Here is a 66,979-nt window from a genome sequence, read left to right on the forward strand (position 1 = left end):
TCATCCCTGCGCGCCGGTCCTCTCTTCCTGCGCGCTAGCGCAAGGACAATTGCGGTGTCGAGCGCCTGCCGCGGCCGCCTCGATCCCGGGTCCCGTCGGGCGATGCGAGTCAGGGCGCCGCTGCTGAGCTCTGTTTCTTGCTTGTTGTCACTTCTGATCCTAAGATCTTCACGATTCCTCTCTACCTAGCTAGTTCAACAAATTACATAGTTTTCCAAAATGACCTACCAATTTACCCCACATTATTGCATACAGATAAAGTAGTTCAATCATCAATTACACTTGCTCATAGCATGAGATAGGCTCTATGGTTTAAATCTACAATGTCAATTCCAAATTAGATAGGCTCTATGGATTACACAGTGGCCTCGTCATCATCTTCTTCCCGCTCATCAGTGGTATCCTCGTGAGAGATGTCGTCTTCCGGTTCTTCGTCGGATGTGTCTCGTTGGAACAGATCATCCGGCCACCCTGTGATGCCGGCGTGGGTCAGCAGAGCCCAGACATGGCTGATGAGCTCGCCACCCTGCGCGAGGTGCCTTATGTGCACCTCCATTTTGTTGGACGGCGCGGCGTAGACCAGCATGGTGACCCAGACCTTTGCCAGCGCCTCCCAGCGCTCGGTCACAGACATCTTCTCCTCGAGTTCCTTCCCCAAGCTCACACCCTCTCGCAAGGACCAGTGGGCTACGCGCATGGAAGGCGCTCTTTCCATTGCCTCCAACGTGTCCTTCCCATACAAGTGTCGCGATGCAGACCGTGCAGCGGCGCGGTACATGCCCAGACCGCGGCTGTTGTCCCCAGGGAGTAGATCTGGCGCCGAGACGCACAGGTACGCGCAGTACCTGGACAGGGTTGTGGCGACGCGGTGGTTCTTCTCCACCGACGACGACGATCCCCCGTCGCCCCCGCCGCCTCGTGACGAGCCGCACTCTTCACAGTACCATGTCGCGATGTGCCACTTCAGAATGGAGTAGGGATCAGCAGCGTTAATCTCAAGGCGAAGGCATACATAATCGCGCACTCCCTTCTCTAGAAAGTAATCATGCACTCCGTTTGCTTCCAACAAGGATTGCCAGTTCCTCACTGACGACGCACCGGGCCTGAGCTTACTGAGGAATCCAGCGATGGCTTCCTTCACATCCGGATGCAACTCAACGGCGGCTCCTGTACCGCTGCTCCACAATTCCTGGAGCGCTCGTTCAACGTACTTGAATCCAAGCACCTCTAAGAGACGGGCACACGATTTCTTGGGCTTTTTCCACAGTGTCGATTCGATCCTTGTACCAGCAGTAACGCAGGGGCCCCTGGGTTCTCTCCTGCGGACTGATACAGAATCCATTAACGAGTACTGCCCTAGCTTATTTTGCCATGAGTATCTTTCGAACAGGTTATTGACCCTCCGCTGAAGAAACGCCTTTACTTTCATCCGGCGGTTGGGCCTGACTGGGTCATCTCCACAGCTGCTGCGTCTTTTAGCCCTTACGTAATCGCAAGCCAAGGCCACTCTCGACCAATTTGAGGACCAAGAGAAAAGCAATTGCAGTACTTGCAGGCAAGCCAGGGATGATAGTATGACAAGAGTGACAGTAAGGTCTGCTACTGTAGTGTCCACCACGATGGTGTCGCCACTACCACCACCTCCACCGTTAGTAGAAGGTGAAGTCCTCCACGTCCCAGGTATGGCAGCAGCTACTCCAACGAAGCATATCCCGATGACGGAAGCGAACGACCAAATGGTTGCAGCTCTTGCTTGATAATAGTGAACAAATGCATTGCTGGTGAAGAACAGGTCATACAGAAAGGCCAACTCTAGCTCGATCACTTTGAAGCCCCACTCGTAGCCGATGGTTCCATCCCTTGTCGCCAAAAGCCATCCCAAGTCAACCTCTTTAAGAGACCGGAGCCCATAGTCCTTCATCTGCCCAAAAAAACGCGCCTGCATCATAAAGGACAGAGCGATGGAGAAGCACACATCCCTGTAGGTAGCGAAATCTGACACCTGCGCAGTCTTCATGCAGTCCCATATATCAGAAAATCTGATCATTGGATCATTACCAGCTTCCTTGTCAAGGGACCAATCCACCTGATACATACACCTTCTCTCAGGCTCATTAAAAAACACTCTGAAAAAATCTCTTTCCCTAGTGTGTATTAGCACACTCATCTTCTCTCGCAGTCTGCTTGGCAGCACCAGGGCCAGTGACCTATGGAAGCCCTTGACGAAGGTGATGGCGGACAGCATGCCGATTGCTATCCTACCAACGTTACTGGAGATGGTTGAGAAACTAATTAGCAGCACGTATCCACAGTAGAGGAAAAGCTGAAAGATCATCTTCCAGAGCGGGCCCTTGTGGTCCAGACTGTAGCTAGTTGCTGAGTCGACGCAGCCGAAAAGGGTGAACAAGGATACACACCAGATAGGGTACATCTCGCTCTTCACCGATGAAGTTTGCATCAAGCCAATGCAGTATGTGCCCACGGACAATGACAACCCAGTTGCAACCAAGAAGCCCTTTTGGAAAAACCAGTGGTTGGACCAGCGGCGGCAGGACCCGAATGCTGCAAGGAAGAAGGTCCAAACAATAGCCACCATCGCCAATGCCTGGATGCGGATCACAGCTCCCCTGGGGCTCTTCCACAGATCTGACAGTTGGTGAAAGAAGGTGCCGCTTGACGTTGCATTCCCCAAGTGCTGCTCCATATCCTGCCTGCCTGTGCGGTACGTGGTAATAATAATCCACCTTGAAAACAAGAAGATACTACTATGCTGTAAACCAGGAAGATATAAATTGCAATACAACACTCGATCAAAAGAAATATGAGTTGCTACTGTAATGCTTATCACTGTATCATGTTATTTTCCCGTTGCAAAGAGACATTATATTGGTTCATATCCTATCTGTCTATCTAGTAGCAAAAATATGAAATCGGGCAGTCCAGAAAGCAAAAACTAGATCGAGCATCCGCACTGATCTTGCTCTCTGGTTACGTGCGAACTAGGCAGTGCGTTAAGATACTTCATGGCGCCGGATGCTCAAAAATTAAAAGGAAAGAAAGAAAGTAGTAACTTCTAATTGCAACAGATATAAAGCTAGCTTTGTATAATCAAGTTAAGTGCCGTACCTTGTGCTCCTGGGACGGATTTCTACTGCTGGAGCTACCCTGCTGCAGACCGGAGGCTTCTCCCTCCTTGTTAGATCAGATCAGATAGACAGAGCCCACAGATGAGCCTCTCTTCTTCTCTGGAAGTGGAAGCCATTAGAATATCGTATATATATATAGCTCGATGATTAGACCAGCCCTCCATGTGGGTTCGGCTTACATTGTTTACTCGTCGGTGTATTCTTCGCAGCCGATCAACACGGATCAAATCAAATCCATTTTAATTGTACGGAGCAGGGCTGCAGAAACATGGGAGGGCATGGCGGCCGATCCGCTTTTCGCGCCAGGCGATTCGCAAGGCGATCAGGCAATGATTTTGCCAGGACGTGGTCCACGCCGTGGCCTAGCCATGCGGCTCCGTGGCCACGCTCCAAGCTTCTCAGCAGCAGCAGCAGCAGCAGCAGCAGCAAATCGTGCTTGCGGCCTTCGCCCGGCCTGAAGAAGATGGGGACTGCTCGCCTGCGCCTGGCGTCCAGGTGCGCCGCGGATCGGCCGTGCGAGCCAAACCCAGACGAGGATCCCATCATATGATCGTCCTTCCCAAATTCAATTCAGTTGATGAATTTTCCTCTCAGCCATGTCTATCCTTCATCTTGTTTCTTTGTGAACTCCGACCTGTATCTACATACTGTGTGCCACAAAATGTTTTGTAGTTTTACATTTTACGCTTCCTGTTTATTTGGCATATATTATTTACCTATTCTATTTCAGTCTGTTTAGGATGCGCAGTATCGCAGCATTGCGAGAAAATGGACAGGTTCGAGAAAAAGCTTGGAGCTGAATTACGGGCTAGGCGTGGTGGTCCTAGTCAAGATGACATGGTTTATTTTCATCTTTCTTATTTGTACTTTCATCTGCATCATGTATTCGTTGTTGTTCAGTTAGTGGCAGAGCACAATGCCTGCTCTGTTTTCCACTATATATGGCTTTTTCTACTTAAATATATAAAATCTAGGCATGCATGCATTCAAATGGGTTGTAGTTTTTGCGATCCAAGTACAAACACATCTAGCATATCATCCGAGTGAGCAAAGAGCATTTCATAGGAATATTTGTTTCACGCTAGCAAAAGCCCAGAGCATTAATACTGATTTGCAATAAGTCAATTCGATCAAAGCATATGTTTCTCATGCTAATCGAACCTCAGTCCAAGTAAGCGGGATCACTGACAGCAGGCCTTGATAAAGACAAGTTACGTCGGTCAAATACTCGTGGTAATTCATGTAATAATTAGTATTTTTTTGATGGTAATTTCAATGTATTTTGTAGTTTTGGACACTGTGTAACCCTAGTTTAATATTGCGCTAGTTTAATCATGATGAAACTTATCTATTCTTCCTCCTCATAAATATATTATTATGTCATAAATTTTTTTTTGTTGACGTGGCATATGAGAATGAAATCCCAAATAGCCTAACAGTATTCTCTTAAGACCGGCCTGATAATATTTCGATTAACGGAACTACGTTAGCTAAGGTCCCATGATCCGATCAGAGGCTATGCTCAGGATGCAACTAGGCATGTTGTTGCAGCATGCAACGCGAGACACCCCATCGAGACCGCGCGTGCATTGGGCAGACCAGCACTCCCCTTCACCTTGAGGCACAACACCCTGGACTAGGCCTGCCTCGCGCAGCTCTGACCGTAATGCGCAGCCATGCCGGCGTATATTCTTCTTCATTTTCGATTAATTCAAGAATAGAATATCGTTTCCCTCAGAGCGGCACGCGGACCGTGGGGACAAGCAAGAGGTCGGAGAGCCGGCGGGTCGTGATCCCCTGCCTCTCCGTCATGTCCAGCTCGTCGGGCTCAATCCTGTCCGGCAACTCCCAGTCGAAGTGGTAGAGAAGGCAAGCGAGCGCAAGCTCCATGTTGGCCAGCCCAAACCCTATGCCCGGGCACATCCGCCGCCCCGCGCCAAACGGGATGAACTCGAAGTCCATCCCCTTGAAGTCGACGCCGCTGTCCTCGAACCTCTCAGGCACGAACTCCTCCGGCGCGTCCCAGTGCCTCGGGTCCCGCCCGATCGCCCACGCGTTGACGAGCACCATCGCTCCCGCCGGCACGTCGAACCCGAGGACCTGGCATGGGCTCCGGCACTCCCGCGGAATCAGCAGAGGCGCGGGCGGATGCAACCGGAGCGCCTCCTTGATGACGAGTGGCAGGTAATGTAGGTCGCCGAGGCTGTCCTCCGTGACGATCTCCTGCCCTGCGAGGACGCGCCGGACCTCGTCCTGCGCCTTGCGCATCACTCTCGGGTTCTTCATGAGCTCCGCCATGATCCACTGGAGCGTCGTCGCCGATGTCTCGCTGCTCCCACCAAAGATATCCTAAGAAACGCATGCAGAAGATGATCAGCACGCGGTCTGCACAAAGATGCGATTTGATTTGATTTTACCACGATTTCCTAATCCTAATGAGCGAGCGCTAGCGATCTTACGATGATGACGGCCTTGATGTTCTCGGTGGTGAGCGGTGGATCCAGCTCGTCCTCCCTCTGTATCCTCAAGAGCACGTCCAGCAAATCCTCCTCGTCAACGCTGGTGGCTCTGTTCTCCTGGTGCTCCTGGATGATGGTGCCGACGAACGCCATCATCTCCTCCCGCTGGCTCCGCATCCGGCGCGGCGTCGGGCTGAGGAGCATCGCCAGTCGCAAGGACGGGAAGAGATCCGGCAGGCTCTGCGCCGGCACGTTCTTGAGCCGCCGCTCCAGCAGCCGCAGGAACGTCTCCCTGTCCCTGAACCTGCTGCCGATGATGGAGCGCACCGACGCGTCGGCCACGTACGCCGACACCATCTCGCTCATGTTCACCGGCGAGGTCGACGCGGCCACGGACTGGAGCAGGCGGCGGACCTCCTCCTCGCGCACGGCCCGGAAGGACCGGACCCGGCGCGCGCTGAAGAGCTCCATGGTGCAGATCCTGCGGAGCTGCCGCCACCCGTCGCCGTAGGGCGCGAACACGAGGCCGTAGCTGCCCTCGCCGAGCAGGATCTTGGCCGTCGGGGTGATGGGCCGCGTCGCGAAGGTGAGGTCGTTGGACCGCATGATGTCGCGCGCCGCGTCGGCCGAGGAGGCGACGAGGACCGGGAGCTCGCCGAGGCGAAGCAGCATGAGCGGGCCGAGCCGCCGCGCGAGGTCGCGCATGGCGTGGTGCGGGAGCGCGCCGCCGGCGAGGTGGTGGATGTGACCGATGACCGGCAGCGCCCACGGCGACGGAGGGAGACGTAGCGCGCTGCTGCCATGCCCGCGCGTTGACCGGCGGCGGAGGTAGAGGAGTGGGATGGCGAGGAGCAGAGGGATCACGAGTAGGTAGAGTGGAAGGTCAGCCATGGCGATTTGTGTGTGCTTCATGTGTGTTCATCAGCTTGTGCTGCGTGTTTTGTGCTCTGTCTTGGACTTGCTCTGCCATGGTGCGGTATTTTAACGAGCTCCGAGAAAACCGAAGCAGCCGCAACTTTCTCTCTCCTCTTCCCACGTTTTGTCTCGGTCGCTCCAATTCCTAAGCGATGCCTCTCTGTTCTCCCTCCCCGCCGGCAGCCCCGCCCCGCGCCGGGCGGCTTCAATTCTAGTGACGCCTCAGAGCAAAAAGGTATTGCATTGTGGCCTTTGTTTGATCCAACTCAGTCCTAGGACGTAGAGACACTCCATCACAGGCTCGGCTCGCCTAGATCACATGCTCCGGTGGGCGGTAGCGACGAGACACGAGGGCGCGCTGCCGTGGCGTGCGGCGTGCACGCAGAGGCCAGAGAGGATGGATATAGTGTGTGGCGGCCGGCGCGCGGGCTTCGGTCATCAGCCCAAATACCAGGAGCCCATCGCAAGTTTGGTTGGGCTGCAAAAGGACAACTAGGCTGCCGGGCCAACTCTGTAGCAAAGCCCCCGGAGATTCCGAGGGCGTTGCCGGCGCCTCCTCTTTTCTTCCTCCTCGGTGACGGTGTTCTTGGCAGTTCATGGATCTTGTCAAATTGTCGATTAGTCCCATATCTTCCTAGCTCTTGCAGCTCCAGACCAATAACAACTTCCTGTGCCATCAAAAAAAATAAAAATAATAACAACTTCCTGTTGGATGCAGGATGACAAGGCCAGCGGTGTCCTCGATTATTCTTCGTTGGTGATGCTGCCGGGAAATTAACCACCACCCAATCGGAGTTGTTCAGAGAAAAATAGAGAGAACCACGAGCCCAGTTAGAGCAGCGTACCTCAAGTCAGGTCAATGGCGTGCTCCTCCCGATCAGTGCTGCGTCGGCTGTCTACGGATCGCTGGACTAGAGCGGGACGACACCGAGCCACTTCGACCCAATTACAAGCAGCGATCGGTTGATTGTATCGACGGCGAATTCGATCTCCAACTTGCCGCGCAATTTCTTTCAGCTACCAGAACTCATCAGATCCAGAGCAGAGCCACGATTCCAGCAAGCTCCAAGCTACCACTACTTGGTCGGCGACTGCTGCTGATAGTGATGCTTCCTTCAAATTAATATTCCACATCAGAGACGACGATTCGGACTGATACCGCTGAAGCGAAGTCAAATACCGCGCTCAGTTTATAATCAGACTTCTGCTGGCTAGAAGTCAACGGCGTGCTCATCCTGATAGCGGCTAGCTGCCTCCGAGGGCAATGCCACGGCGTGCTTGCGTGCGACAACGCCTTAGCTTCATCGACGCATGGTCCTGACAACCAGCCACAGTATTTTCAATCTTCAGTCTTCGCGTGATGGCTATGCAATACTGTATGATTACGTACGTACATTATTGTCGTTAATAAAAGTAAGCAACCGAACCTTCTTCCAAAAAATTGTCATCTTGGTCAACCGTGCCAAGGTCGTCGTCGACGCTGATGCTGGGTTACATTGCCCGGCGACGATGATCAAGTGGCGGCAGTAGCCAAAAGCCCAGCAGCAAGCTGCTCACTGCTTATAACTTATAAGAGCTCCATCGATCACCTCCATGCCGATGCAACTACCTTAAGCTGCTACTACGCTAGACATACTAGACGTCTTCGATCAACACACGTGAAGCAGCATGTCGGCTTCCGTCGTCCATCGTCACTTCCTCCTCCTCGCCGTCGCCCTGGTTGCCTTGGCGATGACGCTGTTGCTGCCGGCCGGCGCGGAGGACACCATCCTGGGCCACAAGTGCGGCATGCCTGCGGCGGGCAACGCGAGCAGCGACGCCTACAGGTCCAACCTCAACGCGCTGGCCGCCATCCTCGTCGCGGGCGCGAGGGCCAACGGCTCGGCCGTCGGCGCGGTCGGCGCGCCGCCCGACGCCGCCTACGGCGTCGCGCTCTGCCGCGGGGACTTCACGGGCGACGCCTGCGCCCGGGGGCTCGGCGACGCCCTGCGCAGCGCCGTCAACGACTCCGAGAGCGCCTTCGGCTGCGGCCGGCAGGTCAGGGACGTGACGCTCTTCTACGACCGGTACCAGCTGCGGCTATCCGGCGTCGACTTCCTCTCCGGCGACGAGCCGCGGTGGGCGGGGAACAATACCAACTTCGTGGCGCCCGCCGACGCCGCGCAGCGGTTCGACGGGCTCGTCAAGGAGCTGGTGACCACCATCGCCGCCATCGCCGCGGAGAGGCCGGACAGGTACGCGACGGGGCGGTCGCGGTTCGAGGAGCAGCGCCTGACGCTGTACGGGCTGGTCCAGTGCACCGTGGACATGTCGCCGGAGCGGTGCCGGGCGTGCCTCGACGGCCTCATCTCGGCGTTCCCGGCGACGTTTCGTCCCAGTGGGCAACATGGCGGCCGAATCCTGGTGCCGCGCTGCACGGTGCGCTACGAGACAGACGACACGTTCTTCAACACAGCCAACCTGTCAGTCGACCTGCACAAGCCCAAACGTACGGGCTTTGCTCCCGCCCACCAATTCCTTGTTTTGAATATTGCTACTGAAATATATAACCTAAATACACTTTAGCAAAAACAAAAATGTTGATTAGGCAAAATTACTGAAAGTGCAATTATTTGAAAGTGTTTTTTAATAAATTCATTTCTGTAAGTGCCAAAAGTTAGTTTTTATCTCATGTAATTTTGTTGTGTATTTTCTTAAAAAAATGAATTCTAACTCTGCTTTTTAGAAAGCAGAACTATCTTATGTAGATTTGGGATCAAAGGTTTCAAAAATTAACTACAGCACCCCTGGACCTTTATGCTTGGATCCTCTCGATCTTACAACAACATGAACACATTCAACAATTCACTAGTAGCACTAATTTCTTGATTTGGTTTTCGTTACACAGCGAGCAAATCTTGGCTCTGGGCGACCATAGCGGTTGTCTCCGTATTGGTGTTGGCTGCTAGTTTTCTTCTCCATAGATGGAGAAAAATACGAAGGAAAAGAGGTAAATATGCCACTCTTATACGAACAAGAATTTCCCTTCTTGGCTGAACATGAATTATAGAATTTCTTCCTGTGATCAGAACTTGCTCGGTTGGAGCTAAGAAGGTTGTCGCTTGCTGTGAAAAGTGTGATCAATCTATGGAGAATGGAAGAAGGCAACTCCGGGTTTTCGCTCTACGACCTTTCTCAGATGAAAGGTGCTACAAATGGGTTTTCCATTGAAAACAAACTTGGCCAAGGTGGTTTTGGTGCTGTATATAAGGTATTTAAGTCATTTATAGTGATGTTCAGACATCAGATTACGTCCTGGCTCTATCTTCGAACTAAAAGAACTGTTCTAACTAAGTACAATATATATTTGGCGTTGTCAGGGCCTGTTGCCTGATGGGCTTGAAATTGCAGTGAAAAGACTTGGTCCCCGTTCTTTACAAGGTTTGCTAGAGTTCAAGAATGAGATCCAGCTCATTGCAAAGCTTCAGCACAGGAGTCTAGTCAGGCTGTTGGGCTGCTGTATTGAAGGGGAGCACGAGAAGATTCTGGTCTACGAGTACATGCCAAACAAAAGCCTAGACCTCATCATCTTCGGTATGCCAACAAGACTACCTTAAAAACTTCTCCATACTAATTAAAATTTTCTCCTTGAAAAAAAAAATCTTCCCCTTGAAAACTACTCCAAAAGAAGATCCTCCGATCCCCTTGAAAACACCGTGCAGACCAAATTTCCATATGATGAAATTTGTGAAGTTTATTTTTAGTTTCCTTAATCTAACTGCACCTGTATTTTGCAGACAGTAAAAAAGGAGTGTCACTAGACTGGCCTAAACGTCTGAATATAATCAATGGTATATCTCAGGGGCTTCTCTACCTCCACGTACATTCACGCCTCTGCGTGGTCCACAGGGATCTCAAAGCCACCAACATTCTCTTGGACAGCGAGATGAACCCCAAAATTTCAGATTTTGGGATGGCTAGGATATTCAGCTCCAGCGTGGCCGAGTCAAACACCACTAGAATTGTAGGCACACAGTAAGCAGCTCCCTCTGTAGATACTAATCAATTTTCAAGTCGCCTATAATTTGTATAGTTTACTTGTACGGTCCACTCAATATTTTGTTTTGCATGATCAAGTGGCTACATAGCTCCAGAGTATGCCTCGGATGGAGTTTGCTCTGTCAAATCTGACGTCTTCAGCTTCGGCGTCCTGCTCCTGGAGATCATAAGCGGGACGATGACCACTGGGTCCTACAGATACGATGGCAAATTGTACAAGCTCATCGCATATGTTAGTAGAAAATGTTTTTCCTTATTGTTCATATAAAACTAAAGTTAATCAGAAAAAAGCAGAAGAATTACCTCTTTGCGATCTAACTTTCTTTCCTTGTAGGCTTGGCTGCTCTGGAAAGCCGGGCAATGGCAGGAGCTGGTCGATCGCTGTTTAATAGGGAATCAGGAATACCACTTCACGATGGAGAGATACGTTCATGTGGCCCTTCTCTGCGTTCAGGAGAGCGCGGACGACCGCCCCGCCATGGATGAGGTCGTGAAGATGCTGAGCAGCGGCGAGGGCGCGGTCCTCCCGGAGCCGAAGCGGCCGGCGTACTTCAACGTGCGCCCCGTGGGCACGGAGATGTCCGCATCCTGCGACATGAGCATTAGCATAACCTTGTCGAGATAGCAGTTGCTGTCATGTTACCACTTACCTCTGCAGTGTTTGTATGTATAGCCCATATGTTGTAGTAGCATACTGACATCCAACGTGGTGATCTGTATGTAGTCTGTTCATATGTTCCCTCATGTATAACATACGATCCTGTACCTATTGCAGTTGCAGTTCAGGAATTGTGCCTGGAGCACTCATCAGAGTTTCAGAGAGTACAGAGTTACCAAACAAGCAAGGAGACGCAGCAGATATGCAGGACCCGGGGCAGGTAAGGACGGTATCACCAATCCCGTTTCGATTGTTTTTTCAGAGCCGAGTCTTCTGTGATACCTAGTCCTGAAATCCATCACCACCAGCGAGAGGCATCTCGTAGTCCCAGAGAACTACGGCCAGACTCTCGAGTCTTGTCCAAGGAAACAGAGACCACACGCCGGTCGAGCCCCTGTTCGGTTGTTTCAGGCCACCTAAACTAACCGCCACCTAACCACCAGAGACGACCGCGGAAAAGCTTTCTGGATGCCAAACTCACATCAACCCTGCTGACTCGGGCGACTGCACAACCGTCACAAGGCAGACGGCACACGTCGGAGCTGCGGCGATGAAGGCCGGCCAGGTGACATGAACATGACCCCCGATCGACGATAGGTAGGACTCCTGTTCGTTTAGCTACCATATCTAGCTCACTGCTCGCAGCGCAACCGTCAAACCAAACACCTGCACCCGCTCACTCCCCGAGTCTCCTCCCCATATCAACAAGCATGCCACGGCAAGGAACCCGATCGAGAACATTTCCTCCGTTGCCCGGCGATCGAGCTCTCTCTCCTCGTTCCATGGAGAACTTGAGCCGGAGCTAATTATCCGATCACCTACTTCCATCGTCGGCCACCTATATACCACGCTCGCCCCTGCTTCCCGTACCTTGCCTGCAACGATCGAGTTATGTGATGCTGTGTTCTGCAGCCCACCGCTTGCTCTGACTGACTGCAACCAGAAGTCCAGAAGCATGGGTTGGGCGGCGGCAATGGCCGCCGTGGCGGCGGTTCTCTGCGCCGCGGCTGTGGCGAGAGGGGAGGTGGTGGACGAGTTCGGGGCCGGCGCGTCCTTCATCTTCGGGGACTCGCTGGTGGACGCCGGGAACAATAACTACATCCCGTCGCTGTCCAAGGCCAACATGACCCCCAACGGCATCGACTTCGCCGCGTCGGGGGGCATGCCCACGGGACGGTTCACCAACGGCAGGACCATCGCCGACATCATCGGCGAGATGCTGGGCCAGGCGGACTACTCGCCGCCGTTCCTCGCCCCCAACACCACCGGCGGCGCCATCCTGAACGGCGTCAACTACGCGTCAGGAGGCGCGGGGATACTGAACGCGACAGGCAAAATCTTCGTGAGTCGTTCGTTCACCCACCACCTAGAATCCGTTCCCGCATTCAGTCATGTCAGGTTGATGATGCATGACTGGACACTGAAGACAACACATTATATTATCAATCAATCTGTTCATCAGGTGAACAGGATCGGCATGGACCTCCAGGTGGACAACTTCAACATCACGAGGAAGCAGCTGGACGACCTGCTGGGCAGGGACAAGGCCAAGGAGTTCCTGCGAAGGAAGGCCATCTTCTCCGTCACCGTCGGCTCCAACGACTTCCTCAACAACTACCTCATGCCGGTCCTCTCCACCGGCACGCGGATCTCCGAGTCGCCCGACAGCTTCCTCAACGACCTCATCTTCCACCTCCGGGACCAGCTCACGGTGCGTACTGCTGCCGTCGCGCGCAGCTTCAATTAATCACCACACCACTCAGCAATGCCTGCCTGCCTGTTGCTGCTGCAGAGGCTGTACACGCTGGACGCCCGGAAGTTCGTGGTGGCGAACGTGGGGCCGCTGGGGTGCATCCCGTACCAGAAGACGATCAACCGGGTGGGCGAGGACGAGTGCGTGAAGCTGCCCAACCAGCTCGCCGCGCAGTACAACGGCCGGCTCCGGGAGCTGCTGATCGAGCTCAACGGGAACCTCCCCGGCGCCAGGTTCTGCCTCGCCAACGTCTACGACCTCGTCATGGAGCTCATCACCAACTACCCCAACTACGGTGAGCACGCAATCGAATGGGAATCGACCGAGATCGCAGGAACAGCACGATGGAGACGCCGGGGGATGGGATGTTGATTTCTCTTTGGTTGCTGTTGCAGGGTTCCAGACGGCGAGCGTGGCGTGCTGCGGCAACGGCGGGTCGTACGAGGGCCTGGTGCCGTGCGGGCCGACGACGAGCATGTGCGACGCACGGGACAAGCACGTGTTCTGGGACCCGTACCACCCCAGCGAGGCCGCCAACGTGCTGCTCGCCAGGTACATCGTCGACGGCGACAGCAAGTACATCTCGCCCATGAACCTCAGGAAGCTCTTCTCCCTCTAGGTTTCCGGGACCATTCCCGCCTGCAACTGTATCTTCTGGGAGAAGTGCTCAACTAATCTTTTGGCATGTAATTTCGGAGTGTATATGTAATGTTGGGAGCCAGTGCCTCATTGCAGATACGATACGATTCTTTTTCATATATATAAAAACGTTGAGATTAATTAGGAATAGAAACATTTATCACTTTGCGAGATACCGCAAAACTAAATTCTATGAAATGGAGGGAGATACCACAAAATTTAATTAAAAGGAAAAAAAGAGAGCATGTTTTGGGTCCGGCCGTCGCGAATTTCAACGTGTGCGTTCCTGGACTCACGGCCCACTAAGGGGAGCCCAATTTACCCGCTTGGTACGAACCCAATCAAACCCACTGCCCAACTTTGTGCGCTTCCCTTTCTGCTCGCAGTGAGACTTCCCCGGTTCGCTCCCCTCCGGCCGCCGCACGGAGAGAAGCAGCCGCCATGCAGGCCGCCGCCGCGCGCGCGCGTCGCGTCCTCGCGTCCCCGGCGGCCTCCGGACTCCCTGGCATTCTCTGGGGCCCTCGCCTCGGGAGCGCATCAGGCGCTGAGGGTGCCCTCCTGCTCCATCTCCATGCCGTCCCCTCCTCGGCGTCTTCTCCGCATCACGCCAGGGGCTTCGCCTCCTGCTTTGCCCCCCAATCGCCTGGTGAGCTCTCTTACCTCGAATCCCTGAGCGGTTTCATGTGCTCGTTGCGATACCGATGCGCTGCTCGCGGGTTTGCCTGGGGCGGCATTTCGTCGAACTGGTGGGGAGCGCGGAGAGCAGCGTGCTAACCGTGTTGGCTCGAACGTTCTCCCTCGCACGGGTGTCATGTTAAGAGTGTTCCTGTTCAGACGGGAGGTGGTGAAGGTTGGGGATCGGCTGATTCGAGGGGTTTGCGAGGGTTTAAGGGCTTAGGTGGGGGTGGAGATGTTCGTCAATGCGTCGTTCTGTCTGAAATTGTGGCGAGCGCTTGTGACACGTGATGGTTTTAGCTTTTCCTGTGATCAACTAGAGGGAGCTTGGGATTTTGCTGATTGGTATGTGGTTACCGTTTCGAGACTGGGTTTGATGGGAGACAATCTCAGTGAGCTCTTTGTGGACGATATGCTTGAATTTCGATTGACTTTGACTCTGCAGTTGGCACACAGTGCACTAATTTGTTTCATTTCTTGCACTGCTATATGCTTGCCATCCTGCCTTATCATAGTTAGGCCACTAAATCTAAATGTACTGAAATTTTCTTCAAGAAAAAAGACGGTGTTACAAACACCTTCTAAGTACCCGAGCTAACTGAGCCTTAAGTGACTTTATTTATTGCAGTGAAATAGTTCTGTGTAGTAATTCGTTCCATCATTGATTAAAACTAGTTTGGATTGATTAAATTGTGTTGACTAAATTATTTTTCAATAATTCAGGTAACCTTATATTGACAGCCATGGCTTCACAATGGTCGAGTGAGAAATCAGTACACTATCAGATGGCAACAACTCATTTCTCAACAGAAGCAAGTGACGTGGATCACCCTACAGGTTATTTTGGAGCACTGTTCTGCACTGTTCCTGCCATTACTTTTAGTTCCTGTTCTCCCATTATCCCTGTCAACTGTGCTAAATTTGTTAACCTATTCAGTTTATAATAAAGTAATATTGAAATTAAGTAGCAACTTTTTCCATACCGTTACTAAGTTAGCAACAAAAGGATCCCCCGCACAGGTATCTAAAGATTTACCATCTGGAGTCATCAATTTACTTACCTGGGCACATCAATCTACCTAACCATGTTCCCGGTTTTCTTTGCAATGCCTTCAACTAAGTTTCTCTCATTCAAGTTGTTCTTGATTGTATAATCCAAAAAATGCAGTTTTTTTTTTCTGACTCTGATGCTTAATTGAGGTTTTGGACCTATGACTTGATCATTTTACCCGGTTGGCTCTGCTAGATTCTGGATTTGACAATTTGTTTTTGCTTATAGATGTTTACATTTCATGTAAAGTTACATTTTTCGAGAATCGAGATAAGTCCAAATGTTTCACAAAGTAAAACAAGTACGAAATTGTTCTGTCTGATAGGTTTTTGTTGGAGTTTACTATGCATTTCATTTGATAACTAGTGATTCTATATGCTATAATTACGCATAGAATGGATTTCCTAATTCTCATTATCCTGCTGCTTTGAATATTTTTTCTTAATATTGTATTTCCATTTCCTCATGTCACAGAAGCTGTAGAGGAGATGTACCAGAGAATGTTAAAATCTGTTGAAGCTGAGACTATGCCTCCAAATGCCTGGTTGTGGTCTATGATCAGTAGCTGCTCCAATAAGGAGGACATCAAACTTCTTTTTCAAATTTTGCAGAAGCTAAGAGTATTTGTAAGTTCCTTTGTTTTCTTCAAATGTGTAGCTTCTCTGTGCTATCCTGGCTGGCTATGCTTGTACACTCTATAACCCACAGTCCCATTATCTGTACATTTGCACATTCATTTGTATCATTGTTACTCATGTGGGCACAGTTACAAGTATCTTAATTTCTGGGGTTCTTTTCTTTGTTGTTCTGTGAAGAAGTGCTCATTCAACTGAACTAATGTAGAGTATCTGTTATGTGTTGCTCATATTGATGAATTTAAATGTACATATGGAATAAGAATGTGTGATCTGGACTTGTGGTGTTAACAATTATCAAACAATTTTAGATGTTGATGCAGGAAGATTCTTAAAAGGAGTAATTTCTGTGCCTGTTTATAGTTAGCACTTGGTAGTTTTCTTTATATCTAACTAATGTCTCTGGACATAGATGGCCAAGTATGTGCTCTGTATTTCTCCTCAATATTATTCTATCACTAGAAGCTATCTTAATCTTGTACTTATTCTTGATTCAGCGATTATCAAATCTTCGCATCAACGCAAACTTCAATGACCATCTCTGCATGAAAGTGACTGAGGCTTGTGCTCGTGTGGGCACCCTTGACTATGGTATGATTTTATGCATCTAAGAGATTTTTTTTTTGTCTGCTACCTTGGCTGATGGACTGTTTACTTATTTCCTCTATTTTTTTTTATCCGTCTTGCTGAACCAGGGTTCTGTATTTTCTCTTTACAGCATCAAAATTCCCTGGGGAACTTTATGCCTTTCATCCTATTTGTTTTGCTACGATATGTTATATTAATGGCATGACTCTCTTAACAACCTTAGTATGAGTTATCAAGTTCATTTGTATGGCATCTACTCTGATACATGAAGACATTAGCTTTCATGTATTATCATTTTTCAATTTTGTTTCTTCTATAATGAGACATATTAAAGCTCTTTGTGCCAGTTTCTGATTAACATCCTATTCTGCCTTCAAAATTTAGGCTAACCCTTTTATGTTATTCTGTGAAGGGCTGAAGGCTTTATGGAAGCATAATGTTTATGGAATCACACCAACCATTGGTTCTGCTCATTATCTACTGGTATTCATTCATATTAACTCTTATCACTTTCCTAGTTATTTGGTTATGACACTCTCCTTTTGCAGCAACATGCGAAAACGCTAAATGATACTAAACTAATGGAAAACATAATGCAAGTCCTTAGGAGGAATTCCTTGCCATTGCAACCAGGCACTGCTGATATGGTCTTCAGGTATGCCATTATCTGTTCTCAGTTGCTTGTAACAATGTATTCTATTTGCCGTATATTATTTGCATATTATTACCTTTTAGATAATGATGGAAGATTGCAAATAGCGCTTAGAGATATTAAAATTGATTCCAGTGATTTACTACATCAATCAATCCTATCTTTCTGTGATATAATTCTGATTCACTTTGTCCTTGTTTATGACTTTACGTTAATAAAATTCCTCAGAAACTCAAAATGTTAACTCTATTAGACTTAACTAGAGATCCTACTGTTATAATCCAGGATTATATCTAACTATGTCAACTTTGCAGAAATGGTAGCCTCAATATTTTGTTACCATTGATTTGTATATCATTTTCCCTTGATTTTAGATTCTAGTTATTGATTTCATGGGTTTATACTGTCTTATGCAGCATCTGCTACAATGCTGATAGATGGGATTTGCTCTCAAAATACGCTGACAGATTTGTTAAAGCTGGTGTCAAGCTGCATCGAACTGCGTTTGACATTTGGATGGAATTCGCCGCCAAAGTTGGTAAGCATTTTGATTCTTTTATGGACCTCAGGCAAATATGATAGCCGACCTATGGGTGAAGTCAGCTGTGTTGGAGTGCATTGCCATTGTGGACCTCAGCCAAATAGTTAGGGATGGACCTTACCTGCATGATAACATCAAGGAGGGGTTGGAAATTATCTTTTTTTTTCCTTATGAGATTGCGTGGGTGGGGGGGGGGGGGGGGGGGGGGGCTTAGTCAAGTCTCAGTTTTCCTATAACTTGTGCTTTTAGAGTTTTGACATAGTGTGGTTTTGAGGCTTTCCTGATATATTAGGCTCTGCTTCTTTCAGGTGATTCTCAATCTATTTGGAACATCAATAGTCTAAGAGGCAAGTCCGTCAAACACTATACTCTTGCAACAGGTTTTGCTTGTGCAAAGGTAATTATTCCTGGAATGGGTATTATCACTTAACAAAGTTAACCGAAGTATTACTTATTCTTATGTTATTTTATGTCAGATTTAACAACGGATTCTGCTTTTGAACATGCCTTGTTAAGTTGCAATAGTACACTTAATGGTATTTTTACTGTAGAATATCATACAAGTCACCATCCATGGGTCTGTAGTTTAGTGCTTTTACCCATTTGTAAAAGGTAACATAAGTGCTGTTGGTCCTTTGCTTCAGGTTTCTGATCTCATTCTCGCTATGAAATATCTTGTTGCAGGGGTCCTTGCTTGATCGGAAGCCAGAAAATGCTGCTGCCATGATTAAACTCCTTTACAAGGTTTGGCATAGAATTGTTATTGGCATCAGACCTTTATTACTAAAATACTGGAATTGCTTCATACCAGCAGTATATTTGAACTTGTTTCTAGATAACAACTGGTCTTTCTTATTCTGAATGTCCTGCTGCATCTCTGCTGCCTGTGTTGCTGAAGCATTTCCAACTCATTCTATCTTTGTCATTATCAGTGTTAATATATTCTCCACAAATTGTACAGATATGTTATGCTACAATAATTGTGTAGCTAACCATTTACATAGAAAAACCTGGAAATAACATGTTCACCTAATGAAACATTTATTGCTGGATGTAGCATTTGCCTGATCAGAAGAAACCATTTGTGAAAGATGAGCTCAAAAAGCTGATTGCTGAATGGCCTACAGAGGTGATAAAAAGGCAGAAGAAAGATGATAGGAAGGTGAGATACTTGATCTTCTGTTCATTCAGTCATTCCTCAGATCTGTTGTATATATAGCTGTCTACCGACAAATTGTATCTACATTTATCAGGCGATGGAGGAAGCTTTGATTAAGGACATCCCTACGATGATCAATTGTCTGACAAAGTCAGGACTCGACATTCCTGTGGATTTGGAGAAGCTGACCCCTCAGCTCCAAGCAGCGTAGAGAAGAAGCGCAGCTTGGAAGATGGTGTGCAACGGCTGCTTGGCAGATGATACCCGAATTAGGGCTTTGTGGCACGGATGCAGGCATGCAGCCAGCCAAGACCAGTGCATGAGTTGGAAATGCTTCCCATATGTTTGGCTTGATACATGTAGCGCTTAGCCTCTCCGATAGTAGCATGTGTATTCCTGGTGCGTCCTCGATGGCGTGCTCTGTTGTAGCTGTGGATTTGTGACCTTGATTATTGCACGTTGCTTGATAGCTGCAATTCTCGTTTTTTATAAGCTGGGACTGGAAACATGTAGCCAACAGTTGTTGCCATAATGCCATGTGCTAATATTGTTCTTTTTTCCTATAAGAGGCGTGTTGTTTCCTCTATTCTAGCGCAATTTTCTTCTTGTATATGGGAGGCGCGGTCATGATCCCTCTTTTTCCTTGAAAAAAAGGAAAATTTGCCCAGATCAATATGTTTATATGGCACGCAATTTCCTTTCTTTTTTGTGCAAAATATGATGGTGTTTGAGCTCAAACTCAACAATGCAATTCTCCTGCAGTCAGAAATTATACGGGCTTTGGTTGGAGAGGACAGTTTGGCAACTGTTGAGCGTGAATCCAAACGGCTGTCCTGTTCCTGTTGGGCTCATGAACCGAGGGCGAAAAATGGATGCCGTCGCTGGGCGAAAAATGGTGCGAAAAATGGAAAGTCGCACCGCAACGCGGCAACACGGCGGGAGTCGGCGACGACGCGGTGACGCTCCGCCTCCGCTCGTGGGAGTGGGACGCGCCCTCCGGCGAACCGGCGGGGCGTCCCTCCAGTCAGAACGCGTCCGCTCTCTCCACTCTATAGATTCCGAGGCCACCCACTCTTTGAGCCCCCCGGCCCTGTCCCGACTCCTGGCGGCGGAGCGACCTCATCCGATCCCTTCTTCCGCCGCGCGACCGCGAGGCATTGGTATTTATTTGGTAAGTTGCTACTGTATTCGGCAGGCGCCGGGAGCTATCGATCGATCGATCCGGCGTCAACCGACCACCCAGGCTGGGCGGGCAAGCCCCTCCGTCCGTTCGCTCTTCCATCTCGCCCGCCAACAGGGTTCGTTTCAGATTGATGATTCTTCACAGCTCGGAAGTGAACGACGACGAGGCCGGTTCGTCGATCAGTCAAGGCCAACTGAAACGCAACCGTAGGTGTCATCCCAAACTGATTCACGCTACCTATAACCTATATCTGCTGCTACAATTGCATGGTCCTCCGATGACCGACACGCTGCTGCTCCGGCCGATGACGACGGTCATGGCGGCAGGAGCCCAAGGGACGCGGAAGACGTACTCATTGCCGAACCTGATTATTTTGAACCGGCTGCGAACGCCCAACTGATTCTTTTAGAAAAGTAAAGCCGTAAATGATCCAAGAGCTGTCAGTGTAATCTGGCGTGCTGTTCCTGGTTGCTCCAGAGGGGATCCACTTCTCTATATGCATTTGGTTAATCCTGCGTTTATAGTTAGGTGCTCGTCATTGCCATTCACAACTCTCCGCATTTGTTGCGAACCGATTTACAGGACAAAAATTATACTGCAATTGATCTTTGCGACGGTGCTGATGGTAGTTTGGTAGTGCAGGTAAACATCCTCAAGAACGCAGAGTGATCCACGCGTAATCGTCGGAGAAAGATGAGGAGCGGGGGGCTTCGTCTTCGCTTCCTTGCCATCTCGATCCTGCTCCTGTGCTCTGCAACCAATGCCGCGTCGTGGAGCATCTTCTCGAGGAGGACGTCGAAAGAGGCCGGGACGCCGCCGCTGCGGCTGGACGGCGCCGGCTTCTCGATCGACGGCGCCAGGAACGACCCCCGGGGCGCGCGGCTCGTGGACAACGCGCGGCGCCGGATCGAGGGGCCGGCGGCCTGCTGGGGCCAGGCGTACACCCGCCTCTTCGCCAGCTGCGCCGACATCATGGCCGACAAGGAGCGCCAGTCCAGGCTCGCCTGGCACCTCAGCAGCTGCTTCCAGGAGGACTCCGGCCGCCCGCCGCTCCCCGACTGCGGCGACCGCTCCGCCATGCTGGACTGCCGCAGGCGCCTCTCCGAGTCCGAGGACAAGGTCTTCCTCGAGTTCTTCCTCGAGACCAACACCCTCTGCCACCAGCTGCAGTAATCCTCTGTCCTCCTGTTCTTCATTTCATTTCACTCTGATGACATTAGCGTGCTAATGTCCATGCCATTGTTGATGATGATCTCATCTGTTCGTGCAGGGCCGAGGCGTTCAAGCACAGCACGGAGAGGCTGGTGAACGACCTCTCCAGGACGTCCAAGTCCGCGCACGAGAAGCTCGAGACCATCGAGGAGAGGTCCGACCATCTCCTACAAGAATCCGAGAACATCCGCGGCTCGCTGTTGTCGGTTGCCGCGCAGACCGAGCACCTCGCCACGGCGTCCACCGCCGTCGGGGCTCAGATCGACCAAGTGCTCGACCACTCGAGGACCATCTCCGAGCAGTCCAAGGAGATCGCGGCCGCGCAGGCGGAGCTCAGGGCCGGGCAGGCCGCGATGAGGGACGCGGTGGACGCCGGCATGGCGCGCGTGGAGGAGTCCTACAAGACCCTCGGCGACGGGATGGACAGGCTCAGGGACGACGCCGCGGGCGTCGAGAGGGGGATCAGGGCCGTCGGCGACGCCATGTCGTCGAGGATGGACGGCCTGCAGCGCACCGCCGACGACATCGGGAGCGTGGCCGGCAGGTCGCTGGAGAACCAGATGCAGCTGTTGGAGGGGCAGGCCAAGGCGATGCGAGAGCTGAACGAACTCCACGGCTTCCAGGCACGAGCACTCGAAGAGAGCAGGGAGACGATACAGAAGCTCGCGCACTTCGGCCAGCAGCAGCAGGAGGAGCTGCTGGCCCGGCAAGAGGAGATCCGGAGAGCTCACGATCATCTCATCCAGAATTCTCACTCGATACTGGGGGCTCAGGTTGTTCTCTTCACTCATCTTCTTCACCGTTCAGATGGGAATTTTTTCCACCGCTGTGCTAGGAACAGATCTCTGATGATGGAGTTATGGTTTGCTACTGCAGGAAGAGTTCAGGGCGAAGCAGGCCAACATCTTCGCGGCACTGGACAAGCTCTACGGCCTCCACAACGCCACCCTCGTGGAGTCCCGGTTCATCAAGGCCTTCTTCTTCTACTGCTGCATCACCTTCCTCATCTACATGCTCACCAGCGCCAAGCAGACGCTCGACATCAGGGGCCAGCTCTATTTCGGTGAGGTTCAGGCTACAAACTTCAGACTACCATATCATTCAGATTTTCAGACTCGTGTACTACACCATCACAACTTATACTGAATTCTGAAACTTGCGTTTGCTAACATGATTCCTCTTAGGTCTTTGCATTACGATTATGCTGGAGATTGGAGTGATCAAACTGGGAGCTGACGACTTCAACACTCAGTTCTGGGTCCTGTCCAAGGTGCTGCTGGTCAGATCAGTGTTCCTCGCCGCTGCTGCCTTCCAGATCTTGCGCTCCATCTTCACATACAAGTACGCCACTCACAGGCCATCAAAACACAATGTTCAAACAACATCAAATTACTGTGAATAATTCGGTTACCCATTCTGTTGCAGGGATTATGATGTTCTGAACCATCATCTGCTCCAAACGCTGGTGGAGAAAGTTTGGACTATTGAAGGCAATGCCTGCGGCGGTGAGCACTTTCACACCCAGACAATGCAAGCAATGGCTTAGACAAAGCCTAGTTTGTGCTAGTACAAAATCGACGAATTTTTCCAGCATTTTTCTGTGTCCTTTGCAACTAACCACCGTGTAACTGTCATATACGGGTACAAAGTCTGACCAAAATGTTTGTAACATCCCTGGTCCAGGAGGCAAGGCGTATAATCCGTACAGCTCAGAGAATGATGGAAGCCTCAGCAGGTACTCCTGGATCTTCGACGAGCTGGAGGACGAAGTGGACAGCAGGATCGATCCAGACTTCATGCCGCCAAAAAATGGCGTTTTACTGGAACAAATCGGTGAAAACTCAATCACCACGTCAGACTCAAGGAGATACAACCTCCGTCCGCGCATTAGACCGTGCTAATATCATATGGATTACGGCAGTTCTGCCATAGAACTTGTAAAAATATCAACACTGGGCTGAAGAACAGAACGGTGGAGAGAATTAAAATTTTACTATGCTTTTGAGTTAATTAGAAGATCTTCTAGATGAATGGAAAGAAAACATACAATGTAACTGATCGACAAAGTAGCAGATAAAAAATATTCAATTGATTGAAAGCTATGAAGAGTGACATGCTAAGTAGACCTAACAGTTCCATTCCTCACTCAAATAAATCTAACATATTGCTGCTTATAAGAATGGAAAAGAGAACCTAATGTACAGAATTGACTAATTGAGCTCCCTCTCCAGCCTATACAATGACCGATGTTCGGAAAAATTCCGTACATGAATGGATCTGAGAAAAAACAATTCATTCACTGTTGCAGCCCCCTGACTTAACTCAGATCTCTTAGTTTGTAGGAGCCGCTGCAAAGTATTTTTTTCAGTATTGAAGCCTTCTTTTGCACTAAGCATGATATGATGTATCATCTAGCACGGGCAGTTGATGGTTGTTTTGAAGAGCGGCCAGACTTGTGTTTCCGCTTTTGGTTGCCTGCTGCAGAGTCAGCCAATGGTCCAGACCAGGTAGGCACGGCGCCTTTTTCATAAGGAAATACAGTGCTGAAGGAAGAAGGATCTGGGGGCTCAAATGCTGGTTCCATGTGATTTGAACAGCCCAAGGGATATCCAAGTGCACCATCCTGGTGTGGTGGAGGAAACTTTTCACTCTTGCTCTTTGCATTTGCATGTGTTATTAACCTTCTTTTCTGTAGAGAAAAAAAGTTTTTTGTTAGCCAATAAACTAAAATTTGCACCCTTTAGACAAATGCTTGCAACACAGTATATGCAGACAAGCTTATGCCAATGAACAATGAGCAACTCAAGTAAATAAAGAGTTAACATACATCAATATTTGCTTGAAGTTCAGCATTTGCCTCCGGAGCTGGAACAGCCCTAGGCCGGTCTCGTGTCCTTGTCTTCCTTGTTCCATCTCCATTAGCTCTACCAGCAGCCCTTAAGCTGTTTGTTCATCCAAAAAATGAGCCAATCAGCCAACGAGCAACCAGAATGTTAAGGAACGGTGTATTAAGAAAAAATAAATTTGCATCTAGGGGAATAATTGGAAAGACAAAGACAGACAAAATATAACAGAAAAGTAGGGAGACAAATTGTTGCATGACTCATCATGATGTGTAAGCAGGATTCCATGATGATGTCTAAGCATTATTCTCAACAAGTTCCCAGAAATCCTGGAATCTTGGCACGACAGCCAAGACTCACTTTAGTATAAATCAGTACATGTCCTTGCAGTGGACCAAAGTAACTTTTGAGACACGAAATAAATTTTTCATAAGCTGAATACATTTTTGTCATGTTATGTCCTCTCCTGTGATCAACATAAGCAGTGTTGCCCCAAGTATGAACTCAAAAATTCAGGGTGCTGCTGTAATCCCAAGCTTCAGCTCAAGTTGATAACTCTGAATTCTACACTTTCTCAGGCAAAGGAAAAAACATTCATATTTACTCGCATCACTTTCTTGCATAGGTGACAATACATAGCATCCAGAACAACAAAGGCAAAATATAGATAGAACTTTGTGAGTGTTAGCGTGACAAACCGTCTAGCTTCTTCATCTCTTCGTTTCGCATCCATCTCTTTACTCGGTGGGTATTGGGGCAGACTTGATGGTTCACATGCATGAGGCTCAGTTGTAAAGAACTGCATGCATAGTGAAAATAAAGGGGGCTTGCTTTTGAAAAGAATTATTCATGATAACAACACGGCAGGATATAGATAAGCTACTCGCATAAATTCAGACAACAACTTGTAGTGACCTTGTATGTCTAAACAAGAATAACATTTTGACTACAGGATATGCCTATCGAATAGACAAGGTTGGGGAAGCGAAAGACTTGGTCAGAAATTAAATTTATAGATCAAGGTGGCTTAACTACTTAGTGGCAATATATTGATCAATAAACTATTGTTGCCCTCTGGAAATCTGGAAGCAATGAACTTTTTTTCTCTCGAGGACTAACATTGAGCATTGACTGGTCAACTAGCTGCTATATAATCTCTTCTAAAAATCAATTTGAGAAGGCCAAAGTGATCTACAAGGAAAGTAGGTCCTTACTACCGTCAACCTTTGGGTGCAAATATTCTTAATGATTTAGTACCCCCACTGCTAATGTCATCATCAAAGGTGATTAATCGATCAAGTAAGGTCTTTGTTTTCATGTATATAAAAAATAGGAACAGAATGATAACTCAGACAACTTACATCACTTTGCAATGCAGATGTTGCCGTTAAACGATCAGCTGGATCAATTGCAAGTAGTGTTTCAATCAGTCGTAGTGCTGATTGAGGGAAATCTTTGAATGTATCCGCTATTCTCCTTTTGTATGGTTGTTGAGGCTTAAATATAGTTGCATGAGGCAACTTTGATTTTTTCCAATATTCTTCCGTCGGAGAGCCACATAACTTAAAAATTTTATGCAGCTGTTCCACCTAAAAGACAGATACAATCAAAAGAAGAAACATTTGAGAGGCGCAATCAAAAAAGATGAATGTGACTGAACCTATGTTCATTACTAAAAATTTTAACAGAAAAGGCAGCTGTATTTCCAAATGATTTCATTGCATTGCTACCAGTGAACGAAGAATAATTCAGCATCTAAGATCTGGAAAAGCATGGAATTCAGGATTTTAACGCATAACAAAGGTGCCATGTGACACTATCAGTTATTGTTCTGCATTGCCAAAACAGTACATTCATAACCCTGATTAAAAAACTGTCCTTTTATTGTCAACAAGGTCATCCTTTAATTCTTATCTAAATTAGGTCAAAGTTGAAATATCATTTTCATCAACAAGGTCATTTTGCATGACACGCTCCTTGAATATGTCTATTGCCCAATTTTTCATCTAACAAAATAGCAAAACCAATATAGCTTGGGTGAGAAATTGAAAATTTGAAGGTTTGCCTACACATGAACATTACTACAGTAGGGTCACGACTAAATAGAATCAACTATTGCTCAAAAAAATACGATTTTCATCAACAATATCAGTTTGCATAGCATCCGCATTGCATAGGCTAAGCTATCACACAGTTTCATCCAATAATATAATGAATAACAAAACCAATACAGTTTGGATGAGAGATTGAAAATCCGAAGGTTTGCTACCACATGAACAGTAGCACAGTATTGCAGCATGGTCACAACTAAATGGAAGAATCCACTACCATAGCCTTAGTAATGAAAATTTCACAGCCATGGAAAACTGAATCTTTCAACGGTGAATGCTGATAGCCATATGGTATTTCAGGCACAACATAATGCAACAGTCAGGCATTCTGCAGCTAACCTCAGTCCGTCCAGGCAGTATAGGCTTTCCAGCCAGCAATTCAGCAAGTATACATCCAGCACTCCACAAGTCGATGCCAACTCCATAGTCCGTCGCACCCAACAGCAACTCCGGTGGGCGGTACCAGAGTGTCACCACCCGACTCGTCATTGGCTGTTTATGGTTGGGGTCAAAGAAGGATGCTAGACCGAAATCTGCAATCTTCAGGACACCATTGTTGTCCAAAAGCAGATTTGACCCCTTGATGTCACGATGCAGCACTCCCCGGTTGTGGCAGTGCTCAAGCCCTGACAACAACTGATGCACATAGCACTTGACCTGTCCCAACATAAACACCTCAATCAGCCGCATTTCACATAATCGGGTGTGATGGTGTCTCAGCAAGACGGGATCTTGACCTGGGGCAGCGTGAACTTGATGTCAGGGCTGGCGGCGAGGCCAGCCAGGTCGTGGACCATGTAGTCGAAGACGAGGTATAGGCTGCAGGACATGCGGGAGGTGACGAGCCCGTCGAGCTTGACGACATTGGGGTGGTCGAGGCGGCGCAGGATGAGGATCTCGCGCGCCATGAAGCGCACGCTCTCGGGCTCCAGGTTGTCGAAGCGCACCTTCTTGAGCGCCACGATCTTGCCGCTCAGCGAGTCCCGCGCCTTGTACACATTGCTGTACGTGCCCTGGCCGATCTGGGAGCGAGGGGGAAAAGATGCAATTTTTCACCTCGGCGTTCGCGCGGCATGGATCACGAAGCTGGGGAGGCGGAGGGGCCGGGGGAAAGGGCGCACCTTGTCGATCTTCTCGAAGGAGTCGGCGCGGCGCGGGGTCCAGCCGTTGATGGCCTCGCCGGCGACGGCGGAGAGCCAGGCGGGCCAGCCGGCGGCGACCTGCTCGCCGCGCGCCTTGTTGGCGAAGCTCCCGCCCAGGCGCACCTCCGCGTGCGCCGCGGCAGCCGCCGCCGCGGTGGCGGAGCGCGACGACCGCGACCGGCGCTCCCTCTTCACCTGCGCCGGCTTGTCAGGCTTCTCGTCCGCCTGCTGCTCCGGCGCCGCGCCAGCCCCCGCCGGCGCCGCGGCGGCGTCGGAGGAGTCCACCCCCTCCTGCTGCGGCTGGGAGACCACGGGGTGGTCCCGGCGGCGGGAGGAGGTGACGGGGGCCGCCGGGCTGGTGGTGGACGGGCGGCCGTGCACGCAGCCCATGGCGGGGGGCCGAGGTCACCGGCGGCGGGGCATGGGGCGGTGTTGGCGCGAGAGGTCTCGCCGGAGGAGGGAGGCCGCGATCCGGAGGCGGCGGCGCGGGGACGTGGGGGCGGGTGGGAAGCGGAAGGCGAGGTGGAGGTGGTGGTGGGGGCGAGTAAAGTAAAGCTGCGCTAGGCCTCGGCGAGTGAGGGGAACGGCGAGGCAAAGGCAGGGCAGTCTGCACGGCACGGGGCTGGTGGGCAGTGGAACGGGAACGCTTTGACTCTGACGGGTCTGTACATGCTGTCCTCTTCGATGTGCCCACGCCCTGTGCGGAAATTTGGCAAGGGCACGATGGTAATTGCACTTGGAAGAAAACTAAAAAAATGCGTGCTAGTAATTTTTTTTGTCTTTTCCCCCCTGCCATGACCCTTCTTTGTCTTTTGAGCAAGTGGTGTGCTGGGAGAGGTATAAGATGAAACAATTTCAGTTAAAAGTATACCTTTTTCTTTTTTAATATAATTTTTGCATGCTTCTCGGGTTCTTGAGAGATGTTATCCTCTTTCTTTGTCCTAGGGATGTGACCACAGCCATGAAAAGAAGAAAGCAAAGGGCGCGGGCGGCCACCCTGAAATTTATATTCTAGGTCGTAAATCCTTTGGGTTTTGTCTCATGGGCAAGGGGACACGGTGCCTATAATTCATGGGATTATCAAACTACAAAAGGAACAAAAGGGGAACAATAAGCAGGATTATCATGTACTTTAAGCACATGCCCCTTTTCGCCGAAATTGGGCTAAGTGACTTCTTTGCCACATAATAAAGTATTTTCCATATGCATGTTTTTGTGCTCTTTCTTTGTTTATTTATGATTAATCACAAACATTACTTAAATGTCGCACTCATGACATGCTCGGCTGAAGACTTGTGAGCAACGCGTCCTATAGTATAGTATGTCTACGAATTGTATTTTACTGTAACCGTTCATACTGAATGATAGAGTCATCGTTCAAATGTTGAACGGATGGAGAAGAGAGCTCAAAAGAGTTGAAACATGATGCCTAATCCCTTTTAGCACGCAACAATCGCTTTCTTTGATACTTGAAAACACATGTTTATGGCGCTTTGTTAGACGATAACGAAAGAAGATGCGAATTGACTTGAGAACAAAAATTCATGTTAGCAACTTGTGCCTATTATTGCAGAAAGAAAGCGAGAAGGGCCCAAGGAGAAAACGACGAGCTATAGAAGGTCACCAGCTCACCATTCTCTCTTTCTCCCAAAAAAACTCACCTCTCCACCCCCACCCCCCCCCCCCCCCCCTGTGTCACAGATGGATCCCGAGGAGGAGATGCCTTGGAAGAGACGAACATGTCTGCACTGACTGCACACCAGCAGCTCGTCCATTGGAGCACGGAGCCACCCTGTTCCCTTACCGGCCCGGGGACAGCAACGAATCGCTATGCATCTTCTACCCGGCCGTACAGCGCCACCTCTTGGAGTTACTGCAAACCGTTGCACAGGAGGTGGTGTACACTACGCGGAGCCTGAATCCAAGGAGTGGCCTAGTCGCCTAGTACTATAGTACTAGATGCAGTTGTCAGTGATCTGCCGTTTCCATCATAGTAGGATTAAATTTAACGGCAGTTTTTGTAAGAAATTCAAATTGCAGAGATCAACTTTGATATGTAAAAAGGTTGTAAACGCAAATGATGGATCATGACTCACTGGTGGTATCATGAACAGTATAAAATTTTTCATGACACGTGTGTTGATAGCGAAACTTGGCGCATCACTAGTTTAGTCCTTGTTTGATTATTAAGAAGCTAAATGGGCAAATCAACACGTCTGAGTGATGGGGCTGTTCGTCTCCTCCCATCCCATGTCACTTTCTCCCCCGGGTATATTCTACTATGGCACCTTCAGCCAAACTGGCAAGGAGTCAACTGAACTGGACTGAAGCAGCACAGTAACTGACTGACTGGCATGCTGGCCCCATGCAGAAGCGACACATGCTGCTCCTCCTAAACTCTTATCTCTGACACCGCACCCTCCATCTGCACCAACAGTGCTAGTTTGCTGGCCACTTCTCGTCGTCGGCATCTTTTGATCCTCATGGTTGACTTTCTTTTACCTCTAGAGAATTTCTCCAGCCCCCTTTCAGGCCAACTGCTGCAACGAAAGGGATCTGTCAGGCTAACTGCTCTTGTGTTGTTACAATGGATGGATATGCAGCAAGACAGCCCAATCACTGGTCGGGTTCAGTGGTGCGTAGGTGCCAAGTGTAGTTGCAGAATTTGCATCATGGAGTAGTTGCCATGCTGCAAGATATCATGGTTTGCCGTGTTTGATGTCCCTTTTGACTTGCCAGGATCCATGCAGTCACCAAGGCCCCATCAGCCTTTTTTAGTGTGTGGGTCAGGTCTATCTCTCCTTGGATATATAGGTTGAACTTACAGGACACCAGATTGAAGTTATTGACCATTTATTTACTACTTTAATCCGCCAAAGGATCTCTGGTATGGTTATCATGTGACAACATCAGAGACTCAGAGATGATGCAAGAAATCAGCCAACTCCATTGTGTTCAGCATCACTACTACGTACGCCCGGCAAGAAGCGCTCAATCTGCCGTTTGGATTTCATACGACAAACGATAACACTAAGGATGCAAGTGGATATGTAATAGTATTTTTTGTCAGCTAACTAATTACGATGACATACCAATTTTATTTATTTTTTCTTCAAAATTATTTACGCAGAATACCATTATAGTTAATTTTATCAATATTTTGGGCTGACCCAATGACCCAATTTATACATGATTTGCATCCCTACATTCGACACGTACTCCTGGCCATTGTCGTTCCAACGAACATGATATTCGACATCAACTCCTTCCAGGCTAAGGATATCAGTAACTTTTGTGCCCATGGGCCACTGCTACGTGGGCCTGTCTAATTCTGTGCGGTTACAGAACGTAAACTGGGCCTTAAAAGTTGCAGCCCATTAGGCGTAGTTCTCTACAACACGGCCCATTGAGAACGGAGACCGTTGGCTATTCGGCCCAGCTAAAACGTGCGACCAAGTGAAAGAGTGCTTGACCCGAACACCAAATCTAATCCGTTGCCTAAGGCCCTGTTTGGGACTGCTTCACTTCACCAAATTCAACTTCACTTCACGAATCTGTAGCCAAACACCCTCAGCTTCACCAGCTCAGCTTCACCAAAAAACGTGAAGTTGGCCCCAACTTCACGAAATCTATGAAGCAGCCAAAAGGGTACTTCACGAGTAGCCGTTTTAAACTCCCTCGTGAAGTTGAAGGAAAATTACCCACCAATGCCACTGATTACACACCTGAAACGTTATTTTTTCTATCCCACCCGCGCCCCCCCCTCTTCCTCCCTCTGTCCGGCTCCCATCCCTCTGCTTCCTCCCATCCCGAAACCCTAGCGCGGGCGGCATGGCAACGGGCGGCGCGGGCGGCGCGGGCCCCGGCGCGAGCGGCGCGGTCGGCGTGGCGGGCGCGGCGGGCCACCGCGCGGGCGGCGCAGCGGCCCCGGCGCGAGCGGCGTGGCGGGCGCGGCGGGCCACCGCGCGGGCGGCGCAGCGGGCCACGGCGCGGTCGCGGGATGCGCGGACGCGGTCGCGGGCGGCGCGTGCTCGGGCGCGGTGGCCGCGGGCGGCGCATGCGCGGTGGCCGCGGGCGGCGCGTGCGCGGGAGCGGTGGCCGCGGGCGGCGCGGGCGCGGGCGCGGTGGGATAGAAAAACTCGTATGTGTATGCCCATCGTCGATTCTATCTCGTCTGCCGCTACCGGTGCTCCATCGTTGCTGCTTCTGTCGCCACGTGCTCGATTCCGCCACCACCTGCTCGATTTCGCCGCTCCAAGCAGCGCATCGAGCTCGGCCATGGAGCTGCGCGGGCCTACCCCGAGCGCCACCCGATCTCGGCCATGGAGCCCCACGGGCCTGCCCCCAGACAGCGCGCTAGCTTGGCCATGGACCCTTCCGCAAGCGTCGGCCGAGCTCGGCCATGGAGCAACCGGCCGCGGGAGAGATGCATCTGGGGGAGACGGAGAGACAGAGAGATGCGTTGACGGTGGGAGAGAGAAGGGGAGAGGGAGAAAGAGAGAGATGTGTTGACGGGAGAGGGAGGGGGAAAGAGAGATGCGAGACATATGCGTTGGATGTTTTTCCTGATGAATTATTTTGGAATATTTGTACTTTATTATCTATTTATAATGTACTGTTATTTCTTAATTAGGCGTTTAGATGGAAAATCATAAGAGAAATCCTCTCATACATCGTTCAAGGGCATAAGGGACTTTTCCAATCCGAATCTCTTTTTTCTGAAGCTGAAGTTGATCTGGTAGCCAAACACTTTCAAAAACTCTGCAACTTCAAAGCTGAGCTGCTCTGCTGTGAAGTTCATGAAGCTGAGCTGCGATTTGTGAAGCAGAGCAGTCCCAAACAGGCCCTAAACAAACCCTAGTCACAACAACAAGTCGAGCCGCCGGCGTTAATTGGTCAGCCACGCGCACGCATCTGAACCAAAAGCGGCGGGGACAACGGCGGCGACGAGAATGGAAGACACGGCGCCGGTCCGCCGGCTTCCCGAGGACACCATCGCCGACATCCTGCTCCGCCTGCCGTCCAAGTACATCCTCCGCTCCGGCGCCGTGTGCAGGGCCTGGCGCCGCGTCACCACCGCCCCGCACTTCCTCGCCGCGCGCGCGCGCCGCCAGCAGCCTGTTTCGATCCTCGCGCACGCGTACCTGCCCGCGGCGCCATGGGCGTGCAGCGACGGCGGCCTCAGCTCCGAGGACACCGCGCTGGAAGCGCTCCCGGTCGCCTCCCTCGAGGACGACCGGCGCCGCCTCGTCCGCTACCCCGCGACCATCCCGGCGCACTGCGGCCGCCTGCTCGCCTCGTGCGCCGGCGCGCTGCTGTTCAAGAAGGCCACGGGGCTCTACCTCCTCTGCGACCCCGTCGCGAGGAAGTGGGCCGAGCTGCCGCGGCTGCCCGACGACTACTGCAGGGACGCCGACCCGGAGTACGGCTTCTACTTCCACCAGCCGTCCGGCGAGTTCCGGCTCCTCTGCTGCAGCCTCACGAGCCGCATCTGGTACATCGTCTCCACTGGCGCCGTCGGGCCCCGGCACCTGAAAGCGAACCCCGACCCCGACCTCATCACCCGATTCGTACGCCCCCTGCTCACGACGGCGGCGATACCCGTGGCTCTTCACGGCAACTTGCACTGGCCGGCACTGTGGCTCTGCGCCGGCGGCGAGACGAGGATCACGGCTTTCAACACGGTGTCGGAGACGTTCCAACAAATGGCCGGGCCGACGTCGAGGACGCCCAGGATGGTGAAGCTGTTCGAGATGGAAGGGCTGCTCGCGGCGGCCGACTTTGGGGAGGAGAAGCACGTCGACCTCTGGTTCCTCGAGGACTACACTGGCGAGATGTGGGCGCACCGCCACCGGGTCGCCTCGCCGTGGAAACATGGCAGCCAAGGAAGGCCGCGTAATCACTGGGGTATGCAGTCTGTGGCCGTGGCGGGCGACGACGAAGGCAACGTCATCGTCGGCAACAACGACGGGTTAGTAGGTATAGCACGAGGATGAGGAAGACGGTCAGGACCGTCGACTCGGCGGTGCAGGGGAAGAACAGGGTGTTCGTGTCAATGCATGTGTTCAAGGGGAGCCTTTTGCAACACCCGTGCTTCGTCGCGCCGACTTCCGCCGACTTCCCGTTGATCCACTCCTGGAGCTAAGTAATCGCTGGGTGTTGAGTCCAGTGGTATCGTGGATGTGGAGAACATTCTAAAAGTTAATTGATATGGTTTTCACTTCCTAAGCATTTAGCAACTTTTGTTTGCTTTAAAAAGATGTGGCAATTTGCATTGGATGTACAATTTATCTGAAAAATCACGCGAGGCTTTTTTTTTCCGAACTACTGGCCCCCCAAGTCCGATGGAAAATTTCTCATCGGACCATGCATCGCAACATTAAAAATTAACAGCTGCAATATTACAAAATATGTATTCAAATTAACTTTATCATCCGATTCTAGGAAAGAAAATTCACATCACAACATGACCCTTTATTTCATGCAACAATCACTGAGAGTGGCGATATGTAGAAACAAAATCTGCAACATCAACGTCAATGCTTACACTTTTGCAACATTTTAAAATTATAACCGCAACATTTTCAAACTACAGTTGCAACATTTTAAAAAATTTAAGCATTAAAAATATTATTGAAAAAATAGAGCATTAGACAAATCTCCCACAAGAAATACAAGTACAAATCTCCCACAAGAACATTGACATTGGATTGGGGCGTCCGATTTTTGGTTGAGGGCGTAGGACGCCTAACCCAAGCATTATTGTTTTTTCTCTAGGGTTCGGCTCAGCGAGATAAAGGGGATGTCATCATCCATGGGCAGCTACTACTATCAGATAAGGCAAACTGGCGAGACAGAGGCGATATGGAGCTGGTGATCGGGTTGGCATGAAGATGCAGATAAAACAAGGCTGATCAGGTTGCATTGAAACCGCTCTGTTGCAAGCAATACAAAAGATTCGATATAGGTGGTAGACAGATTTAGAAGAATTAATGTTTTGCCAATACATTTCCCCAAGCAAGAGAAATAAAGGGTTCCTGAGGTGCCCATCCTAATCTATTCATCGTCTCTTTCCTTGGTTTGTCCAGCTAATGATCTGATCTTACGCGTTGCATTGGATCCGCTCTGTTGCGAAGAATATAAAGATTCGGTACAGATGGTAAACAGATTTAGAGATATTAATTTCTTACCAATAGATTTCCTCACACATGAGATACAGAGGGTTCCAGAGCTGTCCATCCTAGCCACTTTTTCCCTTGATTTATCCAGCTAATGACCCAATCTGACGCGTTGCTTGGATCCACTTTGTTGCAAAGAATATCAGGTTTAAAAGCATTAATTTTCTACCAATACATTTTCTCAAGGAAGAGATACACATGGTTCCTAAGGTGCCCATCCTACTCAATTCACTGCCTCTTTCCTTGGTTTGTCCGACTAATAACACAATATCACGTGTTGCACTGGATCTGCCACTGCCTAAAAAAGGCATTAATTTCCTACCAGTACATTTTCTCAAACAAGAGATATATAGGGTTCCTTAGGTGAGATAGGATTGGTTCGGCATCTTCTAGATCTATATCACCATCAAGCTCCGCCTCTATTTCCTTTGCCGACGCTTTTCACAGGACCTGCCAACCAAAGGTAAGAAGGCGAATCAAATTCTTTTCTTAAATTTTAGTTGCTTTATCATATTTTATCAAGTCTCATAGGCGTTAGGCTCTTGAAAATTGTGATTACTTCATTCAATGGCTCCTCTTCGGAGGAGTTAGGGAGGGGAAGTTTCTTTCGATGAGAATCATGGCTGCTAGGTTTATAAGATATTTAGAGAGGTTACTAAGCCAAGACAGATACAAAGGGTTGACCAACGAGGTAGTGTTGTCACCCTCGACCGTGGTTTACGGGACGCCGCCTGATCAGGCAAAGGAGCAACAGAGCAACAAACAAATAGGTTAGCATTGCGGGAAAGAGAGCATAGGTCCGGTGGCGACGGAGACAACTAAAGAACGGGCGGGGGCAAGGGAGCGAGCTAGTGAATGGTTTTAGAGTTGGAATACCATGAAAGAGAGTGGGGAATGGGAGAGGGGGTTGTCGAAGCATGTTATTGAATTTTATGCGCGTAGCCCAAAGTTCCTTCCTTGTTTTAGGAGTTGAATACACTTTTTTCCAATTTTGAAGTATAGATCCGATACATTCGTTTTACTTTAATATTCTAAGTTGAAACATTTTTTCACTTCCAGCATTTTCAGTTGAAATTTTGACAAGAAGCGAAGAGGACGGAGGAGAAGAGAAATGGAGGATGGGTGAAACGAGAGGATTTTTTTTTTTTGAAGCAGGATGGTCAGGGCGGCAAAAAGACTAGGGCGGAGAATCAAAGAGAATCCGTTCAGCCGCCTTCCAGGTGATACCATATTGGACATCCTCCTCCGCTTGCCGGCCAAGTATGTCCTCCGCGCCGGCGCGGTCTGCTAGGCGTGGCGGAGTGTCAACACCGAGCCGTCCTTTCTCGCCGCCCCCGCCCGCCTTCAGCCGGCACAAGTCGTCCTGTACACGTACATGGACGCCGGGTGCTACGAGATGGCGCTGGACGTCGTCCCCGTCTCCTCTGCTGACGATGAGGCGCCTCCTCCATTACCCCAGGATGGGGTCCCTCCTCCTGCTTGCCTCGTGCAACGGCGTCCTCCTGTTCCGGAAGTCCGAGGGATGCTTCCTCCTCTGCAACCCGACGACAAGGCAGTGGGCCGAGCTCCCACAGCTTGCTCGGGAAGTCCGTGTCCTCCGGGGCGCCCAGTACCAGTATGCTTTCTATTCCCACCAGCCGTCCGGCGAGTTCCGGCTCTTGTTCCATTGCCGTAGTTCGTGGTTCATCCTCTCCACCGGGGCCGCCGAGCCACGGCAGGTAAACATGCTCGCCGAGACTTCGTTAACCAACTCCCTAGTGACGGCACCACCCGCGGCCCTCAACGGCCGGCTGCACTGGCCGCCGAGCCAGACGACGGCGACGGAGATGCCGGTGTTCGACACATTGTCAGAGACGTTCCATCGAATGGTCGGGCCGCCGACAGCCACCGCCGGTATGTCGAAGCTGTTCGACATGGAGGGACTCCTGGGCGCGGCCGACTTCGGGGACGAGAAGCACGTCGACCTCTGGTTCCTCGAGGACTACAACGCCGGGAGGTGGGAACGCCGGCACCGGGTGGCCACGGCGTGGCAACCCACCGTCCACAGGGAGCCGCCCCGGGCAGCTTCAGACCTGGTGTGTGCGTGGCCGCGGCGGCTGACGGCGAAGGCAACGTCGTGCTGGGCAGCCACATCTGGTTTGCGGTGTACAACGTGAGGGCGAGGACGGCGAGGACCGTCAACCTCACGGCGCCGAACATGCTGATGGTGTCACGGCATGTGTTCAGCGAGAGCCTGGTGCGGCACTCGAGCTTCGCCGCACGGTCCGCCGCCGACTTGGGGGTGACCTTCTCCTGGGGCTTGGTTGCTCCGTTGCTGGACCGGGCCTCTTCATCGTTCGTGTTGTTTGGGATGTGTTATCAGTCCATCACTACTTGGGTTTAAGGTTATGTTTGGTTTAATTTGGCTTCGCTGTAGGGTTTTGCATACCATTTGCTAGGGATAGTTTATTTCAAAACCGGAGATGTTGCAACTTGAATCGTTCGATTTCTGTTTCGTGCGAAAAGCCAAAGATCATATGAGCATTTGCGTTTTTGATTCAGTGCCATCCTGCTATTCATCGCGCAGACTCTTCATGGATTTTGTTTTAGACAAGCTTTTCCTTTGAACAAGATGCGAACAGGCACGCAATTCTTTTCCTTCCCCGTTCCATGTTCAGATCATACTGATACTGCCCTCCAGAAACATCAATCAGACTAGTGCCTACACTCGTGTCTGAACTCTGAAGAGCACATACAAAAATTCAGAGAGTTGTTCTGAAGATCTACATCGCCACAAATATGCAGTTGCTCTTTTGTTATCCATTCTTGAATCTTGACATCGTCTGCATCTCTGCATATTTCCATGGTTCCCTTTATACTACGTACTACCTCTAACCTCTGCAAATTCCACTGCTCTCCATTTGCTTGGCCATCGGTGATGATAACCTGCCACTGAAGGAGCAGGAGCAACTAGGTTCGCCAACCAAAAATCCAACGTTGTCTGCTGCATCAGGTGACCTCGCCGGAGCCTAGATGCAAACAGCAACCGTTTCAGTTTGTGCGGTAGAGGGAAGGAGATCGCTCAAGCACATTCACTCACGCAGTTGCAGCTGGTGACCTTGCCGAGCTGTCGAATCGCCGGTGGAGCGGTCGTCGGACAGCAAACGAACCCAGTCGGGGGTGATGGGAGGAGCCGTCGCGGTGAAGTAGAGGTCGAACAGGGAGATGTGGGGGCGACGCGAGATGGTCTCAGCCCCCGCCGTGGACGTCGCCCTGCGGCCGGCGGGGAGACACCGCGGCCGCTGCGATTTGGAGTTCCGAGTGGACGGCGGTCTTTACATTTTACCCCCTAACATTTACATTTGGGCCCCTGATTTGGATCGCGATTAATAGTTGCGATCCAAATTAGGGGTCTAAGTATAAAATACTGGATCCATTACTTTTATATTACCCCCTATATTTTACATTTACCCCCCTAAATCGGATCGCGACTATTAATCGCGATCCAAAAATTTTCAAATAAGCCCCTCGTTTTGGGTCGGTGGCCGTGGTGGAACCAGACCTGGCAGCAGCAGCGGCCGAGACGAGATCCCAATCTTGCGATCCATTCCGCCGCCGATGGCGCTGCCGTCGAGCGCCTCCGCGGCGCGGCTGCGGCTGATCACCGTGCCGGCGCTGCTGCTGCTGCTATCCTCCGCCGCGCTGCTCGTCTTCCTCATCCTCCCCTCGCTTTCCCCGTCCTCCTCGGCCACCTCCGCGCACCTCTGCGCCTGCTCGCCCCCCTCCACCCACACCACCACCACCGTCACAACGACCACCACCACGGCCTCCCCCGCGCCCGTCACCACCTCCCCTGCGGACGTCGCCTGGCTCAAGGCCCAGCTCGCGTCCAACTCCCTCCTCGCCGGCGGCGCCGCGGCCTCCCACGACGCCTGGCACCGCCTGCGCAAGGGCATCAATCCCCGCACTCGCGAGCAGCAGCTCTTCGACATCAACAGGTAGAACTCCCAAGGTCACTATTGGTTTCAGATCCCCGCATTTTAGTTCTTTCACAATGACTGATGGATTTCAGATTGACCATGTTATGCTACGATCAATTTAGTCCTCTTTACATTCTTGTATTGCAACTACACTGTAGGCACCATGGGATCTCTCACTATCCGGACGAAGAGGCAAGCAACCACATGGCACTGCCGTGCCCCGGAGAGCTCCTTGTGGAAGAGCACCACAGCAACTATGGTGAACCATGGGCCGGTGGCCGAGACGTCTTCGAGTTCCTTGCTAATGCCTCTACACTCACGCCCACGGACGAGGTCCTTGAAATTGGGTGTGGAACACTTCGTGTCGGTCTGCATTTTATTCGGTATCTTGAGGCTGGGAGGTTCCATTGCCTGGAAAGGGATGAGTTGTCTCTCATGGCTGCGCTCCGGTATGAACTGCCAGCACAGGGGCTGCTGTATAAGCGGCCGATGATTGTGAGAGGGGAGGATATGGACTTCAGCAAGTTTGGGGATACGGTTATGTATGATCTCATTTATGCAAGTGCTGTGTTCCTCCATATTCCAGATAAGCTTGTTTGGATTGGGCTTGAGAGGCTTGCAGGAAAGCTGAGACCGCAGAGAGGCCGGATTTTTGTATCGCATAACATTAAATTTTGCTCAAGACTGGGTGGTGATGAGTGCACACAGCGGCTTGCAAAATTGGGCCTTGAATATGTGGGGAAGCACACTCATGATAGCTTGTTATTTAACCACTACGAGATCTGGTTTGAATTCCGCCGGCCAAAAGTTTAGATCTTGATGGTACAAAGTGGTTTGGTTTCTGTGGTGCAGTTTTGGTGGTTTTGAGCACAGATCCAGTCATGCTTGTACTGTTTGTACACTACTGGGACTTGACTTCAGATCAATATTGATGTTCGCTTGGTGCCTAATTCAAGCATATGCGCCAAAAGTCATGATTAAGAGATACTTCGGTGCTTCCGTGAGTCTTCCAAGTTACATTAGGTGAGTGGTGGATGAAGGCTATAGCTTTAATTAGCACCCATTATTGGATGTACTGTAACTTTAGTAATGTTTCTGGTATTATGGCCTTATAGGGTAGGTGGGTAGCTGATGTCAAAGTCGTGTGATACATGCCTGTTACTCTGAAAGCTGCCTCCTGTGGTCAAAATAGAATATTATCAGCACACAGAGTTTAGGAAGCTGTGAAAAGGATAACTCTGGTTATCTTATTCTTGCATTCATGGAACAGACACTTTGTTATGCTGCTGTATTTTGTTGAATAGTTGCAAGCATGTGATTTTTGTCAATTTACAGTGTCTACCTGTTCATTATATAAGTAGTGTTTTTACCAAATTGTTTCTCTTGGTGTGATGACTAAAAGTATCGAAATATGACTTCTTTACATCTCAAAATTAGGATAGTTTCAGTACGTGTCAAACACCTTAGTTTTCCTGGTGCTACGGAATTTTCATGTGTGTTAGCAATATATTTCAATAGTATCATTTTTGTTTGCACATCAAATTTATGCTTACCTTTCCCTTTGATACAAAAGATTTTAATGTGGTTGGACCACCAGTGTTCTTATCATATCATTAAGTGTGGGGTGATGTTCAGCTGTTATTCAATTATCCTTAGTGTTTGAAGCTAAATTCTTTTACCAGTATGCTCTTATAGTCTTGTTTAGATTCTCTGTATGCTCAGCTTAGTACACCATGTTTTTCTCATGTGGACATTCCATATGATTTGAGACATGTTCTGTCAGCTTATGATGATGACCTATAATGTATGGCTTTAAGTGTATCACAGGATCCATGACTCTGTTTATCTTTCCATTTACAAATGTTGACATACCATAGTACCCAAAGTACAAAGCTGCTTACATGAGGACCAAATTGTTTCCTATCTCTCTTGACACCCTATCTAGAACTCATGTCCTTTTGGGGGGTGTTGGTTTAATGTGTCAGCTTTAGTTAGGACCAATTATTGGATGTACTGTGACTTTTTGCCAGAATTATTTTTGTCTGAAAGCTCCCTACTATGGTCAAAATTGAATTGTATCACCAGGCAAGGTTTAATGATTTGTGGAGGCTGGGTTTTTAATGATTTGTGCCAAGGATAACACCTGTTATTGTATTCTTGCATTTTACGGTGGCCCCTGCTGACAAGGTACTTTGTTATGCTAGTGTTATGGTGAATATTTGTATGCCTTTGTCAACTTACAGTGTATCCCTATTCACCATATAACTAGTGTTTTAGCAAATTATTTTCTCGTGTGGCGTTGACTTAAAATTAAAATTGTTGTGCTCCATGTCAACTCCCTAGTTTCCAACTTTCCGTGCTGGTAGTTGGAGGTTCATATGCACAACTACCTGTAGTGTTGGTGCCAGAGGTTAATGTGAAATTGTGAATTAATTCTAGGCTGAGCATTTGGTACTCTTATTATGTCACTATATCTATAATTATGGAGTGATGCTCAGCTATCATTCAGTTATCATTAGCGTTTTCAGCTAAAGTTTTTAAGCAACATGATTTTATTTTTAGATTATTCCCATGTTGAGCCTGAAGCATTGTTGCTTCATGTCTTTCTCATTTAGATATCCCATATGATCTTAGACATGTCCTATCAGCCTATGATGATGATCTTTCATGTATCCATGTCTGGCATAAGCCTCAGACGACCTGTGTGCATCACCGGATTCATGACCCTGTTTATCTAACATGTGCTAAACTTATCTTCTAGAATTCATGCCCTTCTGTCTCATACAACTCCAGTTCCTGTAATAACAATTACAGTACCAGTTAATTTGTAGAGAATGACCTGTCCATTTTGGGAGAATCAGTCATCATTTCGGCACAGATCTCCAGCATATGACTTTTCCTTGATGACCCATATGGGTTCACTGGATTTCTGTTACGATTCATTGAGATTCTGGAGTGCCTGGTCCAACCTATCAATTTCTGGTTTTGTTTCAGTATCGTGGGGGCTGGCCAGTACTGTACCACTGGCTCCATCTCGTGAAGGTGAATGCTCCATGCGTCGGACTCTCTTGCTTACTCCTGTGTCCTCACATTGTCCTTCAGCCTGCGGATTCAGTTACACATGTTCATTCAGATCCAGGTGCTTCCTTTGCCCAATTCTGACGCTTCGGCCTGAAGCGTGTACCGACTGTTGGGCTACTTGTATCTGGTCATGACTTGCCATCACCGATTCGGTCCAGAACTCCAGAGAGACCCATGGTCGCAACCGCCGTCTTCGCCTTGAACACATGGCAAGTGCAATGACATCAACACACCATATTCGAGTGGTAAATTCGAACCTTGTTAGAACAAAATTCGAAATTTTGTTTCCTGAGAGACGAACTTTTTCGCGATGGAGAGACATATGTCCTCTCCTCCGTGTTGATTGTTGTTTCGCGAGACAACGACCTGTCGCCCTCGAATCACACAGTTGACAAGTCATGTGAGGCAGTGAAGAGCGAGTGTGAGCTCTACGCCTCAACCATTTTCTCGGCTCGCAAAAAGGCCTTGCCGAGCGCCTAGGGAGTGTCTCGCTCGCTCCCCTCGTCATCTCTCGCTTTCGCGCCATCAATCCTGTACTCTCCGCTGCAAATCGCACTTGCCTTCCTCCTCTAAAACCGCCATGGGAGCGCGCACGCCGCTCACACGGTCCGAGCTCCCGCCTTGTCGCTTCCGCTCGTGCCGAGCACTCGCGCTCTCGTCACGGTCTCGCGACTGAAAGCCATGTCCGTCGCCGGCGCCGCCGACAAGGAGATGCCGCCGGTGGCGGCGGCGGCGTGCGACTTCTGCGCTGGCCTGCCGGCGGTGGTGTACTGCCGGGCCGACTCCGCCAGGCTCTGCCTGCCGTGCGACCGCCACGTCCACGGCGCCAACACGGTGTCCAGCCGCCACGCCCGGGCGCCGCTCTGCGACGCGTGCCGCGCCGCCGCGGCCGCGTTCCGCCGCGGCGCCACCGGCTTCCTCTGCGCAAACTGCGACTTCGAGGAGGAGCGCCAGCGGGACGGCGACCCGCGGCCGCTCCACGATCGTGGCGCGGTGGAAGGGTACGCCGGGTGCCCCTCGATCGCCGAACTCGCCGCCATCCTCGGCGTCGGCGGGTGCGAGAAGGCGGCGGCCGCGGCCGGGGACGGGTGGTGGCCCGCCTGGGAGGACCCCCAGGTTCTCCGGCTGGAGGACGTCATCGTGCCCACCACCTCGTGCCATGGCCTCCAGCCGCTCCTCACGCCATCCTCCCCAAAGGTAGCAAATCTGCTGGAACAGCTACTGCTGTTCACTATCCGGAAAAGGAATTTCCTCACTCCTCCCTGATGTGCAAGGACCGAGCTCCAGCGGGAAGCTGACTGAATGAGGTTATCCGGCAGCTGGGGGAGCTCGCCAAGTCCGAGGCGGCGGCGATGGCTTTCTCGGAGGCGGAGCCAGCCGACGGTGAGCAGCTGCCTTCGTGGGCTTCGTCAGAGTATGGCATTGGAGACGGCGATTTCGGGGCTTTCGACACCGATGCCTGCCATGAGGCAGCAAGCATGGCCGTGCCTTCTTGTGAGGTTTGAATGATCCAGTCACGTTTTGCATCTACTTGACTATACTTACGGTGATTTAAAACCAAATTAATCCAATAGGATCTCAAATTAAACTCGCCAGTGAAGGTTTTTATAGGCAACAACCATAGTACGAACTGTGAGAGCCTTTTTACCGCCCATCATGATACCGCTACTAGGTGGAGCTAGCGTGAAAAGGCTCAAACTCTGAATTTGAGATCAAAATGAAGTTAAATAGAAACTCAAAAAACTAGGCACCAAACTTCCAAGTAAGTAAACACGCATGATCGCATATACGGTGACCACTGAGGAATATACGCCTTGTACGTGGACTGTGGCACCACCAAATTAATTGCGTCCCTCTTAGTACAGTGTTGCAAGCAACTAAGCAAGGATATTTTTCCACGTTTGAGTAGTTGCTAGACATGTCCATCTTAATTTCTTCTCCAATGTCAACCTCGTCTGGTCACAGCAGGAAGCGTGGATCGCGACCGACGGCAACGGCGCGTGCAGGGAAGCGCACGAGCAGGCGCCGGCGCCGGCGAGCTCGCTGGCCGAGCCGTGCCTGCTGTCCTCGTTCGTGGACATGTCAGAGATCTGCCCCAGCATGACCCTCGGCGGCAGCGTCGACGTCGACAACGGCAGCAACAAGCGAGACGCCGCGGAAGCGGCCCCGCAGCAGCAGGCCTCGCCGGCGCCGGCGAAGAAGGGCGGCTACGACGTGGCCTACCCCGACCGCGGCACGGTGATCTCGCGCTACAAGGAGAAGCGGAAGAACAGGAGGTGAGAGCCACAGATCAGACGACACTGTCACATGTGGCGAGCACGCCGATCGAAGATTGCTGCACGTACGAACGCATGTTCTGATCCATGTCGCTTCGCATCGCAGGTTCGACAAGCAGATCCGGTACGAGTCGCGCAAGGCCCGCGCCGACGGCCGGCTGCGGATCAAGGGCCGGTTCGCCAAGTCCGGCGAGGCCTGATGGGATCGATGGATGCTTGGCGGCGAATGGGCGACCGACCGATGGTGAGCTCGGCAGCTAGGGTGGGCACGGCGGAGAAGGGGGACCGTGGGTGCGACTGCGTGCGTGTCACTGTCACTGGCCGGGCCTCTGCTCTCCATTTATGATGAGTTGTTCGCGTGCTTTGTGTGGCAGCTCGGCCCGTGGTGTTGCTGCCCTGCCATTCAAGACGATGATGCTCCGTTGTGCGACTTGCGAGCAGAAATAATCAACCACCACTATGTTGTTTCTTAGCTAATCACGAGGCTTTTGTTTCTGGGTGATGCACCACCACTTAGCTAAGCAGCGGTCTTACTAAAAAAACATTGTAGTTATTTCAAATATAAATATTAAGTCAGTAAAAATGTTGGCTCAACAAATTCTTCAACATTTCTCATATTAAAAAAAACTGAATCAATAAAAAATGTTGAGACAAAATATTAGTTAAAAAATCATATTTAAGTAAGTAAAATATTAAAACTAACAACATATAATCCTAAGAATAAAACCCCAATGATCCAGCCCCCACCCAGCCCTTCGTAACTTCGCTGTCCGTCCCCCGTCAGCATGCAGCAGCCCATGCCGGACGTGATGTGATGGGCCTTCTTCTATCCCGGAGGAAGGCCGCCCAATGATCCAGCCCACCGGAGCCCAACCAGTCGGCCACCCACTCCAAAAGAAACGCTCCCTGAATCGTCGGCCACCGGAGCCGCGGTCCGCGCGCCTCGAGATTCGCCGGCCGAACAAGGCAAATCACCGCGGGCTCACCTCCGTCCACGCCGAGTTCCGCGGCGTCTGCCAACGCGCGTGTGGCCACCCCTCCCCTTCCCTTTCCCATAAATCCTCGCCGGGGAAGCGACGCAACCGAGCCGGCCACCGACCAACGACGAACGCTCAACGTGAACGCGACGTGTCCCCTCTTTTGCCGTCAGTTTCCACTCGTGCACGAAAGACAGAAATTCCCCCGACACACCGGCCGATCTGACGTCGAGCGCTGCTTGATCTGATCGCCATGGAGACCGCGCCGATGCTGCTGCTGCAGCACGCGGCCGCGCCGGGGTCCGGGTGGCGCCTGCAGGCCGTGCGGGGCCTGGACGGACGCGGCGCCCCGAACTGGGTCGCGTTCCGACGGGCGAGGCAAGGTGGCGGCTGCAGGGACCTCAGGGCCGCCGGGCTCGGCCGGTTCTTCGGCGGCGGCGACCACAACAACAAGAACCACGAGGTAGCTAGATTTGCAAGCAAACTGGCCTTGCGATTTCCGGCGATTATTGGTGTCCGATCATGGCGATGTCGTCGGTCGATCGCAGGTGGACGAATTTGCCCCGGCGAGGCTGTTCGTGGGCCTGCCCATCGACTCGGTCACGGACGGCGCCACGGTTAACAGCGCGGCGGCCGTCGCGGCCGGGATACGCGCCGTCAGGCTACTGGGCGCGGACGGCGTCGAGCTGCCGGTGTTCTGGTCGGTGGCGCAGCCCGAGTCCCCGGACAGGTTCTCCTGGGCCGGGTACCAAGCCGTGGCGGACATGGTCCGCGCCGAGAGCCTCAGCCTCCGCGTGTCGCTCCGCGCCCACGGCACGCCCGGCGGCGGCGTCCCCACGCTGCCCGCGTGGGTGAGCGGCGTCGCCGCCGACGACCCCGACATCTTCTTCACCGACCGCTCCGGTGCGCGCCACGAGGGCTGCCTCTCCTTCGCCATCGACGAGCTCCCCGTGCTCCACGGCAGGTCCCCGCTCCAGCTCTACGAGGCCTTCTTCCGCAGCTTCGCCGCCGCGTTCGAGGATTTCTTCGACTCCACCATCACTGTAATTCGATTCGAGACGGATCTCCTTGCTCCATTGCATCCATTGCTAGTGCTTAATTGCTTATCCATTATCTATTGCAGGACGTGACGGTGGGGCTGGGCGTCAACGGCGTGCTCCGGTACCCGTCGTACCCGCCGGGGAGCGACGCCCGCAAGTTCACCGGGGTGGGCGAGTTCCAGTGCTACGACAAGTACATGCTCGCGCAGCTGAGGCAGCAAGCCGAGGAGGCTGGGAACTCGATGTGGGGGCTGTCGGGGCCGCACGACGCGCCGCTGTACCACGAGTCGCCGGACTCGTGCGGCTTCTTCCGGGAGCGCGGCGGCTCGTGGGAGACCCCCTACGGCGACTTCTTCCTGTCGTGGTACGCCGGGCAGCTGGTGGGGCACGGCGACCGCGTCCTGGGCATGGCGAGCGCGGTGTTCGGCGGCAAGCCGGTGGAGCTGTCGGCGAAGATCCCGTTCATGCACTGGTGGCACGGGGCGCTGTCGCGCCCTGCGGAGGCGGCGGCGGGGTTCTACAAGAGCAACAAGAAGAACGGGTACAGCCCGGTGGCGAAGATGTTCGCGCGGCACGGGTGCACGATGGTGGTGCCGGGCATGGACGTGTGCATGAACAAGCAGCACCACAGCGCCGGGTCTAGCCCCGACCAGCTGCTGGTGCAGATCAAGAACGCGTGCCGGCGGCACGGCGCGCGCATCGCCGGCGAGAATGCGTCGCTCGTCATGACGCACACCAGCAGCTTCTCCCGCATCCGAAGCAACATCCTCACCACCGAGCTGATGCGGCCGTGCCACTTCACGTACCAGCGCATGGGCGCCGAGTTCTTCTCGCCGGACCACTTCCCGCAGTTCATGGAGTTCGTGCGCAGCGTCGTGTGCGGCGAGTGGGACGAGGACGACGGGCCCGCCGACGAGGAGCGCGCCATGGCCGCGTCAGGCAGTGCCAAGACCAGGGAGGCTTGACTCGCCACCGATCACCTTCTCTTCAATCTCCCTCCGGTGTGCAGCAATATGCATGTACATCAGTGTCGTCAAAAATGCAAAGGAGTACATGCAAAGTTGTACTGGTAAATAGTTGTAGTGTTTGTTAGTAGCTGAGAAGGCAGATGATCCGAGTATATACTGTATGATGATTTCATTTGATGATGCATGCCTTTTGTATTTTGATTGAGGTTCTGTCATTGGTACTCTTATATGTATGTATTGTCTCAACATGGGATGTGACCCTTTTTTTTTTGAAAAGCAATAATGAACAAGTGTCTCTGACAAAGGAACAATCAGATTGAGGAATGCAAGTTTTTCAGATGTGCAAGACAAGATCTGAAGATCATCAGGTGGTGACGTTTCTGATTGGCGCGGTGATAGCTAGAACGATCTGTGCTGCAAGAACTGTCCAATTTGCACTCGGTTTTGGTGAAATCATCCATCAAGATGAGAGCTAGCAAGTATCCATCTCTTAGCACGCCACGTGCTAATCCACATCTAGAGATACTTGACCAATACATAATCATCTAAGATGAAAGCAAATCCGGTAGCCCCGGTACGTGCTTGCCACATGCCCAGGATTAAGCACATCACCATATGAACCATAGAGAGCAATTTTTACATAACATAACGTTCAACATTAAGGTTTACAGGTTCATAACAAGGGTAGCTCAAATATGAAATTAAAAGGTTCCAACTCCAAATACAAGCTTTGGGCTCACGAATGTATGCTCTCATATAAGTCTAGCTACGCAGTCTAGCTACGCAGCGGATAGAATAACTAAAGCATGGTAAGATAAAAATATTTTTGCTCAAGGACGCCATTGTAATCACAACAACTCACTCCTCTCCTGCACCGGAATCGGCGGGATAGAAGTGGCCAAAACACAAGCTCCGGTTTACTTGCAACTTGGTTAGAAAGCAACATGAGTACAAAGATACTCGCAAGATTTATGCGAATAAATAAACAAGGATTATGCAAAGGGGGTTCAATAAGGATGGGCTTTATGGTTAAGTAATTATTGCATAAGCATGAGCTTTCTAATCCAACAACTAGTTCCATAGAAAATTATTTATCTTGCACAAACCACCACACTAGTTTTAGTTGATTAAAAGAAGAATGAGTACTTTGATCATAAAAGTGGCATGGACCATTTCCAACATACACGAACTTTCTACAAAGAATTTATAGGATGTTGAGCTTGCTCATGACGGAGAGCGCGGCAATTCGAATTGATTATTTAACCTTGCAAAAGTGTACTTCTTTATCCACACGACACAAGGTCCATGCGGCCCACCCAACCGGCCAAGTTGGTGAGGGGGTACTCGCGTCAACCGTTTCCAATAAGCCTCGATCATTGAGGGTACGTCTAGCTTACACAGAGAGTAACCTAGGTCCACCAGGGACACCCCTATGCCTCTCTACATAGCCCAATGGCCACGCATCTAGGACCGAGCCTCAGCGACCAAGACAAAGGAGGTAGTTGTCAAACCCGGGGCCACGGGACTGCGTACATAACGTAGTTTAAACAGGCTGGATAAAACTAGTCGGTGCAGAAGGAATCTGTTCGAGTTGTATTCGGTTACGATTCCTTATGTAGTATTGGACTATGATTCTTGTAACCCTGACCTCCCGGATATATAAGGGGGAGCAGGGACCCATCCAAAACACAACATTAACACCCAAGGAAATACAAACCACCATACAAGATGTAGGGTATTACGCACCTCGCGGCCCGAACCTGTCTAAATCTTGTGTTCCTTGCACCTTCGAGTTCCTGATCTCGGCGTCTCCTCACCTAAACTTACCACCTTGGGTATACCCCTCGGTGGGCAGCCGGTACAACACCGACAGTAATGGGCTCATCCTTACCATGATTGGATATGTGGTAGCATGATAAGTTGCTCAAAACCAACATCATCCACGGATGGTCCTTAAACGGTTCGAGCAGACTATGCCTCCGAGACTCTTTTCTCTAGACCCTACCATTTTGCCCAAACCACGATAACATCTTTCCAACAAAATCATAACCGAACAAGTGCGATCAAGGATAACCAAGTGAGTGTAGTGTGATCCTATTCCAATCTTTCCTTTCAAGTTATAAAATAAATCTAAGCATGGCTAAGTAACTAGTCAAATTAATTAGTTAACCAACTACCATGTGATAAGAACATGAATAAACAACTTAAGGAAGGTAATGCATAAAGTAGGTACAATAATACGATAAATAAACATAATACATAACCAATAATTACCCAATTGAGATAACTAAAACTAAATCAATTTAAGCGGGGAAAAAATATAATGCTTATTTGCTTGCCTTGGTTTTCTTTCGACTCAATCACAAACTCTACGCTGGGCTCGGGCTCAATGATCTCGGTAGGCTCAACGGGCTCATTCTCCAGCGTTTCGGTCACTAAGATGCATGAATGGATGCATATGTTAGCATCATGCCATATTTGTACATGATATGATAATGATATGAGAAATGAAAAAGCATGAAATGCAAGGATACACGAACACGAGCTACTAACCAAACAACCAAGCATCACTGGCACTTAAGAAGAAACCCTAGAGCAAAAAATATCAACAAGAAATTTATACAGTCAGCATAAATTATGAATTAATTTGAGCATGCACAGAACATCAAAATAAACTCATGAGATTGGATTTGCAGCAAAAGCAATTTTACAGAATTATTTATAAGCATAATAATGTTCAGCTATTCTAAACAAGTTAAATCTTAAAAGATATTCAAATCACTTCAAAAAACTTTTAGAAAATTACCATGAGACCTAGACGGAGGAAATAAGCTAACACAAGTGGATTTACCAATTTATCAGTTTTCAGGTAAAAGTTATGCAATAAATAAGCTTACAGGTAGCAAACATGAAATTAAGATAAAACCCTAACAAACAGTTGGTTTCTTGCAAAACAAAATGCTCCACTAGGAAGAGCATTTAACAAGGAATCTAAAAAATTAAGTTTGGCATTTTTAGAATAGAAGAAAATTTCTCAAGCAATTAAACCACTTTCACATAAACAAGGCACACCTAATTTACTGCAATAGAAACATGCAACCTAAAAATTTTACAAGGTAGATCTCACTTAGGGAAATCCATCAAAACAAGTTTTCTAATTTTTGGAGATCTATAGAATTTTTTTACGAATTTTACAAGATCTCAGATTTGCAAAACACAACAACACAGTAGATATGTTCAACCTGGGCCAACCCGAGCTGCTGATTGGCGGGGCCCAGGGACCAGGCGACCCCTGACCAGGTCAAGGTCGGCCATTGGCCATGACCCGCAACTAGGGCACGGCCAGCACGCGCACGGCGCGGACCAAGGGGAGGCGAGCTCACCCTAGGTGACGAGGAGGCAGGGTGGCTCGGTGACGTGGCGTTCCTCGCGTGCGCGGTGGCGGACGGGTGGAGCTCGTCGCCGGGAGCCTACGGGAGGAGGGAAAAGAGGAGGTTAGGGGCCACCTGGTGGGCGATGAATTGCATCGGCGCTCACGGTGGGCGATGAATTCGCAGCGCTCACTGAGGAATTGCGGTGGCACTCAAAAGGCTATTCTAGATTGCTCACAGAAATTCAAACAAGACAGCAGTTTTTAAAACTTTCAAGAATTTTATGGCTCGAGTTATTTATCACAAAATTAAGAAAAAATATTTAAATTTATCATTTTAAGTCTAGTATTTGAATAAATTATTTGGAAGCATAGTTGCAAAGCAAAATTTGAACTTTCTTCACTAGCATTCATTCAAATAATGCATAAAAATGAATAAACTCATGCAAGCACATGCACATGATACCTCATTATGCTTTAATGATGCTCATGATGATGTTTTTTAAATTTTAAGTATGTTTATCAAGTTTGGGTCGTGACATGCGCCTCCGTCGAAAGGACAACACCAATGCACTGCGCCCGTTTGCTTCCTGCACTCTGCAGGCTCCATGTTCTGCTTGTGTCGTGTCGCGAGGCATACACGGCGTGCAGGCGGATCAAGTCCCGGTCGACGCCGCCGCAGCCCGTGGCGTCCGGACGCGTCTTCCCGTTGTTAGGTGCCGGTGCGCCGCCGTTCGGGGAACATAAGCACGGCGCGGCGTGGTGCAGTGCAGTGCAGTGGCCATTTGCTTCTCCTCGGCGCTCTCGCCGACCGAGAACAGGCTCCATGGCCAGTCGCGGTCGGGGATGGCACACCGTGCGGCATTGTTCACCTGTAGGCTCACGGAGGCCCTAGGTAAGGTGAATGAAAGCGGAGAAGGCAGGGAATGGCCGGAACGCAGCGACGCTCTGGTGATGCAGCAGCCGTGGGGTGGACGGTAAATGAAGTACAGTCCACCCCCTGGGTGTCTCCTTGCCGTAGGATCAGATTTGAGCGGACAAGACTGACGCGGGTGGATCACGAAGGGGCTCACTTTTCTTCTTCCTCGCTCCGGCAATCCGCGGCTTCGGCGGACGGAACGCCGACTTAGGAGTATCAATGCAGCTCGTCGGCGGGAAGAAACTCCAATCCGACGGCAGAGAGCACCTGTTGTCCTAACCCCAAACTTTTTTAGGGGCAGACTAAAATGTCACATGTTCTTACAAATGGGGTGTGGTACTGTAGCAACCGTGACGCCCTGTAAATTCATTTGTAGGGGTGGCTCAGGGCGCCATTTTCAAGGGCGGCTGGGGGGGTGGGGGGTGAGCCGCCCCTACAAATAGATTTACAGGGGCGGCTCACCCCCCCAATCCGCCCACTAAAAATATCTATAAAAAATCTAGGCACCTTCTTCCTCCTCTCGACCCCCCATTGTTTGCTCGGGAGAGGAGCTCCCCCAAGAGCCGAAAAAAAAGGGGGGAGCTTTTCAACTTGATTTCCTTCGAGTTGGGGGCTCTAGGAGGTAACTTGACGCTAATTTCTTATCATTTCTAAGCTCTTTTGTTAGATTTATAGCTCAAATGGAGTTCTCTTTGCCTCTAACTAGCTCTAGATCTCCATGATATGGATTAGCCATTTGAGACACCATTTGCCCTGAACTTTTGGATGAAGTTGTGCTATTTTAGTAGGAGAACAAGATTATGTAATCATTTTGATTTGATCTATAGTTTTTAGCATCATTCTTAAGTAAATAATGCCCTAGATCTATGGAGGAGAGAGAAGAAGATTTATTTTTTCCTATTTTTCAGAGATGCATTTTAGATTTTTCCCAACATTTAGTGGTAAAATAATATGTTGATTTTTTATTATTTTTATTTAGTACAAGTTAAATTAATTTTTTTTAAATTAATTTTTTCCCACACCTATGCATATATAGAAGTATATATTTATCTCAATTTAGAGCTCCATTTCTTTTGAGAAAAAGATTTGATTTTTTTCTATATTTACATACATGCATGTTACTTTTTTTTAATATTTAGTGGTATAATAATAGGTTGGAAATCAATTTTTTTATTTAGTACTAGTTAAATTGACTTTTTCCAACACCTATACATATATAGAAGTATATATTTATGTGAATTTAGGACTCTATTTCTTACGAGAAAAATAATTTGATTTAATTTTTTCTATCTTTTCAGATATGGATAGGACATGGATGTACAATGCAAAAAGGATGGATGCCTATTTCCGTGGAGAGCTTAATAAATTCATTCAAGTTGCGGAGAACCACGCAAGAAATGAGAAGACATGATTTATGCATTGCCCATGCAATGACTGCAAGAATTTAAGAGTATTCAGCTATCCAACTATAATCAGATCGCATGTGATGGTGAGTGGTTTGTTAAGAACTACAAGTATCATGCCGAGACGGATGCTCCCCCTCCGATGAATAATTCCTCTGGATGAAATCATGCAAGATGAGGAGTTTGACAGAATATTTTATTCTTATTTTGATGGTGGTGGAGATGATGATGGTGATGCTGATGATGATGGGGTTGCTGATGATGATGGGGTTGTTGGATTCCAAGATGATGATGTCAACGGTCCCATGGATGGTGATAGTAGTGGTGATGAACTTGATGATGGTAATTTTCTTAGCCAGTTGTTGCGCCATACCGAAGCGGAGGTATTGGTTGCTAGTGCTAGGGGGTTAGCAAACTTCGAGACGGTGTGAAAATCAACAGAGGAAAATATATATGAGTGATTGAAGGGATGCCCGAAGTACTGGACCATGCTTCGTTTCATACTTGAGCTCTTGACTCTGAAGGCTAAGCATGGTTGGTCAGATGGTAGTTTCAATGATCTGCTGTGTATCTTGGCTTGGTTGCTTCCAAAGCCAAATAAAATGCTAGCCAACACATACCGATTTCAAAGGCACAGTTGGGAGGACAATCTTCATCGACAAAGATTTCAAAGGTGTGCAACAAGCCTATCATAGAATCTTACAGCACCTCACGATAGTGACTCCTTTAGTCAATGAACACTTGAGCATGATTCGTGCAGAAAGTAATGGCCGCTCGGATGATTGGATCATGAGAGAGCACAAACATCGGTTGACTACATGGTTGAAGGACCTGAATCTACCACATGGGGAGATCGTGGAGGAGCAAACGATCAAAACATTAGTAGCTTGTCCATCTACCAGATCACATCATGGCAATGGTATGATATTAATGGATATTTATTCTATACTGCCGCCAAGGATAAGAAGACCGTGTCTCAGAACAGTGGTGTTCGTATTGAGGCCTTAGCCGAGAGAACAGGGCAAAGTACAACATATTTTGGTGTCATAGATGATATATGGGAAGCGCACTATGGTTCTAATATACAAATCCCAGTCTTTCGGTGTCGTTGGGTCAAACACCCAAAAGGTGTTGAGGTGGATGACTATGGGCTCACGATTGTCGACCTCAACAATGTTGGTTATAAAGATGACCTATGGGTACTTACCTCACAGGTCGCACAGGTACTCTATGTAGCTGATCTTGCAAAGAAGACAAAACACGTCGTTGTACATGGAAAACAAGATATCATAGGAGTTGATGGTATCGACTATGTGGAAGAATATAATCAGTATGATGACATGAACCTCTTCACACACGTACCACAAAAGATGAGGATTGTAGAAGCAAATATAAGAAAAGACGACAAGCCATGGGCACGCAAAGATGACGAATCAAGAATTCTTACCGCTTGAACATTGGTGTTTCAACACTTTTATTTATTACATACAATTGGATTTTGATATTTTTTTATGTTCTACATATCAAAATAGGCTTATGGTAAAAATTTCATATTTTTTAGAGGTGTTTTGCTATTTTTTTGAAATAAATGAATTTTCGGCATAAATTGGAAAACTATTTGTAGGGGCAGGTGGGGGCAAAACATATGAAAAAAACTCAAATTTGCACCAGAAGCATACTTTGTAGTATAGAACTAGTAAAAAATACGACAAACATGTTTCAGTACAGATAATGATTGAGAGTGTTCAAAACACAAATTGAGTCTTGAGTGCTATGAGATAGTATGTTGTGGAGGGGCATATTATGGTCTCGACAGTTTAAACCGTTATATACAATAAAATAGTTATTTGATATTTTTATTAAGTTTTACATGTTACATAATGCTTATGGTAAAAAATTTAAATGAATTTGCTATGATTTGTGTATTAAATGAATTTTTAATGGAAATTGAAAAAGGATATGTAGGGGCGGATAGGGGCGTCACCCGCCCTTAAAAATCGGTTTTTAGGGGTGGCCGGGGTGCCACCAGGCCCTAAAATTTGATTTGTAGGGGCGGGAGACGTCCTCACCTGCCCCTACAAATCCTTTTCCTATAAAGACTGTGATGTAGAATTTTTTTTTTCTAATCCTAGGGGAGCGCGCGAGCAGACGCCGTTAGGCTGCCAAAAATTGCCGCCGCCGCCACCGCCACCCGCGCGCGGGTCTTCTCCGCTGCCGCCCGCTCCCGACCACCGCCGTCGCCCGCTCCCGGACTCCCCTCCGCGCGCGGCCTCGAGCTCCCTCCGCGCGGCGCCTCCCCTCCCCGTGCCTCCTCCCCCACGCCTCCTCCCCCGCGCCTCCTCCGCCACGCCGCCACCTCATCTCCCTCGGAGACTCCTCGTTCCCGCACCATCCCACCCGCCGCAGGTATGCCCCCCCTCTGCGGCCAACCACTCCCTCCGTGCGGCGTCTCCCCTCCTTGCGCCTCCTCCCCCGCACCTCCTCCGCCGCGTCGCCGCCTGGTCTCCCTCGGAGACTCCTCGTTCCTGCAGCGTGCCAGCATCGAACCATAGGCGCCCAGGCTGCCGCCACCACAACACTGACCGTGCGCTGCCGTCGTCGTGTAGGAGCCCTAGGTCGAGGCGTGGCCGCCATCACTCAAGCACGGTGACTCATCCTTCCACGATTCCAGGATCACAAGTGAGTTCTTTCGGCATCTACTCTTTCCGTTTTGCCTATTCGTGTAGAAATATGTCAATCGTAGATTGGTAAACCAAGAAATGCCCCTTCAAATTTTCCAATCTAAAGCTGCTATGTGGCCTTTCATAGTCTAAGTCAGCCGGCACACCTGCCGGGAGCCCTAGATCACTACTGATATAGCTAGGGAACACACACTTGTTAGCACGTGGATGCATAATTCGTGGATGCTCAATCAATTATATTAGTTTAGTGATTTCTTTTTATGGATATATAATTTATGGATGCATTACACATAAAAGTTCCTGTTCTAAATGAATATAGTTAAGCTTGGGTGTCAAGTTCTTTCTGTAATTGAGGATGATGGGTCTTACAGTTTAACAAATACCACATGATCTGATTACATAAGGTTAATTATGTTTGATCAAATTTGAGATGTGTGCCCTGTACTACGAGGCATTGTGATCAGACTGGATTAGCATTCTTTGAGGAGTATGTCCCGGACTACAATCCATAATATACGTTAGAGTGGATTAAATTTCTTTCTCTGCATGGCTGCAACATTTTCAGTCATATTCCTATGTAAGCACATTCTTTTTTTTGGACTCTCTAAATTACATGGCCGATCTGCTGCTGTCATTAGCCCTACATAGTATTTAATTTTAACTGACACACATCTTTGAGTATTCATGTGCTAATCCAGTGTTTGGTTTTTTATGTACTGTTAAGTGTTAACCAAATAATATATGATGCTTTTTGGCTCGGTAACGAACAGCTTATTCCATATCCAGGGTGCTAATAGAGCTAATACATATATATATATATATATATATATATATATATATATATATATATATATATATATATATCTGTGTGTGTGTGTGTGTATCGTTCCAGAATCTTACCTCTATGTTCGGTTATATCAAGAAGTAGTTTTCCCTTGTAAAGAAGAAATTTTGTAGATCAAGGGTTCAAAATTTATATATGGTATCAAGGGGTAGTTTTATAGGTCAATGAGTAATTGTTTTGTAGATCAATGAGAAAATTTGTTGGAATAATGAATTAAAATTAATATTGATACAATATAAATGCAAAATCATCTAGAAAGTATTTTAAATTGTAGAGTGATTTTCCATATTGGAAGAGTTAAAATAGATCTAGTTTTCTATGTAGATGAGTAATTTGTTGTATTTGAGTAATTTGTTGCATAAATTTAGTTAGGGTTAAAAGATGGCATGTAATTTTTGCTTTCTAACTCATGTTTTCTTTGTTCAGTTTGCAGAGCGATCTCGTTGAGTTTCTATATCAACAGTACAAGAACATTGTTACTCAAATTTAGTAGTCACGTCTGCTCACTGAGGATTGGCAAATGTACAGTTAAACCAACCATCCAAATTATAAGCTTCAACATCATTTGCTTCATGCGAAATACATTGAATTATTGAGAATGTGAATTAGCAAGAAAATATGAATGTGAATGTCAAATTTGACTGAGAATGTGAATTCTTTGATTAGTGAGTGTAATAGTAGTCCTCGATTCGATTATAGGAAGGACTCTGTTTTGTCACCATTCTTTCTCTCTCTCTCTCTCTCTAATCAGTGCTGAGCAAATGTTGACTTCTAGTGATGTATATATTTGCAGCATTTCTATTCAAAGTAATTGTAATTTAAATATGAAATGTTCATGATATTAAATGTGAAATGTTCAGAAATTTCTTATTTGTAAGAAATTTCTCTCTGTCATTTCATTGTGAATTGAAATATTATTAAAATATATCTTCTACATAGAACTCATAGATGGATCCTCCATTGTCATCTTCCCCATGAAGGGATGATGTCGCACCGCAAGATGAGCTTGAACAAATTGCATCCCAGATGGAGTGGGACAACGAGCACGACGTCGGTGACCAATCTAGGGACAAGGAGTGCGACGATGTCGGTGTCGAATCTTGGGACGAGCAGGGCCCTAGGATTGGACAAGCAGCTTGGGTAGGAAATAAGTGGCACGATCCGATTGATCCACACCCTGTTCCGGCAAGAGAAAGACGGTCAGGGGAGGCGTTCGATCTGGATTACAAACCGGAAGCACGTCAGGTAATGAATACACGATTAATTACAACGAAGTAGACTATACGAGTAATGACCTGTATGACGTGTATTATCTGTGTAGGCGGCTCCAAAAGGAAGGAGTAAGCGCCGACTCGGCTGTGAGCCTGGCTCCGGCTCTCACCCACGCGTTCCTCCCTGATGGTGGGCGCTGGGTTGTGCTGATCCAACTGGATCCAGGCCCTTTGTGCATAAAGGAGCGCTTGACGCACTTCCGGATCATGGCTGCGCTCGAGGATGGCCGTTACCCTGGCGATGTTGGCCACCGGAGTCCGGAAACCCCGCTCGCTTACGGCGGCAAACTCAGGGTCGAGCTCGCGATGCATAGATCGCCTTCGCTCGTTGGCCCTCCTCCGCCGGATCGCGTGGGCCCTGTTCCTGGCCCTCCGCGCTTCGCGATCGGCGTCGTTCTCGTCAACGGCGTCGGCTGTGATCTCATCCTCAGAGATCGCTTCGAAGTTGACGATGAGGAGGTCCTCATCGCCCTCGCCTTCTTCGGCCATCAGCACTTGGCGGGAGGAGAGCTCATGAGAACTTTCATCGACTAGTTCAGTCGACCCCTCCGCCACGGTGGCCAAAGGCCTGCCCTCTTGAAAAGGCAAGGGCTCAAGGTGGGCCACGAGTCGACCCTCTGCCTCGAGTAGATTGGGGAGCGTCATGCCCCTCCAATGCACCACGTGCCCCTCCGACAAAGAGGTGACCACCAGATCTCCGGTACCGGAACAACCCGAAGCCCCCCGACACGCGGTGGCTTCAGGCTTTCCGGCCTGGGGTAGCAAGTCCAGGCCCTTCTCTAACATGGAGAGGGACCCAGAGGCGTTGGCCTCCTGAAGGTCAGTGGCCGATTCGCACAAGCCGAGTTGAAATCGGTTATGCAGATCTCTAGATTGGAACGAGTCCAAACCAGGGGGAATTGCCGCAACGCCAGAAGAAGTCAAGGATGGAGCGGACTCCATCTCGATCTGTGCTGCGGAAGTGTGGAGCGACAAGTTGTCGAGCCCGTCGACGAACTTGTCGAGGTCGCTGCGGAGATCCGCAACAGAGGTCTTTGGCTTCATGTCGACGAGGAATCGTCGGAAACTGCCCGCACCATCTGTGACGCAGACCCATGAACCAAAAACGAATGTCGTGCCCTGAGAGGGAACTGACCTGGCGAAATTGAAAAATGCCATCGAGCTCGCCGGTGGATCTTCGACGCGCTCCCCTACCTGGCGCACCAGTTGTCGGTGTTTAACCGGCTGCCCACCGAGGGATATGCCCAAGGTGGTAAGTTTTGGGTGAAGAGACGCCGAGATCAGGAACTCGAAGGTGCAAGGAAAACTCCGTGACATGCCCAGTCCGGTGGCCCCGGGTCTGACAGACCCCCTAGCCCCACAGAGGAAGACAATGAAAGCTCAGGTCCGAATCCTGCAAGTACAACCTCTGACAACCAAAACAAAAGGAAACGGAGTCAGCGAGGAAGAAACCAATACCCCGAAGGGCAATGGACCGTCAATGCAATTAGCGCGGCGGGAGAGCCCATAGATCCTCCGCAGGTTGTACCAAAGTTTTGTAATTCTATCGGTGCTATAATCAGAACAAAGATGGTTTTCAATCCAACGATCCCCAATTGGCCCCTGGTTCCTGAGGGGAGGAAAGAAGCGATGTGGCAATTGTTGAGCAAAACTTTTATTCTGCCCAGAGGAAGTAGAGAACAAGTAAAGCATTATGCTCTGAAGATGCTGGGTGAAACTTTCCGCCGGTGGAAGAGCGAACTGAATACCCAATATGTCCAGAAGGGTCGAATGCCATTTGCAGAATACGGAGACATTACACCAGCACAATGGGAAGAGTTTGTTTGACAGAAGACCACTGAAGAAGCTCTAGCTCTAAGCCAAAAGCAAAGTGAACTAGCAAAGAGCAACATACATAGAGTCCACCTTGGGCCAGGTGGGTACCAAAGAAAGGTCGAGAAGTGGCGGCGTGAAAGGGAGGCGGCAATAGCTACCGGGCAGCCTGACCCTTATGAAGGCTTGGACGAACGTGGATGGCGGTGGCTTAAAGCAAGGAAGCCAAAGATAGTTGAAGGGAAATCAAAATTTGATCGACCCGAGACTGAAGCGGTTGCAGAAAAAATATTACAACTTGCCGAGCTTCAGAAAAAAGGTCAGTTCAAACCCCATAGGGAGAAAGATATGCTCAGTACAGCCATTGGGTCCAAAGAGCATGGAGGCTGTTGTCGGTGTTTTACCGACTGCCCACTGAGGGGTATACCCAAGGTAGTAAGTTTAGGTGAGGAGACACCGAGATTAGGAACTCGAAGGTGTAAGGAACAGAAAACTTAGACAGGTTCAGGCCGCGAGGTGCGTAATACCCTACGTCCTGTGTGGTGGTTTGTATTGCCTTGGGTGTAGAATGATCTAAAGATCCTGTTTTGAGAGGGTCCCTATCCTCTCTTATATATCCGGGAGGTTAGGGTTACATGAATCCTAACTGATACTAGCTAGGGAATCGTACCAGAACATATCTCGAGTAGATTCCTTCTGTATCGATTAGCTTTATCTCCTATTTAAACGGGATAAATAAGAAATAAATGAGATGAATAAGAGATAAGACGGACTTAATCTCTTAAACCTATTTAAACTACGTTATATACACAGCCCCGTGGCCCCGGGTCTGACAAGCCCCCGATCTCTTCGTAGCTGAGTACTGCAGGCTTCTTGAGTACTTTCAAAGTAGTCTTCGGCCTCTTTTGAAGCTCCGTCTTGAAGTCCTTCTTCGAGTACTTACTTGGCTGCATCGAAGCTATGAGGTGCTCATACCCCGAATTAAATTTTAGATATGATGTGCGATTGAAAAATCGCACTCCAATTGGAGTAGCCCCTGAGCCTTAGGTTGAATCAGAGAATCAGGCTAAAGGTCACATTAATCTTGAATCTTCGTTACTTACTTTTTCAAAATAAATTCGAAAAAATAAGTAGTCGATGCCACGTATCCCGCAGCCCCCGAGCCTTGAATCCAAATCTCTCAGGTTTGGAAATAAGGATCCAAAAGTCGTGGCATGCAATGTAAAAATATCCATATGGTAAAAAACTGATGTGATGGTACAAATGATGGAATTTAGAGTAGACATTCGAAAAACCCCTTTTCTCGGGACAATCAACCCTGAAAAAATGGTTAAACGAATATTTTATCTAAACAATCCACCAAATGACCTCTCAACTTCCAAATATTCTGTGAAATGACTCTTCAACTTCAGAACAGTAGAACTGTTCCCAACCACTGGTTATTTAACCCCGCGGTATCTCCAAGTAAAACTGTGCTTTCAATCTGCAATCTGCCAAGAGCAGCCAAAATCACCAAATAGAGCCGCGCTCCGCCTTCATCCTCCCAAAGAAATCCCAATCCCCCAAATCTCCCCGCCCCTCTCCCCGCAGCCCCCGAGCAACTCGTGGCGAGCGGTTCCAGAGATGGCGCCCAAGAAATCAGAGAAAGAAGGGAAGAAGAAGGAGGCACAGCCGCCGACTGGAGAGTGGACACACAGTAAGTGCTCCCTCAACGATCTCAATAGGCTAGTTTCTGAGGGATTGCTCCAAGAAAAAAATCTTGTCAATTGGCGCCCCTCATTCCATGAACCTTTCCCCATGGAATATGTTGACAAAATCGTCACATTTTACCATTTTGCCGAACGAGGTCTGGCCCTCCCCTCTTGTTCTTTTTTCCGTGGCCTCCTTTACTATTATGGGCTTGAGCTCCATCACCTCAACCCGAACTCCATTTGCCACATCTCAACTTTTATCCATTTCTGTGAAGCCTTCTGTGGAATCGAACCCCACTGGGATCTTTTCCGCTTCCTCTTCCGCGTCAAACCACATCCCACCTCCAAGAATCCTTCCGTTGTAGGGGGCGCCGGCATCCAACTTAGACAACAAGCCGGCGACAAGTATCTTACGTATAAATTCCCCTCCAACATTCCCGGGTGGAAAATCCATTGGTTTTATATCGAAAATCATGCCCCCCAACTCCCAAAAAAGTCAAACAGTCCACCTGTTGTGAGGCTGGAGTGGAACATCGAGCTTTCCAGGGGGGACATGGATCAAGTCGAGGAGCTGTTAGACACCATAGCAGCGCACAAGCTGATGGGAGTGACCGGCGCGTCCGTCATGTTTTCCTTTTTCAAACGCCGAGTCCAACCAATCCAACAATGCCACCGTCTTGGCTTCGAGTACACGGGCGCTGAAGATCCATCTTGCATGTGCGCAGAGGAGCTGTCAGACGAGGCCGTGCTCCTCTGAGTCAAGAAGGTGTTGTTGGACGTGGATGCAGTCCCCTACATCCCAGGACTGTTCTCCGCGCGAAGTCCTCCAAGACCGGTGAGTATTCGACTACTTTTTGTTGGAAACAAACTTTGTTCTGCCGCTGCTAACTGAAAACCTTCTGCAGGGGCACACAGAGGTGTACCGGAGCTACCCACGCAACCCGACATCCCCCAGCTGGACCATCTCCTCCCCAGCGCCGCGGCCAAAGCCAGGAGGGCCCAAGTGGCCGAGGCTCTGCGCGGCAGCGAATCCATAGAGGGCGGAAGCCCCCGGGCGGAGAAAGAAGCCGAGGAGGAGACGAGTAGAGGCAACTCCCCCAGACTGTCCGTGGAGTTGGCCGATACTCTACCCGCGGTCCCGCAGGGTCGCCGGGTTGCGTGCAAACGAAAGACGCAAGAAATCGAGTCCTCCAGGTATGAACATGCTGCCTTGTTGTCGTACACCAATATTGTTGCATGCTAACATTTCCCTTTTACAGTCCTCCGGCTTCTCCACCACGGCCCGGGCGCCAAGAAATGGAAACAGAGCCAACGGCCTCTGCGGCGGTGACCATTGCCGTGGCGGGCACCGCGCCATTGGCTGGTCAGACCCCGCCGCCGACAACGAGTACCCCGGGCGGGCTATGCGGGTGAAGAAGGCGATCATGAAGAAGTCGACACTGTAAGTTTGCATTTTGCTTCGTACTGAGCACTCTGCTCTGTTCGACTTGTATGATGGTATAACTGAATTTGTTGTATTAGGTCTGCAAGCGCCGCTCCACGCAAGTCAAAGCCGGCCACTGCTATTCCAGCCCCCGAGCCAGCGGCCCTAGAGGAGCTCGCGCCCCAGGAGCCAGCCCCCGAGGCAGATGCGACGCTGCTCGACTTGCCACCCCCGAGCCACAGCAAGCCGAAGCGAGGGCCGGTGGCGAGGAACAAGCCGAGGCCCCTGACGCCACTCCTGCGGATGGCACAGGTAAGCGTCTCACCGCCCCAAGCTAGCTGCCTAGACCCAAGCGTTATGCACTGAAAACATCTAGACTTGCAGGTGCCCAGCAACCACCTTCTGGGGAGGCCGCAGGGACCTCGAGTCCCGAGGAGCTGCTGGTGGCCAAGCTCGGGTGCCAGGACGTCATCGCTGCCAATCTGGTAAATGACCCAATGCTGACGGCCGGCAACATAAAGACCTTCAAGAAGGCATACAAGGAACTGTATGACTTTGCCATGGTAAGACTTGAGTACTTTTCCGCTTGTATGCATTGTCGAGTTGTTTGTCTATCTCCCCTCCCTTATGCAGAACATGATCACTCACTCACAGAAGAAATCCGAGAAGTTAAAAACCGTTGTGAGTGGCCATTAGGAGCTTGCTGCCAAGGAGAAGCGCATATCCGAGGAGCAAATGAAGAACAGCTACCTCCGGAGAGAACTCGACATGATGAAGCAGGAACGTACTTGAGAGACATGGCTTCTCAAGAATGACCTGCGCAATCTCGAGGAGCAGCTCATTGTAACGCCCCGAAAATTTCAAATCTAAACTATGCGTTAGGGAGTTCCGACTAAAAACTTATTCATCGTAAAACCCTGACCCTCTCTGTCACACGCGCGCCGTCACATCCCCGCCCTGTGCCGCTCAGTGCCCGGCGTCCCCCACGCACACCGCCTCGACCCTCGCCACCGCGACCGCGCGCGACTGCTCTCCGCAATTAGCGCCGGCGCTCCTCGTGCAGCGCACGAATCCCGCGCGCGCGTGGCCGACCGGCCGCGGTCGCCGCCGCGACCGGCGCCGACGCGTCCCTTCCCCCTCTCTCCATTTCCATTTTCTCCCTCCCATTTCTTTCTTTTCTTTTTCTTTTTCCAATCTCTCTCTTTATTTTTCTTTCCTTTCCTTTTCCCCCTTTTCCTTTTCCTTTTCCTTTTCCCCTTTTCCTTCCTTCTTTCTTTTCCCTTTTCCCCCCTTCTCCTCCCTTCTCTTTCCCCTGTCCCTGCTCCTGAATGCCGCCCGGCCCCGGCTCCCAAGCCACGGCCACCTCCTTTCCCCTGCGCGCACGCACGCCCCTGGGCTCGGCCGCCCGTGCCCACGCGCGCGCGCCTCTGCGCTCGGCCGCGCACGCCCCGCGCGTGCCCCACGTGCCGCGCCACTCGCCGCGCCGCCCGTCGCACGGTTGCGCAGCGACGCCGCGCCGTCCGTCGTTGCCACGCCCTCCCTCGCCACTGCGCCCACGTGCGCGCGCCGCGGTGAGCACCGCCCCACCCCTGGCCCGCGCCACGCCGCGCTGACCGCGCACGCGCGCACGCCCAGGACTGCGACGCCACGCGCAACCGCACGGCCGCCGCGCCGCCCGCCACTGCCGCCCCGGCCTCGCCGCCCGAGCCGCCCTGTGTTTGCACAGCTCCCTCCCCACGTGCCCGATGACACCTCGGCGCCCTCACCGCCACGCCGCGTCGCGACGGCCGCAAGCGGCCGGAGCACCATTAATGGCGCCCCGCACCGCCCGCCGGCCGCCATCGACCCGTTTCCCTCCGCCCCGCCGCCTTCTCCCTCTATAAAACGGACCCCGCGCGGCTCACCTCTCCCCCGCAGCTGACACCGCCACCTCTGACCTTTCCCCAGCACGCAGCGCCACCGCCACGGACGCCTCTGCCCGCCGCCGCTCGCTCCCATGGGCACGCCTCCCCGCGGCATCCCAGCACGAGGTGAGGCCGGGGATGGGATCCCCATGCTCCCCTCTCCCTTTTCCCCCACCCCCGAGCCGCCACCGAGCCCTAGGCCGGCCGGACCTAGCCGCCCCGGTGCCCCCTTTCCCCCTCCTCTGTTCTGTGCGGGGAGAGGAGGAAGAAAGGGCTTTTTGCCCACAGCCCCCTCCCCTTTCCTGTTTTACTCAAATGAACCCCCTCTCTCTTAATTGCTCCTTTTTGCTAAAGAGACCCCGTTCTTTCTAACATTTCAAACCAAGCCCCTCCATTACGTAAACCCAATCATACTCGACACCCTTTAGCGTACCCCGAATATTTCTAGGGTTCGCAAATAAGCCCCTACCCTCTTTAGATAGTTATGAATAGGCCCCTGGACCCTCGTTTAAGCCCTAAAACCCTCTTTAGCGCGTCATTTTATGTGCGAAACGACCTCCGATCGACCCGAAACTTTACCACACCCTTTCTAGTATAGTTTTAGCCATGCCATTAAGAAACCACCCAAAAATATTACCCCTAACTCCGTAACTAAATTATTTCCGATTCAAGCTCAACGATAAAAGCTTTTAGTTCTTGTGCTTGATTGTGTGTCTGTTTGTTTGCGTCGTAGGACACGGAGTGAACGAGGAAGGTCCCGACTGTGACCAAGCGAACGAGGACCAGTACTGCGACCCCGAGCCCGAGGGACAGTGCTACGATCAGGACCTCCCGCAAGAGTTTGATGATGGCAAGTTCAATTCCGCCCTTTGATGCATGTTTTTGTCCTAGTTTTTATAAACACAACCCGATGGCCTGTTTTATAAAATTGCATGGTTTTGCGTGCCGTAACCATGGTAGGATAGCCACCCTTGTTGTGACAACCATACCTTGACCACCTGATTTTATAAAGAAAATGCGTGTGTGTGGGAAAGGGTAAAATGTGGATTTGAGAAACGAGTCGGACGGGATGGATGGCATTTCTGTGTGAATTGCCGTTTGGTGTGCTCGTACCTGTGTGGTTGAGCGTGGAGGGGAGATATCCATCTTGTCACCCCTAAGGACCGAGTTGATGTGTCGTCTCACCTAGCTTCCTGTCGTGCAAACCACTTGACCGTTGTATGGGCAACGGCTTGGCCTAACCCCACTAGTTAGTCTGATAGCCATCAGGAGAGCTGGGAGCAACGGGTGATCAAGGAGACGGGATAAGCTCTGTGTGACTTATGCCCCGGTTAAACCTCGGTGGTAGGTCGAATGACCCCTTGATAAATCCCGTGGTGGCTAGTCAGGTCTAGCTAAGGTGGGTAAGGGCTTCGATGGGATCTGCACCGGCACTAAGGTGTTCGTGCTGTGGTACCCCACCTGTGGGTAAAGTTGCACACCTCTGCAGAGTTGAAAATCTATTCGAATAGCCGTGCCCACGGTATTGGGCAAGTTATGGTGTGGTCACATAACTAGTGTTTATCTCTGGGAATGGATGGGCTGGTGTGAGTCGTTTGGAAAGTGTCCGGCAGTTGTGCCGTGAGCTACGGCGGACGAGGAGTCCGGTAGCATTTTCAAACCTGGATCCTGTGTGGATCAACACTGCGTGCTCCTTGGTATAAGAAAACCTGTTTTGAAAAGTGCTTTTAAAACGAACCCCTGCATATAACTGTGTTTTCCGCAAATGAACCGTAACCTTATCCTTGGATTATCCTGTGCATTAAATTCTGTTATACCCCCTTCCGTGGGTGTGATTGGACTTGCTGAGTACGTTTGTACTCACCCCATTCTTACTTTTACAGTGGAAGACCCAGACTACGTCCCCGAAGCGAAGACAACGAGTAGGGTTTCGTCCTGCACCCAGTCTTGCCTGTGGTTGAGGCCACCGCTGGATTCCGCATGGCGCAAGACTCTGATGATTCTCTTTTCGTAACTAGTGTAGTGGTGTGGGTTTTAGTTGTAATCCTCGCGATAGTGGCGCTTCACTGCCCATTACCGTGAAGAGTTGTACGGTGATGTACCACCTGTTGTAATAAAAGTGTTATCAGCCTCCTGGGACTGATAAATTAACGCTTTTAAGTCTTCCTTGATGGGGGGACGCTTCAGGTGGTATCAGAGCCGTAGACTGGCCGTAGGACGCGACCCTAGGAGCGAAACCCCTTTTCAGGCCCTAGAACTTGCCCCGATTTAGAAATTTTCTGCAAACACTCACCACTGGTCTTTGCCTTATTCCAGATGGCTGGCAATGGATGGGTTAGCGGAATCTGCCACGCAGAGCCCGGCCTCCCCAAGTTGCTATTGCTCAGCCTGGAACGCGTCGGGGTTATGGAACCACCGGAGTATGCCTACCGTGAGTACGTCGCCGGAGGCACCCTTCGGTGCGACATGATGGTTTTTGTGGAGAGAAGCACCCGCTACCCTGATGTGGACCCTTGGTTCATCTCCACCGCTGGCTTCCGTTTCCCCGACACTTATCGAAAGACCGCCCGTAAAGCCCTGCGACGGCTGCGTGTGCTCTACAGGCACCACCTTCAGCGGACCCCTATGGGATTTTTCCCACCCGCTGAGGGAAGAGGACGCACTTGGATTGCCCGGATGAGAGGACTTGGACGAGAAGAAGAAGACCTAGAAGATACGGTCTCCCACCTATCCATCTACCTTACTGGCTTGGATGCACTCTGCCGCGAACAGTCGGCGCAAC

At 50.1% G+C, this 66,979-nt stretch overlaps 11 protein-coding genes and 1 pseudogene across 12 annotated transcripts; 9 read left to right on the forward strand and 3 right to left on the reverse strand.

Moving 5' to 3' along the window:
- Positions 1-308: 308 nt before the first annotated feature.
- On the reverse strand, positions 309-2,704 carry LOC112881359. Its single transcript, XM_025946019.1, has one exon. The coding sequence runs from the start codon at positions 2,702-2,704 to the stop codon at positions 356-358; it is 2,349 nt and encodes a 782-aa protein (XP_025801804.1). The 3' UTR covers positions 309-355.
- A 2,040-nt stretch (positions 2,705-4,744) lies between these two features.
- On the reverse strand, positions 4,745-6,542 carry LOC112882298 (premnaspirodiene oxygenase-like). Its single transcript, XM_025947322.1, has 2 exons — positions 5,606-6,542; positions 4,745-5,495 (listed from the first exon to the last, which is right to left on the reverse strand). The coding sequence occupies exons 1-2, from the start codon at positions 6,515-6,517 to the stop codon at positions 4,881-4,883; spliced, it is 1,527 nt and encodes a 508-aa protein (XP_025803107.1). The 5' UTR covers positions 6,518-6,542; the 3' UTR covers positions 4,745-4,880.
- Positions 6,543-8,188: 1,646 nt separating this feature from the next.
- Positions 8,189-11,353, forward strand: LOC112881361 (cysteine-rich receptor-like protein kinase 6). The gene is made up of 7 exons (XM_025946020.1): positions 8,189-9,008; positions 9,408-9,509; positions 9,589-9,770; positions 9,880-10,093; positions 10,297-10,534; positions 10,637-10,790; positions 10,893-11,353. Exons 1-7 carry the CDS (start codon positions 8,189-8,191, stop codon positions 11,181-11,183), a joined length of 2,001 nt encoding a protein of 666 aa, XP_025801805.1. The 3' UTR covers positions 11,184-11,353.
- A 596-nt stretch (positions 11,354-11,949) lies between these two features.
- On the forward strand, positions 11,950-13,758 carry LOC112882160 (GDSL esterase/lipase At2g23540). The gene is made up of 4 exons (XM_025947147.1): positions 11,950-12,558; positions 12,679-12,927; positions 13,009-13,264; positions 13,365-13,758. The coding sequence occupies exons 1-4, from the start codon at positions 12,172-12,174 to the stop codon at positions 13,586-13,588; spliced, it is 1,116 nt and encodes a 371-aa protein (XP_025802932.1). The 5' UTR covers positions 11,950-12,171; the 3' UTR covers positions 13,589-13,758.
- A 218-nt stretch (positions 13,759-13,976) lies between these two features.
- On the forward strand, positions 13,977-19,475 carry LOC112880041. The gene is made up of 11 exons (XM_025944504.1): positions 13,977-14,254; positions 15,007-15,120; positions 15,809-15,960; positions 16,467-16,560; positions 16,970-17,040; positions 17,106-17,212; positions 17,626-17,747; positions 18,059-18,147; positions 18,435-18,494; positions 18,808-18,912; positions 19,004-19,475. The coding sequence occupies exons 1-11, from the start codon at positions 14,050-14,052 to the stop codon at positions 19,118-19,120; spliced, it is 1,236 nt and encodes a 411-aa protein (XP_025800289.1). The 5' UTR covers positions 13,977-14,049; the 3' UTR covers positions 19,121-19,475.
- A 424-nt stretch (positions 19,476-19,899) lies between these two features.
- Positions 19,900-23,287, forward strand: LOC112880038 (protein GAMETE EXPRESSED 1-like). 2 transcript variants are annotated; one of them, XM_025944502.1, is made up of 7 exons: positions 19,900-20,080; positions 20,735-21,261; positions 21,363-22,077; positions 22,181-22,367; positions 22,489-22,645; positions 22,730-22,809; positions 22,988-23,287. In XM_025944502.1, the coding sequence occupies exons 2-7, from the start codon at positions 20,786-20,788 to the stop codon at positions 23,203-23,205; spliced, it is 1,833 nt and encodes a 610-aa protein (XP_025800287.1). In that variant the 5' UTR covers positions 19,900-20,080; positions 20,735-20,785; the 3' UTR covers positions 23,206-23,287. The 2 variants fall into 2 exon arrangements, with proteins under 2 accessions (XP_025800287.1, XP_025800286.1); XM_025944501.1 differs by lacking the exon at positions 19,900-20,080 and having other exon boundaries at positions 20,191-21,261.
- A 91-nt stretch (positions 23,288-23,378) lies between these two features.
- On the reverse strand, positions 23,379-28,005 carry LOC112880039 (probable serine/threonine-protein kinase At1g54610). The gene is made up of 7 exons (XM_025944503.1): positions 27,380-28,005; positions 26,996-27,280; positions 26,598-26,915; positions 25,509-25,736; positions 24,846-24,946; positions 24,132-24,246; positions 23,379-23,993 (listed from the first exon to the last, which is right to left on the reverse strand). The coding sequence occupies exons 1-7, from the start codon at positions 27,788-27,790 to the stop codon at positions 23,712-23,714; spliced, it is 1,740 nt and encodes a 579-aa protein (XP_025800288.1). The 5' UTR covers positions 27,791-28,005; the 3' UTR covers positions 23,379-23,711.
- A 4,249-nt stretch (positions 28,006-32,254) lies between these two features.
- On the forward strand, positions 32,255-33,715 carry LOC112880042 (F-box protein At3g07870-like). The gene has a single exon (XM_025944505.1). The coding sequence runs from the start codon at positions 32,353-32,355 to the stop codon at positions 33,394-33,396; it is 1,044 nt and encodes a 347-aa protein (XP_025800290.1). The 5' UTR covers positions 32,255-32,352; the 3' UTR covers positions 33,397-33,715.
- Positions 33,716-35,734: 2,019 nt separating this feature from the next.
- On the forward strand, positions 35,735-36,734 carry LOC112881362 (annotated as a pseudogene).
- A 1,372-nt stretch (positions 36,735-38,106) lies between these two features.
- On the forward strand, positions 38,107-39,868 carry LOC112881538. The gene is made up of 2 exons (XM_025946278.1): positions 38,107-38,555; positions 38,696-39,868. Exons 1-2 carry the CDS (start codon positions 38,176-38,178, stop codon positions 39,348-39,350), a joined length of 1,035 nt encoding a protein of 344 aa, XP_025802063.1. The 5' UTR covers positions 38,107-38,175; the 3' UTR covers positions 39,351-39,868.
- A 2,090-nt stretch (positions 39,869-41,958) lies between these two features.
- Positions 41,959-44,366, forward strand: LOC112879762 (zinc finger protein CONSTANS-LIKE 13-like). The gene is made up of 4 exons (XM_025944144.1): positions 41,959-42,815; positions 42,938-43,117; positions 43,584-43,894; positions 44,001-44,366. The coding sequence occupies exons 1-4, from the start codon at positions 42,300-42,302 to the stop codon at positions 44,092-44,094; spliced, it is 1,101 nt and encodes a 366-aa protein (XP_025799929.1). The 5' UTR covers positions 41,959-42,299; the 3' UTR covers positions 44,095-44,366.
- Positions 44,367-44,891: 525 nt separating this feature from the next.
- On the forward strand, positions 44,892-47,155 carry LOC112882393 (inactive beta-amylase 9-like). The gene is made up of 3 exons (XM_025947445.1): positions 44,892-45,334; positions 45,420-45,914; positions 45,995-47,155. Exons 1-3 carry the CDS (start codon positions 45,125-45,127, stop codon positions 46,874-46,876), a joined length of 1,587 nt encoding a protein of 528 aa, XP_025803230.1. The 5' UTR covers positions 44,892-45,124; the 3' UTR covers positions 46,877-47,155.
- The last annotated feature ends 19,824 nt before the right edge of the window (positions 47,156-66,979 follow it).

The sequence above is a fragment of the Panicum hallii genome, chromosome 2, assembly GCF_002211085.1.
Source record: "Panicum hallii strain FIL2 chromosome 2, PHallii_v3.1, whole genome shotgun sequence".
Lineage (NCBI taxonomy): Eukaryota > Viridiplantae > Streptophyta > Magnoliopsida > Poales > Poaceae > Panicum > Panicum hallii.

Coding starts and splice junctions, on each gene's coding strand:
- LOC112881359 (XM_025946019.1), bottom strand. CDS start 2,704: ATGGAGCAGCACTTGGGGAATGCAACGTCAAGCGGCACCTTCTTTCAC.
- LOC112880038 (XM_025944502.1), top strand. CDS start 20,786: ATGAGGAGCGGGGGGCTTCGTCTTCGCTTCCTTGCCATCTCGATCCTG. Junction 22,646..22,729: donor CGCTCCATCTTCACATACAA/GTACGCCACTCA, acceptor ATTCTGTTGCAG/GGATTATGATGTTCTGAACC. Junction 22,810..22,987: donor TGAAGGCAATGCCTGCGGCG/GTGAGCACTTTC, acceptor TCCCTGGTCCAG/GAGGCAAGGCGTATAATCCG.
- LOC112880042 (XM_025944505.1), top strand. CDS start 32,353: ATGGAAGACACGGCGCCGGTCCGCCGGCTTCCCGAGGACACCATCGCC.
- LOC112881538 (XM_025946278.1), top strand. CDS start 38,176: ATGGCGCTGCCGTCGAGCGCCTCCGCGGCGCGGCTGCGGCTGATCACC. Junction 38,556..38,695: donor CAGCTCTTCGACATCAACAG/GTAGAACTCCCA, acceptor ACTACACTGTAG/GCACCATGGGATCTCTCACT.
- LOC112879762 (XM_025944144.1), top strand. CDS start 42,300: ATGTCCGTCGCCGGCGCCGCCGACAAGGAGATGCCGCCGGTGGCGGCG. Junction 42,816..42,937: donor TCACGCCATCCTCCCCAAAG/GTAGCAAATCTG, acceptor GTTATCCGGCAG/CTGGGGGAGCTCGCCAAGTC. Junction 43,118..43,583: donor TGGCCGTGCCTTCTTGTGAG/GTTTGAATGATC, acceptor GTCTGGTCACAG/CAGGAAGCGTGGATCGCGAC.
- LOC112880039 (XM_025944503.1), bottom strand. CDS start 27,790: ATGGGCTGCGTGCACGGCCGCCCGTCCACCACCAGCCCGGCGGCCCCC. Junction 26,916..26,995: donor TCAAGTTCACGCTGCCCCAG/GTCAAGATCCCG, acceptor ATGTTGGGACAG/GTCAAGTGCTATGTGCATCA. Junction 25,737..26,597: donor TACTGCCTGGACGGACTGAG/GTTAGCTGCAGA, acceptor TCTGTCTTTTAG/GTGGAACAGCTGCATAAAAT.
- LOC112882393 (XM_025947445.1), top strand. CDS start 45,125: ATGGAGACCGCGCCGATGCTGCTGCTGCAGCACGCGGCCGCGCCGGGG. Junction 45,335..45,419: donor ACAACAACAAGAACCACGAG/GTAGCTAGATTT, acceptor GGTCGATCGCAG/GTGGACGAATTTGCCCCGGC. Junction 45,915..45,994: donor TCTTCGACTCCACCATCACT/GTAATTCGATTC, acceptor TATCTATTGCAG/GACGTGACGGTGGGGCTGGG.
- LOC112881361 (XM_025946020.1), top strand. CDS start 8,189: ATGTCGGCTTCCGTCGTCCATCGTCACTTCCTCCTCCTCGCCGTCGCC. Junction 9,510..9,588: donor AAAAATACGAAGGAAAAGAG/GTAAATATGCCA, acceptor TCCTGTGATCAG/AACTTGCTCGGTTGGAGCTA. Junction 9,771..9,879: donor GTTTTGGTGCTGTATATAAG/GTATTTAAGTCA, acceptor TGGCGTTGTCAG/GGCCTGTTGCCTGATGGGCT.
- LOC112880041 (XM_025944504.1), top strand. CDS start 14,050: ATGCAGGCCGCCGCCGCGCGCGCGCGTCGCGTCCTCGCGTCCCCGGCG. Junction 17,213..17,625: donor ACTGCTGATATGGTCTTCAG/GTATGCCATTAT, acceptor TGTCTTATGCAG/CATCTGCTACAATGCTGATA. Junction 18,495..18,807: donor TGATTAAACTCCTTTACAAG/GTTTGGCATAGA, acceptor TGCTGGATGTAG/CATTTGCCTGATCAGAAGAA.
- LOC112882160 (XM_025947147.1), top strand. CDS start 12,172: ATGGGTTGGGCGGCGGCAATGGCCGCCGTGGCGGCGGTTCTCTGCGCC. Junction 12,559..12,678: donor ACGCGACAGGCAAAATCTTC/GTGAGTCGTTCG, acceptor TCTGTTCATCAG/GTGAACAGGATCGGCATGGA. Junction 12,928..13,008: donor ACCTCCGGGACCAGCTCACG/GTGCGTACTGCT, acceptor TTGCTGCTGCAG/AGGCTGTACACGCTGGACGC.
- LOC112882298 (XM_025947322.1), bottom strand. CDS start 6,517: ATGAAGCACACACAAATCGCCATGGCTGACCTTCCACTCTACCTACTC. Junction 5,496..5,605: donor ACATCAAGGCCGTCATCATC/GTAAGATCGCTA, acceptor TGCGTTTCTTAG/GATATCTTTGGTGGGAGCAG.